The sequence below is a fragment of the Hippoglossus stenolepis genome, chromosome 7, assembly GCF_022539355.2.
Source record: "Hippoglossus stenolepis isolate QCI-W04-F060 chromosome 7, HSTE1.2, whole genome shotgun sequence".
Taxonomy (NCBI): Eukaryota; Metazoa; Chordata; class Actinopteri; order Pleuronectiformes; family Pleuronectidae; genus Hippoglossus; species Hippoglossus stenolepis.
The window spans coordinates 22,438,928-22,510,682 of NC_061489.1; the positions used below are offsets into that span (position 1 = coordinate 22,438,928).

Sequence of the window (71,755 nt, forward strand, 5' to 3'; positions counted from 1 at the left end):
CAGTCGTCCAGATGTTTTAATATATAGAGTTTGACTTAGACTTTGCACCAAGAGGCTTCATTAGTTTCTCCTCCCAGTTACAAGTCCCACCCGTCAGCATATTTCTACATATGTTAGCAGCGTGTACAGACTCATGACACATATACAGTGGAGACATATACATGATTAATCTATTTAAATGTCATAGCAGCCGGTCTGTACGTGGTCAACGTCTCCTCGAGAATACAAAACAGTCACTATGTTTGGATTATTTATAGATCCTATATATTTGTAACTAATCATTATTATTAAAATCGTTCGGGCGAAGGCAGAGCGAGCACATGATCAACAAGCTGTGGAAAGCTGTGTTTTTGTTGCCCTGCATCGACCCTTATCACCCACAAGCTCTTGAATCTCGTTGTTTTACCCAGTTGACAGCGTCGGCGTCCTCCGACGGTTTAACTCTTAGATATTTGGTTTTGCTTTATCATGTTTGTGTCGCTCACGTGTTGGAAACGTCATCGACACGCCCACTCGCTCGCCGTGAGTTCAGCATCCTGTTGTGTTCTCAGATCAGATATTCAGGTTTTTAAACTCTGCAGAATGTCTGGAGCAACCGATTTGCACGTTTCCGTTCTCACGCGACTCCTCCGGGTTAATTTCAGGGGAATATCTTGAATATGTCAAGGACGCCAACACAGTTTCTCATTTCGTGTTCATTAATTACAGGCGACTGATCAATAAATGACAGAGGTGATGAAGAGAATGATTTTCAATACGCAGACTACTTCAGGTTTTGTTCACAGCAGCACAGTGGAGATAAAGGAGAATGTACCCGCTGACTTGAATATGCTCCCTAAAGACTATTGTTCACGTGTGATAATTAGTCTTTTCATGTGTTTCTTATGTCAGTAAATGCTCCGATACAGTCTAAACAAAAATGGTTGGGTAAACCAGTGTATATCTAGGTCAGCAGAGATATGCAAATATCTTGGATTTTAAATGCAACCACCATAATAACCATTTCAAAAGAAGGCGTTGTGTTTTTTTCCCCCTGCTTGTAACGTGACGATCAATTAATCACAGTCGTTCTTAAGGCCTTTTTGTCGTGGTGAGGGAGATTTGTCAGAAATCAGTCAAACAGCATCCATTGCTCTCCTGTGCGGCGTATTTCCTATGTTTGTCAAGCTTCATTTATCTCCCCATTCAATTGCATCAGGAGCCAAATACTTTCCACTTTCGCAACCGCTCCTTGGAGGCACTCTGGGAAATGTGCTGGGAGAGGAGGAGGAGGAGGAGGAGGAGGAGGAGGAGGAGGAGGAGGAGGAGGAGGAGGAGGAGGAGGGGGGAGGTGGGGGAGGGAGAGAAGGAGGAGGCGGTGGTGGAGGAGGAGAAAAGAAAAAAAATATCTCTCATTGATTTTTCCATCATGACTTGAAATAGCATATTTATTGATCGCTTATAGGGAAGGGGAGGGGTGAAGGTGGTTGAGGGATGGTGCGATGTTGCTAAAGGCAATCACCCTTTCTCTGGTAGCTCTCTCAGGTTAGCGCAGGTCTTTTGAAAGGTGAGGACGGTGACCTACTATTCCTACTACCACCATTACTACCTCAGAAACCACTTCAGCTGCCTTTGTGTGAAGAGGATCAGTATTCCGGGTCCATTGTGCCGCTGTGAGAGCAGCGTCTGCCCTAAAAGGTGAAAAAACATGAAATATTCAATTGACAAACTAAGCACTGTTGCTTGTCGGGTGATGAGTTAATATTATATGAGACATCTGCGGTTAACTGTGCTCTCGCCTTGACTTGAATTCAATGTGACGTCGCATTGTCGGCGCGTCGGCTGCAGAAAATGTTTCTTATTTAGAAGAAGCAGACATTTGAGGCGTTTGTGGATAAACGCTGCTCACACCAGCAGAAAACAGCAACACCATTACAGATTAATTGTCACCATCAGTGGGAATCGCTTGCAGTGGTTGAGTGAATGCATGTTTTTCTCATGTTGCGTTGACCTTTTGTGAACCATGTCATGTTACCATGACGATGAAGGTCCATCACGCTTGCCGCTGTCGCTCTCTCTTGTGTTGGGGACAACAACCTTCCAGCTGTAGCCCTGTGAAAACTTCAGCAAACTTCTGGCAAATATCTACTTTTATCTTTTTTCTACCTTATCTTATTCAACTTGCCTGAAATGTCCTATTACTGTTTCGACCATGAATCTATATATGAAGATGGACGACATGACAGCTCCCCAAAGGTGAAGCCGAAGGTCATAAGCCCCACCTCCTCCATGTTAGTGGATGGGACATCAACTAAACAAAAAAGTTAAAGTACCTGTCAAATATATTAAAATATTGAAGTTCTTATCACAAAAGTGTTGTTGTTTTTTGATAAGTCTTTTGCTAGAAGCTATAAAAACAGGGTAAAGCGTCATGATTGACAGCGGAAACAATCGGTCAAACTCATGTATCGGTCGGACCTCGCTACTGCTTTTGGCTTCATTTGTGGATAGTTACAAAGATATATACGAGTATGCACAGTGGTCCGGAGACGATAGAAACTCCCTCGACAACCTGATTAACTTATTCCTTTGTCAGCTCTTGTCAAATGGGACTAATATACTGACATACTTTCCAACCTCCCTCTACTTCATTATCACAGACACGACATGATAATCACACGATCTCTCACATCATCCCACGTTCAGATAGATCGGACAGAAACAATTCTACAACATTTCTGTCTGTTTCTCTTTTTCCGTTCATTGACATTTTTTCCACATTTACTCAAAACCTTTCCCACCTCTGATGTGTTTCTTGAAGTTCAGGAGAAAAGAAGATAAAAATCAAACCAACTTTCCTCCCCACCCCTCCCAGCTATTGGTAAAGATTTGCTTGGTGTATTTCATTTCTTTTTTCTTTTTTTTTTACCTATGGGCTTCTTCTTCTGCAGAGGGAACTTGGCCCTTTGCTCCTGGCCAGAGCACAAGAAATACAAACTCCATTCAAGCGGACATTTGCATACTGAAATGACATTATTGGCTGCGATAATGAAGCAACTTAAAGCTGCTGCTTCAGTCCCAAAGCCCTGAAAGTTTCTGTCAGTGATTGACGGACAGTGAATTGCAAAAAGCCTTTGTTGCTAGAAAGGATTTCAAATATCCCAAAGCAACAGAAAACAATCTTTATAATCCCCAAATCATTTCTCAGAATTCAAATAGCCATTTTAAGCTTACTATACTCTATATACCTCACAGTTCCAGTATAAACACAGTCTGTCCTCACTTGTTGTGTATTCTTCAGGCGTATATTGGAGTCAGTCATAATAACAAAACCTAAAGAGCATAAAATGTCCGGTGAAGACAGTACATCAGGGTTGTTAACTGTTCATGAGGCATTTCAAATGCATTCTCAACCCTTTATCAGGTCCTCTGAACCTCTAGTAAAATGTCCACGAAATGTCGTTTAACACACGACGACATTTGCCCAGACGACTCACACAAGCGCATTCATGGAAAATATGAATGCAAAAACCACGACGATGGCTCACTTGACTGCAGGAAGAAGAAAAAAGCTCGACTGCAGGAAGTTGCTCTGCTCATTTCATTGTCAACATCCTTCAAATGTCTTTGTGTTTCCATTGTGGTGCTCTTGCTGTTGTGCCTTCCGTCAATGTGAGACCTTTTTATATACAGTCTACGTGCGAGACGTCTCGGTCACATATACGTGACAGAAGCAAAAGTGAAAAAAGGAACAAAGTAATACAATAATCACAGGATGACAAAGAGGAACCACAAACGTAGAAGATGCGGATGTGCTGTGTTTTCTGCAGCAGAACTTACACGTCATGTCCTGACTTGAACATGCTCAACACATGCAACACTCCTCGACTGAACTCTGACAATCTCCTGCTGCTTTCTTCACATATGAAAGGCAAACTTTGGAAAACACCCACATTTTCTAGACATTTTCCTGGAAAATAAATGAAACTACAGAATACCCGGGCCACAGACAGACACACATACTTAAAACCTGTGTCTGGTTTTTCATGTTGCGGCTGATCACTGCGTCCGAGCTTCAGTGACTCCGATAGCTCGGGAATAAAGCTCCATTGTATTCTAATCCACTGCCTTCTTATATTTGCATTTCAATGGTCCCTTGATGGAGCCATATTGTCGATGGACTCAGATGGAGCCGTGACATCAAAGGGAGTTATTTCATGCTGAGTGTGATATGGGTCAACGCAGCGATTTGGAGCGGCCATCCTTGAATGTACAAGCCGGGGGTTCAAGGCCCATGAATCCAAGAGTGTGATCTGCTGAACATGTTCGATCCGTCCCTGCGGCAGGAGGCATGTTGCTGCTGCTGACCGTGCAGGCAAACAATTCCTCCCATGGGTGACAAGGGAATTTTAATAAGCAGGGACTAATTGGCAATTGCAGGGTCCAGACTGAAGGCCAGAGGCTGCAGGGCCAGAGTTACCTGCTCCATCCCGTCTGAGGAGAAGCAGCTTCTGAACAACCCTCATTATCCGTAAAAAAACATTTTTCCTGGACATGCTTTATGCGATTGTTTTAATTCCTATCACGTTTGTCTGCCTCACTCCTATTTAATCCTCATAAAAACTCATGAGTGAATTAATTAGGCTACTTTAATTACTGACTTTATTTGTTAAGAGTTCAGTTTTTGTATTTTTATTCTTTGTTCTTCGTTCCCTACAAAATAAGAAAAACAGTAATTATATGAAGATCACAGCAAAGCAGGATTTTTAAAGAACTTTCCTTCGTTAATTGCCATGTTCTTTTTGTTTTAATTTTATTAAAGTACGGTACGTCAAACATTTTTGTTTGATAATGTTAATATTTAATTACAGAACAAAACCACCCATTTGTTTTTCACTGTTGTTGCAAACTAATCCTGTCTTTACCCAGATGAACCGTCGGCACCTCACTTAATAAACCAGTGTGTGACTTGTTCAGAGCCGGAGACTCGAACCCTCACAATCTTTTACGTCGAGGTCGTTTCACAGGTTTTTCCCCCCAGAGACGTGAGGACACAAGTTGGTGATGGACACAGGATTTAACATAATCAGGCTGCGGTCGTGATTCCCACAGGGGGCCCGGTTTATTCACTTGTTTCCGTGATATATGTGCATAGCTAGAGTCCTTCGGGGCGATGGGCATTCAGAGAGGCCTTCTTGATATTCAGCTCGTAAGGAGCCCAGAGGTGGAGGTGGGAGGAGGAGACGAGAGGAGCAGGATAGTTTATTTCATTGTATTGGACGCAGATGTTGACGCTCTGCTCTCCCCTCAGGTTAAAGGCAGGTACCTCTGATGTGGAGCCTGACCACAGAGTGCAACCTGCTTCTATCTCTTCTGACAAACATGCATCTGTAACGTGCTTCACTGTTTTGCGATTTTCTGTGTAGCTTATATTGTTACATTTATTTTTTTGTGTTCTACATGCAGTCACTGATCTGCCATGGGGCTACATGTAAATGAGCTTGAGGCTGTACACTGTCACTCACCACCTAGGAGCGGTACTGTCACCTCACAGCAGGAAGGTTCCTGATTCCTAGTTCAAATCCCAGTTCAGCTGGGGTTTTCTTTCTGGTTGTCTCTGTATGTCGGCCCTGTACACCCCCGCCTCTCGCCCAATGGATTTGCTCCAGCTCCCCCGCTACCCTCAGGGGATACTGGATGGATGAAACCTAAAGCACCTAAAACCGCCTCTCTGACCCCTTTTTAGATCTGGTATCAACATCCATTCTGAGTGGTCCAATCACAAGTGGACAGCTCTATGCTCAGGTGTGAACGCACCCAAGACACATCATGGACACATTTGAAATCTGAGCACTTAGACCGTGTTGTGGGTGACCACATTCTTTCAGCAAGTCCGTCCTGGGTCACATCTGAAGGATCTTCTACTCACCTGACGTCCTCTGACCTGCGATAGTTTCACAACGAATCAAAAGTGTTCTACCTACTTCCCATGTGCCGTAACATTGAGTCATTTGTGGCCACTGACACAATATTAACACTGACCGCCACATATGGATTTTCTATCTTTTTCCAAATGAGTAAAATCTTATTTCATTATAACGATATGTGCTTGAGTTGCTCCTGGTTCTGCTCTCTCCATCTCACACACACACACACAAATATATTGACAATTGACACAAATAAAAACAACATCATTTGGTCTCAGCGGTCAGAAACGAGGTGGGATTTTATTTGCTTAGAGTTCAGGGAAGTGAGATCTGATCACAAGTGGTCACAGGAGACGCATTTTAACACCAGGTGTGAACTGCCGAACTCAGAGCCATCCACCGGTGATTGAATCTCATAGGACGGATATTACCAGGTCTGGACTGGGCCTCTGACTTCCTTACTGTGTTCTTGACGTGTGTGTGTGTGTGTGTGTGTGTGTGTATGTTCCTTTGTGTGCCTGTGAGTTCCCTTTAAGAGCTGGGAGCAATCACGTTTGGTGATCAACATGACACATCATAAATAGAAGAGGGGTCACCGTGAGCCGAGCAGGCTTGTGAAACTCCTCCTCTTTGATGGCGATGAAATGTCATTCCACCCGGGGCAGGAAGGAGCGTGCTCACGCTCAACGATGCCAATTGCCGTCATTATTAAACAGACTTTGCTCTTGCACGTGGCTCTGGCAGCAAAAGGTACCGCTGAGATGAGAAATGTTCAAATCGAGCCGGGACTCGGCGAGGCCACGTGTGAGTGTTGAGTCTCCGACGTCTCCGGCAGATCTGATGGGATTCTCCACCCCTTACATCCATCATCACATCGGATGCCCTTTCTCTGAGGAGGGCAAGGGGAGAGGGAGAGAGAGAGAAAGAAAGAAAGAATGGAGAGGGAGAGGTTCAAGCTAGGGGAATAAAGTGGGGGAAGGACGGGAGAATGAGAGAGTGCGGAGGACGCGGAGGGAGGGAGCGACAGAGTGGAGATGGAAAATGACAATATAATATGATTTGATTTGTGGGGAAGAGTGGATTCTCAGTGCTCATTTTCTGAGAGAGGGAGGAAGACAGAGGTGGGTGGAGGAAGTGGGCGGAGAGTGAACTGTCGAGCCGTGGAGTTCATTTAGCACAGGATCCATGAGATGGTCTGACAGCTGCTGGTGGAAGCATTACGCTGCTCACTTTAGTCCCATTTTGCTCCTTTTCTCCCCTGCCTGTATCCCTCTCTTCCTCCCTCTCTCTGTCTCTAATAGCTGCCGTATCCATCACCACTATGTGCGGGCCCGGGCACGGCTATAGATTTTAGCGGCCGAGCAGAACCCATAATAGTGACGACAACAACATTACAATTCACTAATGGCTGCAGAATGGCTGCGGGCGATGGGACATTTTAGAGGTCGTAAATAAAGTCCTGAAAGCTCGTAGCTCAAATAAAAGTTTGGTGCCGGAGCGAGACACCGTGTCTGTCGCCTGAGAAACATGACACCTGCTCTCTGAGAGTGATTGACAGGAAAAGAATCTGAATAACTTTCTATGAATTTGATATATTCGCCATTGTGAAAACTACTTGCCTGCTTTTGCAAAGTGAGTGACAGGTGGAAAAAACATGTGCAAAATATGTTCAAGGGGAGTTTGTTAAAAAAGTAGTTCCTCAGTTGTATCGGGATGAATTACGTGGAATCCTGTATCTAAAGTTCACCAGTTATTTATTTTTTTACATGCATGCAGTGTAATGATTACCATGCTACAGGATGTGGAAACAAACCGCTCTGACTCTCAGTGAATCCATTTTTTGTGGGCCACGCTCCAACCGACCGACTGTTGTTTTTTATTATCGGCACTTATGTCAAGGACCTGAACCCACTCAGCAAGGAGCAAAACAACATTACCTCTCAACAAATCGGTCTGTCTCATTCCATCTCTGCGTCTCTTCTTCTCAATTCTCGGTTCAAAGAGCGGCGGCGGCGTGCAAAGCTGGGCAATATGTTCAGGAATACTCACAAACCGGTATAAAAACATAATGCCAATGAAATAAATCCTCCTCATGATACGGGGGAAGTTAACTCAGGGTGATGATGACGCTGCTTAAACACGTGTGAAACCTCATACATATTTACAGGCGGCAGAATGAAACCAACTGAACGCCTGAACCTTTATTGCTGAGTAGGAGAATCCACAGTGGTCTTCAGGTAACGTAAAAACCTGAAAAGCCCAGAAAATGGTTTGTCCATTCAGGGCTACTGTAGAAAACATGGCAGACTCAGAGGAAGCGAATGAAAACAACTGGAATGGCGTTCAGTAGATTGCATAGAGGCACATGTCACATCAGTCCTCGAAACATTTTTATCATCAAGATCCATGAATTATTCCCTGGGATAAGAAAGTAAAAGATATCCTACACATATTGGCCCTACATATAGAGGGCTGATAATAAAACCTTCATCTTGTCGGAGTCCTTGATTCCATTTCTGCAAAGAGATCCACCCACACCCTATAGAGTGGTCCTCTAATGACTCTCACATGCTTACACCAGCCCTGCAGTGTCCTATAGGGGAAGAATTAACACTTTGCTGACGTCTTTCCAGCCTAAATAGTGTGTGAGCATCTCTGTCTGGTGTGTGGAGCAGCTGTGGCTCAGGGGGTAGAGCGGATCGCCCTCTTATCAAAACTTCTGTGGTGTGAGCCTCAGCTCATCCAGTTCACATGTCGAAATGTCCTTGGGCAAGACAACCCCAAAATTGTTGTGTGACAGAAGGAGCAGTGTATGAATGTGTGTGTGTGTGTGTGTGTGTGTGTGTGCGTGTGAATCTGACCTATATTTACCATCTCACCAAAATGAAATTATTTACTGTAACATCTGTTTTCTACCAGTGTCTTTAACACACTAAAATAAACTTTATCAGTCTTTTTCAGTCCAAACATCTGAGGACACCTCTGTATAAAGAGTGTCTGTGTCTGTCTCGTCTTCATAATAACTGACTGATGCACTTAAAGGGATAGTTCACCCAAAAATGAAAATTCACTCATTATCTACTCACCACTATACCAATGGAGGTGGTGGGTGAAGTGTTAGAGTCCACAAAACACTCTCAGGGGTAAACAGCATTGTAGCCAAATCCAATACAGTTGAATTAAGAGGTGACCACTTCTTTAAATGTAAAAAAAAACACAACATGCCTCCATACTGCTCCTGTGGTGTCATCCTAGTGTCTGCAAGCCCCAGATAACAAGATAGATAACACGGGAATTTCCATTTTTGGGTGAACTATCCCTGTTAATGTAATCATTTCTTATCCTGGGTTGTTTCCCAGAGACTTAAATCAACAGACTCCAGAACTGAGTGGAGCTTTTCTTTTCCAATCAACACCACTTTGTTTCCTCTTCTTTCTCCTAATCAGCCAGTTCACGTGCTATTATCATAAAAAGTCACGGTGCAATATGAAGCCTGAGGCTAATGTGTGCATGTGTTAGCTTGCGTGCCTCTCTTCTTTGCATGCTGCACACGCACTCGTGCTGTCCTACATAAGAGTGTGTGTTCAACGAGGTTGTGTTTAAGTGTAAAAGTTGTGTACTGACAGACTGTGTTGTTCTACTTTGGTGGAGAAGGGGCTCGTGTCTGGCAGAAGGAGGAGGCTATTATGGCTTCTTTATGGATTATAAAGCAGGAGTCTGACCCGTATCTCAAGGTGAACATCACTAGCTGCCCCAGTCGCGGTCCATCACAACACTGTTCCCCATTACATTACAGGTGATTGCCCTGGCAGCCGCTCATTGCAAACAATATCCATCTTAACAAGTCATTTCACGCGGTAATGATCCTTACAAACCGTATTTCCCTCTAAAAGATTCTTAAAAAGTGAAGTGGGGTGATTTTATTTTCTCTCAACGGCCCTTTGTCCCCGGAGCGAGTGACAACGGCTGCTAATAAAGCAGATCTCTCCGTCTCGCTATCAAAGATAATGTGACTTGATGAATTCTTGACACAGTGTGCGTCGGAGCAGAAACAATTAAGGCTCCCACCTCACAGATGGATTGTTGACTCTTTCAATGGGGGGAAAAGAAAAAGTATTGTGAGGCTAATTAGTAGACCGACCCGTGATGCAATATGCGCACCAGCACGCCCACACTGTGAGGTCTCCCATGCAGAACCAATCTCTAACAAAAGTCGTTTCCAGTAAATGTGGAGATTATCGGGTTCAGAGAAATACTTTCCGCTTTGTTCCGCTCATCCGGGGTCGGTCGCGGGTCGCCAGGTTTTATTTAAAGAACCTTCAGAATGGAATCCTTCTCCATTAAGAGATCATAATTAATACAAAATATTACTGACTGTATTCACTGACTGTAGTGTTGATGTGGAGACGTTGCTTAGGAATACATACCATTTGGTTTTAAACGTTCTGTTTCTATAGCGACCACTACCGGCATATAGATAAAAATATATGTTGTATCCAACAATACATAAAGTTCAACTAAACTATTAACCCAGTTCATGGAGGCTGCATCTGAAGAGCAATAGCTTCACTGAGGTGTGATTAGGTTTTCCCTGACTAATGGGTCCTTTCATTCACAGGGAACAAAGGTTACAACAGGTGGAACTTCCTCAGGCCAAACTATCCCAGGATTCATTGCACTTTAGAGACAAACTGTTTGTCAGAGAAATAAAGGTGGCGGCAAATTATGATTTTGATGTTTTCACTCTCAAATGAAAGTATCAGGCCTCAACTAAAACAAACAGCTGTCAAAAAACCAAAGGGCATTAAAACCTTTCCTGTGTCAAACTGCAGCTCTGTTGCTAAAGGCGACAGCGGTAAGGACGGGACAAGGTCGTGACAAGGTCGTGAAGCAAATCACGGAAGTCCTTCACAAACCAAACCGTCTCATTTCAGCCTTCGTGGTCCAACGCGTATCCAGCCACCACCATTTGGATGTATCTGTTTTCTGTAGCGACCTAGCACAGTTTAACATCAGTTTTCTAGTCAGGGCACCATTACATGAACAGAACAGAAAACCTCTTTATTAACCTGTTATCCCTTTTGAATTAACAGTATGTAGCTGTATGTTAGTGTTATACATTAATATATAAGAGCCAAAACACAATCCCCGAGGAAGACTCTGCCAAGGACGAAGCATGAATCAAAAAAGCTTCAAGTTTACTTGCCAACCACAAACAACCTCAATGTGATGAATGGAGGAGGCGCGGTGAGAAACCCCAGGGTTCATTGTGAGAATGATGAATTACACGCAAACAGATAAATAGATTAGTTGTAGTCTGGCACCAGAAATCTATTGATGGCTAAAACAGCTGCACAAATGAACATCTGCGTATATTTAATTGAGCAACTTTCGTCGGACAGTCGATCCACAGCCGTAGAGAGAGAGGCCTCCCTGCTCTCACACCCTCAATCAGTTCCTTCTCTGCGAACCAAATCCAGGAAGAGCATTTCCCCCACAAGGACAAAAGTATCGAGCTGCGCTCCATGAATCTAATAACAATCTCTTGTTTATCTCGTACATTTTTCATGCATCCATCGAGACGTGCGTCCTATAGTTGTAAAATGATTTAACTCTGTTGACAAAGCTGCTGTGAGATGCGCTGAGGCAGGAGGGTTGTGAGCAGCTTTAAATCCCAAAAAGATTTTATTGTCCGTGGCCCACATTAATATGTGGCGAATAAAACTAAATGGACTTATAATAAAGTGTCGAATAAACGCTCCACCGATATGGGGGTTGAAGCAAATAAACGCCCCAATTACGATTAAAAAGCTGCTCTAAACTGTAGAATAACTTAACTGCCTGAATTAATGGTACATAAAACTTACTGCTTGGTATCATGGTTTTTCGCAGCGGGGCAATTACTGAAATTATGAAATTACGCCGATTGTTTCGATACGAGTAGCAGCCGTTACTAATGGGCGAGCAAACCCGTGTAACTGTCTAATTCCCTCATGTCACTCGGTCGTCTTTAAAACAATAAACGTCAATAAGACGATATGCGACGTATCAAGCTACCTGTGCTTTTCCTTTACTGGCTTTTTTTTCTTCCTCTCATGAAGTCGTCTCAGTCCTGCTCTGTTCGACAAGAGGCAGCAGGACGGCGAGTGCAGGGCGGATTATTTACTGAAGATAAGCTCTGGGGAATACAGAAAATCATGAGCAGGAAACAGAAAACTACAGACAGGCTTACCTCAGGCGGGGACACAAGGTACCAGACAGGGTGTTCGGTGGCGAAGTCGACTGAGGCCACACACCGCGGGCACAGCTCGGCAATTAAATGTGTCAGGACTGGATGCACACACACAAATATCTGTACTTTACGAGGTGACCCAGGTTCCATTGTGATTAATGTATTGTGATTAATGTATTGTGATTAATGTAATACCTACGTTTCATTTCATAGCAGATTCACACATAACCTTTAGTGGAGTTCTCCTCCTCCTGCTTTCACATGGACACTGCAGATCTCGTCATTGTCAATATTCAAAAAGTGTCCGTGATTCAAACTGTTGTTATCCTCTATATTCAGGCTTTAACCTTTATATAACAGCAAGGAGCTTCATTATATGCACTATCAGAGCTGTAATGAAGTCTACTCCCATCACACAGTGTTTAAACTCTTTACAGCAATAAAATCTGACAGAAAACCTCTAAAAGAAATAATCTAGACTTAAATCAACCTTTATTGAGCAACGAGTAGCCGATGGTGGCTAATGTTGTTTGACGCTTCCTGCGGCTCCTTCACAGTAAAAGCCCTCAGCAGCACCTCATGCATTTCTGACTGTGTCAAAAACTATGAGTCATTTTTCTTTAAAAAAAAACCAGAACCCCTTGTTTGGATTCATCAGACTTAACTAAGACCCGATTTGCGTCGACCTGTCAGATAATTAGACGGTAATGAAACTGGCTGTTGTTTACAGTCCCATGGAAGGACTGTTGTAACCAAGTTGTAGAATAATGAGATAAAAAGAAAATACACAGGGCTGCACTAACAACAAAAGAGAATATGCTGGGCACATTTGCCAGACATTGAGGGAAGCACAGGAAATACGTAGAAACCATTGACTTGTATAAAGAAGGACGATGCATCTCCACTTCCTCCCACTATCCAGAAATGAAGCTTGAATATCTGGCATGTGAAAGCTGCCATCTTGTGCATTTGGGGTTTGCACAGTTGCAATCGAGGGATGTAGTCGCGGTAGGGTAGCAGTGTTTTTTATAGCATCAAATAACTAATTCAAACCAAACTTACCGGACAAATGAAAACTTGACCAAACATCTGTGTGATAACAACCTAAAATGACAGAAAGCATATGCGAGAAAACAATTGTACAACGCTTAATATAACTTTTTTTGTTTAGTTCATGTCCCATTAACTAACATGGAGAAGGCCTATACTATACTACAGTCTAAACATGGAAAACTCCACCAACAGTCAAGGCTGAGACATGTAATTAAATATAGATGAGGAGGGAAAAGCTGTTCAGCTGTAAAATATATTATTTGTTATATTTCGTAAGTGACTTACAACCAAGTACGCTCATCCTTCTGTTACATGTTTGGCACCTTTGGAGGAAAACTTCAGTCTCTGCACAACATGTCCTCCAGGCACCACAGGCACTGCAATGGCACATTAGGAGTTATAAGGTTTTGCTTTTCCATAATGTAAAACATTGCAGCATGTTCCTCATGTTTATGCCGTTTTTGTAAAATGTGAAATCCAAATAAGTAGTATCGGAAATCTGTGGATCAAAATATACACCTGACCATTTTGCTGGATATGTGTAAACCAGCTATAAGGATGTGCAGCATTACTGTTCATACATCTTTATGCTCATAGATTTTTTTTATATAACAGGCGTCAAATAAACATCCCCTCCAGCTGATGGAAACCTGACACGTGATTCCATGTTGAACGATTGTTCTACAAAGATCTGGACAAGCAGAATTAAAAACACACCTCAGCATTTCAGAGGACCTGACGAGGTTCCGGGACTTTAATGGACAATGCTCATTTAAACGGTCCCATGTGTATTGTGTGCTCAGGCGATGGAATGGCAGGACTCTTTAACCTCTCAAGCAATTGTTTTCCACATCAATCCCAGAAAACCTCTGGTGTGTACAGCTTTTCTGATCGTAGCTCAGCTGGACATTATGCCTCATGGAGTTGTGATGGGATCGCTGATGAACCTGCGGCGTAAAGTTATTTAACGCTGACTCGGGATCAAATGCCTGATTACAAGCACCGACCGGTGTTGGTCCAGTCAAAAGGACAATATTATTGAAAGATGGTGATGATATTAAACCCACACTATGGAGCCACTTCACTCACTGCGCCGAGATTTTATCTTTTGTTCTCCTGACCTCTGTGCAAGCAATATTTTTCAGAATAACACTGTGTGTTGTGAAGGACTTGGGGGTATTATTAGACCGTCATCAGTGGAACAAATGAGCAGTCAGCGATCTCAATTTATCTTTCAATCAAAAGCTCGCTTCGCCCCGTCTCAATCCTCCACCACAGCAGCCTTTTATTCAACATCATTAGGATCGTGTGGGCATGCAACATCCCTCGATTGGTAGAAAATTTCCCCCCTCTCTTACTTTCTCCATGATTCATATACAGTAGACTCTGTCTTGTTAAAGTGGGGTAACAAATATTTTGGGAAATAAATAAATAAAAGTGTGCATGGGTTCAGCTACAGGGCACCTTTGTTTTGACGGCTGTGTGGCTTCTTAGCAGCTGGCGTGATCTGCTGTGAGGCTTAGCCCCGGTTCAACCAGCTCCAGAGGCCCGGACAGGAGGCTGTCTATCAGCGCTGAGAAGACAACTGGCATGACCTCATCACCCAGCACCGGTCTCGGATGATGCCATTTTTTTTCGGCCAGGAATATACAGAAGAAGAAATAAATCTTTGACTACATGAAATGAATGTGAGGGAATCAGATCACATTTGTGTAAGAGTCCTGAATTATTCACTTAAAAAAGCATTTAGAATGGTGCTCACAATGAAGAAGACTCTCAGCCATCCAGGTCACGGTTACAAACAGGAACCCTGTTGGATAAGAGGTGAAATGTCCTCAAGTATCAACAACTAAGTCCATTTGCGCTCGACTCAACTCGTCTTAGATTACTGTTCACAATGGTTCGACGGATGAGATGTTTTGAGTCAAGGTCCCGACCTTCGCTTTTGAAAATGCATCAGCTTCTCCCACTGTTCTCTTCGACTTCTCTTCAACAGAAAGTTGTTACATGTTCTCTGGAGATTGTCGAAACACAATCTGTGAAATATTGAGAATCTTTCCTCGAAGCGGACGAGGCGAGTTGGGGGGAAAAGTAATTACATCAAGTGGAAATAAAATTGCATAAGCCTTTTTCAGACATGAACTCCGGAAAGAATCTGCACATTGGACCCAGACTTTCTTTGAGAGTTTGCTTTTCACATATGAACAGCGCAGCGGGATATTCTCCGGTCAGACGCGTTCACAATAACACGGAAATTGGCGGAGAGTTCAGCCAAGGGATGGCGCGGGAGGCAGGATGTGTGAATTCTGCTGCATGAGATTGCATGTTTTGGTTTACAGTACATCCTCACCGGCATCAGCCCGTATCACCAAAAACTCCCAAATCTGGTTGTCACTCCAGGCTGTCATCTTCGTCTGTGTCTTCTGCAGGAATGTTCTACCTCTATTTCATCATGAGATATTATTTGTTTGTTTCAGATCTGCATCCGCCATGTGGTAGAAAAGTCACCAAAGTTCCCACTTCGCTCACAGAGAATCTGAATTCTAATCTCCTGCTTTATTTATCACATGAGCTTTATCCAGAGTTTTATCTGGGGAGCTGTCAGGTGAAACTCACACCTTCACAGCTCCTCTGGAGAACGTTAGGAGAATATTTAGTGAAGTCTGACACCAGCCGTAATAAAATTTCATAACACAAATTAACTGATTAGTAACTGGGCACATGACGCATGTACATGCAGGCGTAATGGGACCTCGTAAACCAGGCAAACCAGCAGAACACCCTAAATATAAATTCAGCTTTAGGTCTCACATTAAAAAAAGTCACGTTGCATGTTTGCAGCTGGCGGGGGGGACAGCGGAGGAGCCCGTGCTGCATTTGAGCAACGTACCGTGAATTAAAAACATATAGAGCAGGATGAACTCCATGACCGGAGTCGTGAAATAAGCCCTGAAACAAATTGCCCACGTGCTCAGTCGGCCACATTAATGTAAATGCAACACCTGCATGAAAAGCAGTGTGAGTCACCTGCTTCAATATAATGAAATGAGACAAGAATGATTTCATTTTTTAACTGACCGTGGAAACCTGGAATTAAACAGTGGGTGATTCTGAGGGTTCAAGAATGTGGTACTTGGAAGTTAAGCAGCTGAAAACACAGCCGCAAAACATTAATTTTCATCCAGCATGTGACCCATGTGCCAACTGCTCTCAGTCGCAGATGAATGCCGACACACAAGTAGGGACACATTATGCATGCTCACTGCCATGAGTGAAGTGGTTGAATTTTTTATACTGAGAAGTATCATGAAGAACTTCTTGCCAGAGGTGATCACTGGGCGCTCACAGAACAGAAACTATTAAAGGATGCAGGAGTTGTGGTGTTTGTCAGTGAATGCTAAGTGATACATGCTTTGGAAAGCTACACTTCAACACATGCTAACGAACCAAAAGAAGATCTTCGTGCCTTTCTTTCTTTCAAGCCGGCCCATGTGCTGCTTTTATACGTGCACTGAAGTCCGCACATTCTCCTAAGATGCTTTGGAGGGGCTCTATGTGTGAACAAGGATGTCTGAGTCAGACATTTTCTGGAACTATTTCTGCCAGCCGCTTCGTAAAATGTCCAGACATGTGAGAATACAGCAGGAAGACTTCCAGAGAATCCAGAAAACGACTGAGTGGGTGTGATAATGACGTTTCTAACACGCAAAACTGGAAGAATACATATTTCTCGGGATGAAAAAGAAATGACACACAATACAAGATGCCATACAGACAAAGATGTCAACTTTTGTTGATAAAGGCGGTGTCCACGTGCTGTAAACATTAACGCAGGGTTTACCCAACAGAATTTATGCAAAATGTCTTGACTCCTGTAGGTGCTGCCAAGGTGCGACCCCGGAAATTTCCCAAGGACGTAAATGTCCGTATCAGTTGCTCTGGACATTTTCTAGAACTTTTCCTTCCAGCCCCCCAAGTAAAATGCCCTAGTGAGCCCACAAGCTGAGAATACCAAAATAACTGTCTGCAAAATTCACATTGAGCGAGTGGGTGTGTTGATGACATACAAGATGTGACGGAGGCAAATCTGGAAAATCAAATAGAAAACAAATACTTCAGGATGAAAAAGAGGAGCCAAACAGATAAGATGCCGACGAAGACGTCCACTTGGAAAGATAACAAGATTCAACGGTTCTCTCCAGCTGGGTTCTTCATATGTGAAAAAGAAACTTCGAAGAATTGTGTGGATCCAATTTTCTGGACATTTTCCAAGGTCTGAAAACAGCTTATGTCTTTTGATCACCACAGGAAAGAGGGAAATAGCTGCACGGAGGCAAAGGCTTGAATACAGATTGAAATCTCACAAACAAACGTACAACAGCTGCCCTGTGTCTCTGCAGCCGATCCTCTCACACAGAATTGTCTGTCAGTACAGTTTGGAGGACATTAGTCCTGCATAGACAACTCCAACAGGACAGAAGCCTGAGGACTGCCCAGATTGTGCACACTGCCGAGCGCTGGGAATGATTGAGTGGCCTGTGTATTCACAGTGTCTCTCTCACTTGTGTTATATGTTTATTAGTCTGTCTCAAAGCCAGCCTTATAAAACCGGTCAAGGCCCTCGCTGCCACACGAACCATTTTTCACTCCACACCACGGCACCGCTTTTATAGTGTTTCTCTGCCCTTAGAATGAATGGTGAAGGGAAAAACATTCAAATGTGCTCTCTTTGCAGCTGCCGGGTGGCAAAAGGAATGGCTGAGCACCCGGTTGTTTGAGATATGAGGTCACTGTCGCAATATACTGCAAGTCTTCAAGTCCACTTTATCATGTTTTTAAAGGAATCGGTTTCCGGTGTCCTGCAAGACAAATGTAAGATAGATGTGTTGTGCAGGACCTTTGCCTTTGCTATTATTACGCTGCTAATGCAGTAGAGCTGTTGGGAGCGTATCACTGCAGCGTTAATGAAATATAGATGTAGTATAGGTGACTCTTATCATGGCTGCCTGCCACTGTAATAGTAATTAGCCACATATGCAGGATTGGGTTTGTGCTGTGATCGTATAGCTGTTGGGAATTTGTTAGCTCTTTCAATGTCGAGTTACGAAACACTGAAGGTCCTCTTAAAATTGGGGGATGACATTTTCAGCTGTCGTGATTTCCAAAATCTACGATAATTAGGCCCAAGTTGAAAAATGGCCCTGAACCAAAGGAGTCCTCTCTGACCCAGGTCTGAAGCCAGGCACGGAGCCGTGCAGCTCTGTCACTCGCTGGATGGAGAGAAGGGAAATGATTAATCTTCTCGACATAATCCTGATCACCCACATCATTAGTTATAATAAAATGCTAATAACGTATCATATGTCTTCGAGGGAAACTCATTTGTCAAACATTCATTTAAATATGACAAGAATCTCTACATTTCAACCTGTCAGAGATGATCACTGCCGATGATACGGCATTTTTATTCACCCGTTTCCTAAAGGGTACCTTGACTCTGCACTCTTTTAATTAAATGTACTTTATATTGATGGTGGTTTGGACACATGAACGATCAAGAGAGAGAAAGTACTGTACAAACATTTGAATGAGTTTGACGTGATTTAAAAGAGCAATTCTAAGTTTATTATATATTTATCATAAATTATTGCACAGGGGATTTATAGGGACTTCCAGTTACTGAACGATTGCAGATTTTACAGTTTGTTACCTCCACTCAGTAGGTTATGTTTTCATTGGCGTGTTATAGTTTGCAGGACTATGCAAAAAACTACCTCAACTGATTCCCATCAAATTGTGAAGCGAATCATCTTTCACATGATTAAATAAGACATCGCAGTGGCAGAGGTATGTGTTCTCCAAATTTTGTCAGCATTCAAACTTGCCAAAAAGTCATTATCTGTGCAGATCATTTTCTCAATGAACTCGTTCCTCATTCCTTTACAATGATATGAGACCAAAAAAATAGCGGAAGTCTCTCTAGACCTTAAACAAAGGCTGAGTGTAAGGAATATATTTTTAATAGCTTTAAGTAAAGATTTAAAAGAGCACTGGTTATTGAATAGGGGGGGAAAGGTGACACTATCCTATATGGGAAGCTTGTTAGCGGTGGCTTCTACAGGGACGAGCCTATAGTTCACACAACTTATTAAAAGATTTTGTGACATTGAATTCTGTCTCTTCACTGTCTAAAAACTACAACTCTTACATGTGGATGTTTCAGGATTTACCTGCCCCCCACTGGTGATCACAGCAGTTCCATTGAAATAAATTGATTTCCCTGCAGTGTATAAAACGCTGCTGTGTCCAGGCCCCCCCCCACCACCACCACCACCACCACCACCACCACTCTTCTCTTGTATTTTGTCTCTGCATTCTAAAAGCGCTGCTTAGGATAATTGAACCTTTTCTATTCTGTAATCAGCTGCGGGTGTGGAAGAAGGTTTCAGAAGCACAAACTGGAGGCATGAGAGGACAGATAACAGCTGCTAAAATGTCCTCTGAGACCTTTGAGAGACTTCACAAAAGAATGTGCTGCAGTGTTCGGTGAAAAATCCCCATGTCACAAACAAGCACCCCGTGCATTTGCTGCTTGTGCATGGTTAAAAACAGGTGAGGCGTCTTTACTTCGAGTCTGACTGGATCATATGGCCACTGGCTTCCCCATTTTAAAGCACTCGATGAAAATGAACAGCCACGATAGGATATATATTGCCGCTGCCGCCGCTGTCAGTTATCTGTTACCTCCTATAAATTCCAATTATCTCCCTCGTCAGATAAGATCACACATGCTCGTACGCCCACATGTCAGCACAGCAACACTCACGCAGGGCGGGAGGCAACAAAAATTCAGTGATAGCTATTAAATAATCCTGTCCTTGAATCTAATCTCTGCTACCTCAGACCGCACTCCAGTGTAATTAAAGCTGATTTAGCATGATTTACACGCTATAGGCAAGATAAAATAAACATGATTAGGTTAGACAAATACTGAGGTCAATATTTTTTGAGGGCTTGGAAATTAATAATACATTTGGAATAATAAAAACTTGCACCACGGGCGCCGAGCGTGGAAAGATAAACAGGCTGCAGTGCCGAGCGAGGATCTGGGGCCCCCTGTCGCTATCGAAGCAACCTCTTCGCTAATTGCTGAAAACAAGTCACTTGTTATCCCGAGAAAAAGAAAAGGGGCATAAAGTGCTTTGAATATGCGAGATCAATAATTTCCTCAGAGACAATATTTTTTCTTTTCATCTCACGCTGGAACAACCGTTTTCACCCGCCCGCAAACCCACGGTTACAGTCTGTTCTCCTCAAAAAACAAACAGCTGCATTTGTTCTGAATAAGCGCAGATGTCCTTTGGTGCTAATTTTGTAATGCTCGGCGGCTTTGCATCTGCACCTCCGAACAAGAGAGGAGTAAAAGATGTATGCCCGATGCATGCTTCAGTACTTGGGAGTAATGATGCAAAATATGTTCTGCAATTTCCCGCAATCTGCGAGATCTGGGACACAGTGTGTTTACAGCGATTTCCACCTGAGAGGGACTGGAACCTGAGAGAGAAAGGGGAAAGAACGGCCCCGCTCATTGTGAGCTGCTTATCGCAAGCACTCAGCAGTGTCATCCTCTAAAATTAGCTTGTGCTGGCTGAGCACTATCTGGTGAAGATAAAATAAGGAGGGATCAGTTATGCTGCATTATTAATCTTGAGATGTGGAGGGAAAGAACAGGGAGAGGGAGAAGAAAGGAAGGGAAGAGGAGAGCGAGGGAGGCGTGGTGTGAGGAGAGGACAAGATAACTTCCCTTTGACCTCCTTCCTCCTGGAGAAAAAAGGAGAGGAAAGAAAAACATTTAGCTAAATAAGGCTGCCGCTCTCACCTAAAGCGCCGCTGCAGATTTAGGTGGGAGGAGAGTCTGCCAGTGGCTTGAAGTAAAAAAAAAGTGGAGGAGATAACGGTTCCTCGGAGGCTGGTGGGAAATCACGGCAGCCGGGGACACACATATCCACACAGGCCCCCTCTCTCTCTCTCTCTCTCCCTCAGACCCATTCACATACAGCAGCAGGACTGGATTTCTTCTTCAGCCATAAGAAAGATTTTGGATAGCCCTGCTGCACCCAATCCCACCTCTTACTGTGGGTCAGTAAGCTCCCTCCTATTGTTGAGGTCAAAATTCAATTACATATTAATGCCTCAATTCAGGAAGAGTGTTTATTTTGTGATAAGCCGCAGCCAGTTGATGTGTGGTTGTTTTATACCTTGACTAATAGCTCCGGGTCTTAGGATCCACTTTGCTGCCTTTTCAGCCGCGCTCTCTTTCTAGCAGAGCGTCTCTTATATAAAGCGTCTGTGCAATTTGATATTTTGGTCATTCGGTAAACAGCTACTCATCCACAGCAGCTATACAGGAAGTCAATTAGTGATGCGCATGCATTTGTCTTCCCACTGAAAAGCATTTGCTGGGCGGTCGGGGCAAAATTAACCATATGGGCTTGGTGCGGGAGATATGCAAAACAGGCGTTTTTTATGAAAATGTGTCTGCAAACACAGAGTGTATCGTATTTACCATAGGAGGCGATGGCGTGAGGCTCGTGGGCCACATTTTCCACCACGTATAGGAAACATCATCAGAGAAAACAAGGGAGTCCATCAGTGCCACATCCACAATTTATGAATTCATGCATCTGGACAGGTCAGAGAGGAGAAATGCCAGCGTGGCACTTCATCCACCGGTGATGGAAATGTGACCGTGATCCGGCAGCGTGGTTCAGGAGAGGAGAGGCTTTTCAAGATAAAGCTGCCATAAAAAATGAATGACTATATTTGCAACAAACACAGGGGCTCCTGAATCATTCATGGGTCATGTAATGGAAAAGTATGTTGGAATGAATGACAGAGGAAGAAGCCTTTACACAGGCAAACTTCCATGGAACAACAGGGTTTAGGGGGCAGATGTCGCTGGATCCCTGCAAGGCCACCAGCTAAAACACAACTCTTTCTTTAAAGTACTTTTACATGTTTAGTATGTTGGAGGGTTCAATGAAATGGGAAAACAGGATAAGACCCGAAGCAATACATCCAGAGACTTCTGTTGTACATGTCATCGTCATACACTGTTTATAAAGATTGATTCATTAATCATCTGTCAGTCATACTCTGCCTTTTCCATGTTAGTTTCCGGGACATGGACCAAACTAAAAAAGGCAAAATTAAAGTTAAATGCATGTTCCTCAAAGATTGGTTTCTGTCATTTGAGGGAGTTCTTATCACACTGATGTTTGTTCAAGTGTTCACGTTTCTGATAAAATGTTGTTTTAATGCTATAAGAAAAGGGTGAAATGTCATGATTGACGGCTGAGACTGACTCGTGATTGGTCGACCTCGATACCACAGCTCCACACCATGATCACTAACTCACATCCTCCAAAATACACAAATATTTGGATATTTACACTTCATTCCATTGTCCTTATACAGCCAATGGTCATCACCCACTATAAGATATACACTTTACAATAAACACAAGGTAAAGTGTATATAAATAATAACTGTCTTTTAAAGAATTCAATAAAGATTAAACAATAAACCATTACAAGTATTAAAAATATATGTATTGTTAGTGTCTTCAGTGTAAGTGCATCATGTTTTCTCAGTGTAGTTCAGTAAGGTTGGTGCTGTCACTCCTCAGGATCCTGCTTTGTGTTATCAACACTGTAGATTACACTATGAGCACAAACACCTCTCTGTGGTTTCCTCTGCTGCATCGGAGCTGCTGTTGGGTGTTATCAGTTTTGGAGGATTCATAATAATTAGCCTCTTCACAATTCCGCAAGGTGACTGCTCCGATTACAACACCGCGCTAATCTTTGTCTTCTATTATCAACTGAGAATTCTCCACATGGGTCGAAAAACTTTAGCTTCTCTCCCCAATGTCTACTTCAGGATTTTGTGAATTCCTCATTTGAAACGATCCTTTGATTTGTATACATTTTTTTTGATATTTTGTTTCCACCTGTCATCTGAAAGTGATTAAAATAAAAACTGAGCAAAAGTAATGTGGTCGTTACCCGGACGCCTCTCTAGCTCTTTCTTCAAGGCGAGTCACTGAGATGGTTCAGTGCATGAGCCAAAAAGAAATTGCTTTCTTGTTCGAAAGTGAAAGGATATAATTCAACTGACCAAAAGACTAAATGCAAGAGATTAGATCACCATAAAGATCCTGGTCTGAAAAGGATGAACACCTCGCCGCAGACACAGAGGACACAGGGAGCCTGAGATCCGCCCAAATCTCTCTCTCAATTATCCAGGTAGAAAGGCTGCAGGAGGACTCAAGGTCCTTCGTTGATAATCACGTCAGAGTAAGAAAGGCTCAAGTCACCAAGAGCAGAGACTGTGTGTTGAATTTTCATTCATGTCGCCGTTGCAGGAACATGCAGAACTCGACTATTGAAGTTGCATAAAAGCAGGTGTAATGTCAAGCACAGCACAATCAGCCAAACCGGTGTGTTTTACACACACATTTTAAATTCACCACAGATCAGTAAATAAAGATGGACGATGCGTCTGCACCTCCTCCCGTTATACAAAACTGAAACCAAGTTATCATGCTAACGCGTAACGCAACATTTCACTCTTGATGTCGCTTGGGGCTCGGCCTGCTCAGTTGTGATCGGGATGTGGAGCTGTGGTCTTGAGTCAGTTTCAACTGTCAATCATAATGTTTCACCTCATTTCTATGGCATTAAAATAATTAAATTAAACTAATTAAAGTTACTTACTGAAAAAAAATTACTTAAACATACACCAGTGTAATAAGTACAATCATAAAATCACGTAAACTGTCTTTGAATAAATGTCTATTAAATGTGTACTTTTTGATTGATCACTTTCCCATCTGCTTACATGGAGGAGGCATGGTTTACAACCTGTACTGCAGCCAGCCACCAGGGGGCAATCAAGAGGATTTGGCTGTCATCCATCTTGATATAAAGTCTATGAAATTCAACTGTAAAGCATATTACTACTTAACAGCTAAAGCAGTTTTTTCTTCTTCTTTGCTTCTACACTTTCTTCAGCACCACTCTCACATCGGCGGGCCATTTATGCTAACTATGCACATTTGCTTTTTTTTATCGCGTGTTAGAAGTGTCATCATCCCCCCCACTCGCGCGCGGGGAACCCAGCGGTGGATCCCCTGCTGTGTTCTCACATCGAATTCTCCTGACCTTCTCCAGACGTTCTACTGAGAGGCCAGACACTGAGGAGCGTCTCACTGGGACATTAGCGCTCTCACAACCTCCTTTCAGACAAAATACAAAGGATCTGTTGAGTTCATGTCTGAAAGCAGCTTGAGTTTTATATGAATACTTTTCCTTTGATGACATGGTCCTTTACGCTCATGCTAAACCTGACATGTTGTTATCCTGCTACTGTTTGCATTGACAGAAACACTAATCTATTTAGTGTCGTACCACAGACAGTGTTTGGATGTGTGATAAAATATAGTACTACAGCGTATGATAAAAGCAGATACATTATCAAACAGGAATATAGGGCAACTCTCTCTGCACTCACATCGTGTGCACACAGGTAGATTTACACAGTCGCGCCTCGTTTCGAGCTGAAGCTTTAATCCAAAAGGTTTTGACATTTGTAGCTGCAGACAAAAAATATATGTATTTAGATCATGTTGGACTTTGTTTAGATCTCATTGCAAATACAACGTGGCCTTTTCCTTTTAGCGGCAGAGGGAGAAAATCAATAAGCAGAATAATGATGCTGTTTTTCTTTGCTGCTTTCATGCCTTTACATTCACTGTCATCAATTTACGACACAGCCTTTAGACCTCAACCCCGGTTTTTATTCATCTGTTGTCTTATTTATTTGTAACAGCTGCAGGTGCGGGGGCGAGGGAGCGACTGTGCGGTATGTGTGCATACGTGTGAATGTACGTGTGCGTGCGGAGGCCAGAACACGGAGAAGGGACTATTAGAAAATTACAGAGGAGGGTGAAGAAAGGGAGAGGAGGTGCGTGTGAGAGAGAGAGGGAGGGAGGGAGTGAGAGATCACAGAAGAAGGTACGCCGTCTTTACAGGTGATGTTTTCTGACAGATCTCGTCGGCGCCCTGCACGACTACAAGCGGTGACTGAGAAAACAGGAAGGGGTTTGGTTCAAGAGGTCGGGTAGTGGTCCGCCCGCTCACCAGGCTGCATAATGATGGGAAAAGAGGAAATGTTCTTACTCCGAGCCGGAGATAAAAGGATTTGTAAGGGTATGTAAGTACAGAAGAGGAGTCGAGAGAGCAATCAATAATTAATTTACTTTCAACAGTCAAGGGCAATTAACACGCTTTTTTGCCCATTACCCACCTAAAAGGCTGTGGCTCTAGCCCCTAATCTCACTGACCATTGTCACAATCAGGGATTACACAGCTAACAAATCGATGCACACACACGCACACAAACAGGACGCACACACGCTTCCCCTACACACTGGAGACTCGGATTAGAGGCAGTTTTGTATAGTTACAAATGTCGAACATGCAGGATTTTGTTGCATTAACCTCCAATCGAGAAGAACAGGACGTTGGAGCGAGCCGCTGTTTGTCTTACAAACAAACGCCAGGCCTCCGTTATCCATCACAGAAATTGAAAATGTAATGGTGTGTCAGCATCTGATGTGGCCGGAATATTTAGAGCAGAATGCAAAGAGCCAGTGTGACGTGTCCTCGGTCAAACTTTTTATAGAGACCTTTGGCAAATGTTACAAATAAATCATCTTAAAGATAAAGCCTAATATGTAACAATTCTTCATTTAACTGTCTAAACATGACTAGAACTATGTTATATATGTTCTTGACTTGGATTCAATTGCATCATATCCGCTTTACCCGATGTATGATGAAGGGAAAAGACTCAATCAGCCGCTTTTTCCTTCCACTGTTTGTATTGGTCACTTGTAATGGATCTCGATTATTCTTCGCCGTTTGCTGCGTAGGGTGAATACAACTTTAACGCTATGTGGTTAAGACAACTCCCATGATCCCCTGCTACTACATGATGTCATCAATCCATGTATTTTGTTATTGTTTTAATTGAGAGGTCCTCAGCGGCCAAAGGTAAATTTTTACGTACGTTTCAGTCAAGTACAGATACGTGAAAAATGCACTTGAGTATATTTCTATCCCAGCACTAATAGCAACAGGGTGGTGGTGTCAGAGAGATCTCTTTGTACAACAAAGGTCACGAGTTTGATCCCCTGATTTGTCAAAATGTCAGATCCTGTCAGAAAGATTTATCTCTGCCTGTTTCATAGGTGAATAGTGGATGTTTGATTTCATTTTTAAATACACAGCTTGCTGCTCTCTGCTGAAATCCCTGCATGTTCACTATGTGGCCCTGGAATCCTAATGCATCACATGCCAATTGTGTCCTAGCTCCTAAAATACTTGTCCTTGGAGATCGTCATCATGAGCTCTTGCAACCAGCGAACAATTTTCCAGATAGAGATCTCCACTCCACTCACTCCGCTGCGTTCATCAGCATTTCTCTTACGGAATGCATTGCCAGGGAAACTTGGTCTACGCACGACAAATTGACCTCAAAGTCAAGATCAAATTATGCATATTGCATATTTTCAGCAGCTCAGTCTGACCCAGTATTACCTGATGTAAAAAAAAAAAACTGGGTCAGAAACACAGCTCGTCCGGGGAAGTGGACTCAGAGATGGATGATACCCAAAGCTTTGGGGAATAGATTCAACATAGACCAGATTCTGGAGCTGTGACACCAGTGATCACTGCTGAACTGACAAGCTCATTTAACTAAGTAACTGCCCCTGGATCTGTTTCCTGCCCAAAGTGAACATGTGTACTGAAACTGACGAGGGGGAAGGAGTGCTTTATTTAAAAAAAAAAAGCAACTTACTCGCTACGTTACACACATCTACGCTGCAGTCTCACCAGACGGGTCAGAGCACAAAGCTGCCAGGAGCAGGTAGGAGCTCACTGTCTCGCTCAAGGACAAATCAGCATGGATGGGAACATTGCTTGGGATATGGAAGAATCACTGGTTATTTCTTCTCTGTATGATGAAAAACCTGAGGTTGTTTGTTTTCCAACTATTAAGCATTTTTAATGGTTTCATTCCTTCCCTGGGAGACTCTAATCAGACTTTGTTAGTGTTTCATTCTGGCGGTTGTGCTGAGGGAAGCGTCTCATTACCAGCGGCTCTTTGTCAGCAGACGAACAAAAAATCGCTGCCATCGTGTCTTCGCGAGAGAGAAAAGCCCAAAATCTGGTGAAGTGGAGGAGTCAAGTGTGTGACCTGCAGAGAAAGAACATTTCTAACATTTAAAATGACTTGTGGTTCTTTTAAAATGTCAAAAGATAATGAAGACAGGATTTATAGGCAGACTTAACAAGGGAGCAGGCGCTGCTTTGTTCAGCCAAGATCCATAAAGGTTTGGTCCTGAGCGGCTTCTGGACCGCTGGAGTTTTGTGGACTGACTCATTGCGTTTTTAACTTTTAGATTTTTTCATTAATAGTAAAACAAACTTGTTGTTGAAGCCCAAATGCCTTTTTTGTCTAATATTACATTTCAGATGCATTTTCCCAAATATTCAAGCAATACACAGGCTTGTGGTTTTGTGGGTTCAAGGTTGTTTCTGGTTAAAAGGAAGGAAAAACAACTCTTCTTTAGGTTATTGGTAAAATGAACTTTGTTGTGCAGTTCAAGACAATATAACCCAATGACAATCAAATAAATCTGAATTCACATTCAGCTCACACACGCTTGTCTTGGAAATTCCTTGGTTATCCAATTTGGTAGCGTTCGGCGGCAGCGGCACAGAAACCAATGGTCCAAGAAATGAGGTCCTGAAACTGGAGCCTCCAGTTTCGCCCTCTCAGAACCAGCTGATCCAGACAGACAGAGGAGTGTTCGGGTTCCATTCCTGAGATCAACCACTTGAATGAATGGACGATTTAGCTCAATAACACCACAGTGTGTTTGCAGCCTCTGTGCATTTAGTAATCAATTTATTGCTTTTACCGAATTTCCATTTAGGAAACAAAAGAGCAGCGGTTTTTTTCGGCCCGTGACGACAGCGACTGGAGCAGCTGTCCACGTGCAGACAGCGTCACCGCGGTCGCGCGTGGCCGTTGAGGAGGAGCCTACTGCAACTCAGTGAACTGCTAAATAAAATAACTTACAGTGGTTTCTCACTTCATTGAACAATGTCATTTCGCAGGCGCAGATACACACGGTCCATCTCTCTGGTGCAGGGTACAAGCAGCTTACTGCCACCGCCGTGGATTACAGACATATTAGTGTTTTCCATTCTGCAGGCTGCTCACATGAGGAAATCTGTGAGAGAACCCGGCTGAGATTACCCTTCAATAACACATACGTTTGCTCATGATTAAAAAAGAAGGGTCTGTGATCAACTGCAGATACACAAAAGACTATTAAAACTATAATAGCAGATATGTCCTCTTTGACAAAGGTAACACTGGCGTATTCGAATGAACTTGACTGAACCGGGATCCTGATGCATTAGACTCGGACATCGCTGACAGCACTTCTAACAGTTGAGCCCTTTTTTCTTTCCAGATAGTAAAACGTCTTCTGCACACACAGGCGAAGTTCTGTTTGAAGCAATTACGAGAGTAAATATGAGCCGCACGTCCCCGCGTCGGCTGATTTCAGGCCTTAAGCCTTTTCCATTTCCAATGAGTCGGGAAAATGTTAAATTTATTTGCAAAGCCTTTCCTATCAAACAAGTTTGTCATAAAGTGGTTTATAGAACAAGACGGGACATCAGTGCAGATTTAAACAGGAGACAAACAGAGGAGGGAGCCAGCGGAAGAGGAGCAACGCAAACATTTAATTGGAGGTTCACAGGTATTTATACACAGTTTGAAGAGGGCTGCTTTTATTACAAATGAACGTTACTGTGATTCCAATTAGATGTACAAATCACATTTCTGTAAATGTTTGCATGCCAAATACTTTCTGTTGCCTCATGTCTTTGACTATTTGGCCTTTTTCCTGTTATTGTGTGTAACAATCCTTGGTTTTGCTTCTCAGCTCGTCTGCCACATTAGGATTTTACTACAAAAACAAGTCCTGCTTATCTTTCTCTATATGAATGCTTCTTTATCACAAAGCTCTGGCAAAAGCTCTTGTGCAGCTGTTTTATATATGATCATGTTTTAATGATATGCATGTGTTTGTCTGTTTATCTTTAAATGTGTTGCTTGTGTTCTTGGCCTTGTCTCCATTGTTAAGAGATCTTTCACCTCAATGGTAAACCTGGTGAAATAAAGGCTCATAATAATAAATGTAAAAATATGACAACTGTTTCAGGCAAATTATGCAATTTTTAATGTGAGCATGTATCCTATTAACAGTCCTAAATATAGAATTATAATGGACCCTAAATTTCATTATTTAAAGAATGTTTGTTTTGGATTTTCAGATGTCAAAGGTCCCCAGATGTCAGAACCCAGATGTTGTGTCACCAAAACAGTGCCGAGGACCGACAAGCTGCAGACTTGAGTGTTTGAATGACTGTATAAATATGAATCAAATATCGATTTAAAATCAATCTTTGCATGTTTCAGTGTTTTGAAAGCCATGTCACACACAGTGGGAGCTGCACAGCTTGTGAATGTGTGTGTGTGTGTATAAAACCTCCTATATCTACTGTACCACTACCACCAAATAAGTGGATTTCTTCATCTGGTTCAGACACAAAGATGACAAGATTATTATTGACTCGAGGACACTGTCGGCGGCTCCATGGATAATAACCTGCCTGCTGAGCTTGGCTTAGAGTCCTGAGAGGCAGCCGCCAGCGAGGAATAGTTCAGTGACATGTCTGTCATGAAACACAGAGGGACTCGCCACCTCCCGAGGATGCGAGGAACTATCTGCAACCTCTTACCGCATGCTGCAGCCTGGTCCGGTGCCGAGTCATGTCACCGGGTTTCTAACTCCTGCACTTGTGCATATGAGGTGGTACAAAAACATCAGTCAAGTGGAGGGTGCGCGGCTTGACTCTCCCTGTCCCCTCTGTGTGCCGTACAGGGGCTGGTGAGCAGGAGGTTGACAGTTGCCTAGGGCGATAGGGGGGAATTGTAATGTGGATTTTCTCTCTCTGTCTCTCACTGTGGTAGGGGGTTATAAATAAAGAAGGCACCCAGCTGCTATTTACAGATATCTTCTTTCCCTAGTGTGTGCAACAGAGACCAAGTGGAATCCCAATTTCCTATACCAAATAGTTTGTGGAGGATTGAAAGATTGGAGGATGTAACCTCTTAGTGTGTAGTTAGACTGCCTCCTGGTGGACAGTTTGTGAGAAGAGGAGGAAATCACCACTGTCACACCACTCTCGAATGTACAGTCTTTGATATTAGATAGATGGATAGACAGACAGACAGACAGATAGATAGATAGATAGATAGATAGATAGATAGATAGATAGATAGATAGATAGATAGATAGATGAATAGATAGTAGATAGATAGATGGATAGATAGATAGATAGATAGAATGGGATAGATAGATAGATAGATAGATAGATAGATAGATAGAGGGATAGATAGATAGATAGATAGATAGATAGACAGATAGATAGATAGATAGATAGATAAGATAGATAGATAGATAGATAGACAGATAGATAGTTTCCAGGGAAGAAACTGAATGGCCTGTAGACACCACTGATCTAAATCATTCAAAATCTGCAGGATGGATTCAGGATGTCATCTGAGATCCAGCTCTTGTATCCGACTTTACATTAATGTTCCTGTAGCTGAATTAGGGCAAATCCCTGCAACCAGGCTCCAAATGTAGCACTTTGCTAAAGCTTGTGGTTTTTATAATAAGATTAAAGAACAGGACAATGGAGCTTTATTAAGGGTTTGCATGCTGGCCATTGTAGTTTACATAATCCAATTAGCATGCACATGTGAGGAAAAAATAATCACACGTGCTTTCTCCCAAGAAGCTACTGACTGTTGGACACTGATATCTGTAATAAGCAGACATCTTAGCAGTGTCCTTTGAACAGATGAGCAGTGAACACAGGCCTCTTCTCAGTGTGAGTCCCTCTCAACAGCAGCTGCAGCTGAAAACACAAGTGCAAAGTGACTAATTCATTTCCTCAGTACTGTGCTTAAGCCCAATTTTGACATACTCGGACCTGATCACAGTTCTGTGTGATTTTTAACTTCTATGCACCAGGACCAGATGCAACATTAACAAGCTGCTTGTTCATTGATGAATTCACTATTTAACAATTTGAGTGCAGGGAGTTTTATTTTTTTATGTCCACAATATTAGATTTTTACTTTAAAAGAATGTTAGTACAAAATGTGAGCTTTGGTGAAATGTTTTGACACCGACATGCTCCTTTTGAAAGGATCTGAATAAAAACCTTTTCCTCTGACTGAAAGCCAAAATGTTAATGTTAGCTCCAGAGTGCACGAGTCTTAAATCATCGACACCAGAACCGTATGTTTCCCTCGAATCCGCCTTTCTTTGGCAACCTTAAGAAACGGAGCACATTCACGCTGTAGCCGTCAGTCACAGGCGTTAGCTCGGATTAGTGCTTCCATCCGTCAACATATCAGGGTTATCAAATCCACACACCTCAGGTGTCAGCTGTTTCCAGTAAAAGGCTCTAATCATTGAAAAGGAGCGTAGGAAGGAAAGTAGGTTTTGCATAAATCCATAATGATTGTCACTGCCAATAAGCGTTAGAGAGATTTTGAAATGGCAAAGACTTGTAGATGGTAACACAAGAACTACAATGTGATGTAATAATGAGTCTTAATATGATCAACTGTCTGTTTTTGTCTTGTTTGAATTGGTAAAGTAAATGCTTGTATGTGCAACATGATCACAAAGCAAAATGATTTAATTGTCTATCAGCAGATTAAGATATCAGACAGTTAATTACATTAACATATTTTATCACATTCTATATACATCCAGAGGGATATTTAAATCTGACACGTAATTATATTGCATAACACACACACACACACACACACACACACACACACACACACACACCATACGATTAATGGGAAAATAATCTTACCGACCAGGGGGACGTCTGACAACATCTGAGGCCTGAAGGATGGACCGAACCTGCAGTAGGTTAATTTACTTGAACTTGTGTAAGAGCTGAACAGAGAATAAAAAAAGTAAATATGAAAACAAAAACATCGGACAAGTTTAACAGCTCAACAACTGATCTGTCTGAAAACCATGGAAATGAACAAAAAGGAAACTTTAGAACAACACTCAGTAGATATACCTCACAACAGCCTTATTAAATCGTATTCTTTAGATTCAGTAGATTCAGATTTTATCTTAAAAATCAAGTGTGTGCTCTAAATTGCACAGACTCATAAATATCAAATCCCCTAAATGTGCCATAAACTTTATCAAGAAATTGTGGAAAATATCAAAAAAACTAAATCTCACAATGTAAATAAAGCAATAAAATAAGAATTCTGGATCCGCCCCTTTGATATTACTGACTTTAGATATTACAAACTTCACCAGGTCGCATTATGTGAATGTAAAAATGTATTTGTTTCAAGTTTAAAATAGAAAATGTCAAAAATCTAAAGAAAATCAAAAGAAATACAAACTCTAAGCATTAGAGTTGTAGCTCTTGAAACAATCATGAATTGATAATCCAACGTGGTCAACATGACAACAACACTGACACAGCGAGTGCCTGGAGGACAACGCCACCATTTCTTTTAACTTCCGTCAACCTTTAGCTGAGATCTGGGTCAGACAGAACATGTGCATCACAGTCAATTGAACACATTGTTCAACCATATTTCTGTGCACAAAACAAAAAGTGCATGCGTCACTGTGACAGGAATTTAGAGAGTAACTGTTGCACAATGCAGCCGTGAATACAAAATGTTCTGGAGTCTTGATTTCAGATACTGTTTGTTAAAAAAACATCTGTTACGTTTCCATTCAGAAAGAAGATTATTTCTTTCTGCAGTGAGTCGGACAGTGAATGTTTCTATTGTTTTCAGCTGTTCTACGGCTCTGAGTGGTTTGAAGGTCAAACTGTGACGCAACAAGAAGAACGCAGCTTTAAAAAAAGGGCCAAGGATTCGTTTTTATTTTGTATTGTGAGAAAAATTTTGAGTACGGAAGAATGTTAGGGCCAGGTTTTAGAAAAAATAATATTTTTTCTTTGCATTTTGAGAAGGAATTGGAAATGTTGAGAATAAAATCGTAAAAATAATTTGGCATGTTAAGAATAAAGTGTAAATGTGCAGAATAAAGTTGAACTAAATCAGAGAAAGATCTTTTTTCTGCATTTCAATAATTAATTTGAAATGTTGAGAATGAAGTTGAATTTTATTTTTGACATTTCAACTTTGTTCCTGAAAAACAAGAATCTCCTGTAATCTAGTTTGACTTTATCCTCAACATTCCCTAATACTCTGATACATTTCAGTGGATCTCTCTTCTCATTTCCTCTCAGTTGTCCATAGTGTTCAGTTGTGTCTTGATTGACTGAGTCAATTACAGGGAGGCCTAAAGGGACAACAGGGGTTTTGTTGCTCCTGAAGTCCAGTAGCTGTCAATAGATGTCATAAATCACTTTTAAGACCAACTGCAATTTGTGTCTTATAAAGGTGAAGAACAAACCTCTGTAAATCACTTCAGCTGCAGCTGTTATAGAAATCTCTCAATCTGCGCTAACATGGTCACAAAGCTGGAAAGAAATATACTAAACTCAAACCGATACAAACCTTATCTTATCCTAATAAATAGATTGTATAGAAAGATGGAGACATGGTATCTCCACTTTCTCCTGTTGTACAAAGATTAGGCTCAAATATCCTGGAGACGGGTGCCGCCGTCTTTTGCTTTTGACTTCAGATGACAGAGATATTTGCGAAAAATGTCTGTATTGTGTACTTTTACTTTTTAGCTGGGTCCACTAACATGGAGGAGGCTTTGTTTATGGCCTATACTGCAGCCAGGCACCAGGGGGCGATCAAGACGATTGGCTTCAGTTTTGGGGAGCTGCACTCTATGAACTGTTGACACAAGGATCCATGAGGTTGAAACCAATTTCTGACCCAAACATCTCCAAACCTCAGTATCTAACAGCCCAGTTCTCCTGCGGCCTCACGCCTCTGATCCTGGTCGACAGGAGTGGAACCCAACATCTTCTTCTGCTGCAGTGTCCGTTCACCTCAGGGTTAAAATGCTTTTCTGCTCTCACCAGTCATGAGTAGTTGTGGCCTTTCTGTCATCTCCCACTGATGCAGGCGTTCTCCTCTGACCTCTCTCATCAACATGTCGCGTCTGTCCACAGAGCTGCTTCTCGCAGGATATTGGTTTTTCACACTATTCTGAGACATCCAAACACTGTAGTGGGTAAAATTAATGGATCTGCATGAACTGAAACCTGCTTATAAGAGTCACTAAGTTCAAATTACTCCCCATTCTGATGTTTGATGAGATTAACTGAAGCTCTTCACCTCAATCTATAATGGTAATAGTATGAATTTGCAGGTTTACAGGTGTTCCTAATAAAGTGAATATATGCTGTCTGTGTGAATGCCATGAATTCTTCAGCCCTCTTTTCATTGTGTTCAGTCCATAATGAATTAAAACAGCTCGTTTTGAAAGAACACAATTCACTGCACTTTTTTATTTACATCACAACCTTTGTACATTTACTGCTCAGGGTGTCGCGTTCAAGGCACAGTTCAATCCCTCCAAAAACTTATTTCTGCTCGTGTCCCATACAAAACTAAATCTGGCACTGAAATAATCATGTTATGTACACTTCAAAGCAGAAGATCATGAAAAACTCTTTCAAAGAAGTCAACTTTCAAACTGAAGTAAACACTCTACACATCCAAATGGTTTGTGTGCTCCACGAAACATAATTGGACATATGGACATTTGGAAAATACCCTTCTCATTACAGACTGTTACGACATCTTCCAGGCTAATAAATAGAGATATGTAACCACAGGATTACCTCGTCTTCCTGGTCCATTTTAGTCTGAATTTTCTAATTTACTCGAGTGGCAGGGAACTCAAAATTCAAAATGCTTAAGACACTCATTTTCCACTTTTCAAAAACACTGAACATCTCAAATTTAACAAGTCACATTTTCTACAAGCCGCGTGACACGAAACTAAAGACTCAGATCTCTTGTTTTCGACACTGAAGTGACTTTTAAATGTCAAACTGAAGAAGATAAAACATTCTTCTTGCATTTCTATGAGAAAAAAAAAGAATTAAAAAATAGTTTTCCATCAATACTTTCAGTTAAATTCAGAGGGTGTATTGTTAAAAATGTGCAACAAACTGTACAATAAATCTAAACATTTACACTGTAAATGAACCCAGTGTTATGAACAGCACTGACAAACAGCTGCAGTTTAAATCAAAGTAAATGTTTCCCCCCTTTTTTTTTTGCCTTTAATGTTAAGTAATTTTACAAAAATAATTTATATTCACTAAATCAAAATTCACCAAACATGTGCACTTCCATTTCAAAATGAAAACTGGGCATCTAAACATTCTCATCTTCAGCCCAACACCACCACAAAAATCAGAAAGGCCTCAAACTATAGTGCTACATCTTCACTGCACGTACTCGCACCGTAAACAAAAGATTTGGTAAAGTGGCAAACAGAGGAGAAGAAGTGTCATCTCCATTTCAGATATTTGTTTGTGGATAAACTTGTTCATGGACAAACTACTGAAAAATCTTTGCTGGCAACAGGAAAAAAAGAAACGATGGTTGTTGTTAATGGTCTTCAGGCAACAAACTTGTTCTTGGTAGAGGAGCTGCTCTTTGTAGCCGTGTCGGCGTGCGACTGGTATCCAATGATGACTTTTGACGGAACGCCTAATCTCTCTTTATACACTCGCCTAGAAAAAAGAAAACAGAAGATGAACCACATATTAGGTTCCAGAAATATTTACACAGAATACGTAACACATATAGGTTACACACTGATCTGTAATCAACATAACCTTTGTTAAGATCATCTCTGTAACAGCATCAAGCTGCAGCAAACTGGTTTACACAGGATTTCTTCTGATTTCAATGCATTTTGCCCCAGAGGCATTTTACACAGGTGTGAAAAGCTCAGACTCAGGGGTTCTGCAGCTGTTACTGTGCTGCTGGAGAAACCATTGGGGTCAAGCTACTTAATACAATATCTTTGCAGGAACATGTGCAAATTATACTGGTAAAACCAACTATTATTTTTGCTTTGGTATGATTAGTAAATTCTCTGTTCAACTGGTTATTCTGAAAAACTTGTCATCTTTTTGCCATGGAGTTGTTTTTGTGAATCACTTGCAACCTTGTTTAGAGAAGTGTTGTACAAATAAAGTTATTATTAGACACCTGCAACTATCACCGATAGGTAGCTGACATAATGTGGATTCAGGAAGCATCTTCAATAGCTTCAGAACTTTGTCCAATGAACACAACAAATGTGGTGCAGAATTTAAGGCTGTTGGGCTGTTGCAGAGGTTTTGACATTCTAGTTGTTGGTTTAGTTTGAGACCTGTTAGATTTCCAATCAGTAAGTGTGTCCTCCTCTGCTCACCCTATGTGTGTAATGGCCTCTTTGTTTTCGTAGTCCGTGGTCCATACTGCTATTTTGTCTCCTTTGGCTCGGACGTTGATGACGGCTCCGCACACCTCGTCGCTGAAGTCATTAAAAGCTTCGCCCACCAGACACAGAAGCTACAGGAGAAAAAACAGACGTCATTTCAGAATGTCTCATTATTGTGGAGACGTTTTTCACTTTTCAGAGGCAGTTAAAAAACTTGGATCTTTTCAGAACAGACATTTTGACTTGGCACCGCAGGAGATGCACAGGTGTTACCAAAAACATTTAACAATGGCTCCCATTCATTTGAAATATCCCGGTAAGCCATCACAGTGGCATAACACTGAGCCAACAAGCACAATACCAGGACCCTGGAAGCAGAGCGGCCAAATGGAAGTGAGCCATCATTCATTTTATTATTTTCACCTGTGCTTTTCCTGTTGGGATGAGTCTTTGCCGAAAAAAAAAAGAAGCCCACAGATTACACCAATAATCGTTATGGTTAATGTCTCCAACACTCATAAGACTGAACACACCGTCTCCATCCAGAACCGGTCCAGGTCCGCTCTGCGCTGCTGTTTGGACAGAGTTATCAGCCAGCGGCCGCCTCGTCGGTTCCTGTCGTCCTCCCACATGGGCTCAATTCCATCCTGTGTCCAAATACAACTTAAAGTTAACAACACAACAAGTATGATAATGTATCTGAGATGACAAATATAAATATCAGTTGTCCTTTAGACCAGAATAGGAGCAAATAGCACATGTAGCATCACCACAGATGACATTGACCTGAATATAACGTTTTTACGTTTCACTGTTGTTACTCAAAAGCCCAAATATAAGGAGGTAATAGTCAACTATACATTACTGACAGAATATGCAACAATGAGGTTCGCAGCAGATTTACTTAATGTGAACTAACACCTCAATATGCTTCTGTCAGATTTGAACATATTTTCAATTTTGAGGCAGTCGAGCATTTGTGTGGTTTTACTCCAGACAGAAAATGGATGTGTCACACAGTCAGGAAGTGTACACACCAAACTTGTTTAGTGAGGTATTAAAAAAGAAACACAATGACAGCACCTGATAAAAAGGTGGACTCACTTTTCTTCCAGGATAACGAGATTGTAATACAAATGTCCAACACGCTGATTATCCAGTTCACCAGTGGTTAACTTGTAAGATGACGACTGTGATAAAATGATCTTACCTTGAACAGAGAGTAGTCACAGCCAGACATCAAGTTACTTGAGAGCTGAATGTGATTATATAGTCTGAGAAGGAAAAAAAACACACAGAAAAGCTGTTAGCAGCCCGACTAAAAACATGGTGCAATATGGGTTTTAGGCTTAGATATTACAAACACCTTGCAGAAACTGGCTTTGTAAACGTTCCCTTCCCAAATGATTAAAGAAAACCGATCATAAATAGACCGGGTGCAGTCATGAAGCTCTTCTTGCATTCATGTGAGATATGATATACTTACGCCCAGAAGTCTTCCACCGTGTCAAACTTAGAGATCAGACGAAGGTTGGCTTGCCATGTTTTGCTTTTGTCGTTCTTGAAAAACCAAAGAGCCCACCTGCCAATCAAAGACGAGTTACTTCACACTGCAGCTGCACGACTGCTGCTCATTAACAACACTTGTTGCACTGGAAGACGAGAACACATTTCCTGCTAATCTCCTCCACTTCATGGAGAGATGAGAGATACTTGCTCAAATCCAAGCCACTTTCAAGTGTCTTGACTGATTATAGCTTCACCACATGGCCAATACGCACAAACTGGATGCACTGTGCTGTTAAAATGAAAACCAGCTCTTTTTAAATTATCTGTTGACAGGCTCACAAAGTGTGATGGTATCTGGTAAGAGATTAACTTACCATCAACTGATGGCAACTGATCTTAACTGTAATGATACACAAATTTTCTGCAAATGCTATTTTAATTTCTTTACCGGTGGAAAACAAAAAGGAACAGACTTGGGAATCGAGCTGCTGCCTTACCGGTTTTGCAGAGGGTGCTTCATGTACGATTCAGCTTTCAAAACCTTCTGAATGGCTGCTTCACATTTTTCCTTTTCAGGATTTGAAGGAACTGAAGTTGACAACTAGAGGAAAGAAAAAAGTTTTAAAAGAAAGACTTTCTCAGGTTCTCATGTTTCTCACGTACTGTCTGTGACAACAGCTACCTTCTAACAACTGTTCTTTGGTTTGATTGTCGTACATTTAAACTTTTATAACATTTTTATGATCATAGCTCAGATACTTTGTGAAATGTGCAAAAGATGGATTGTAGACTGACGAGAGATATTTCCTTTTTGAGAGAAAAAGTAGTTGCAGAGAAGTTAACAGTTCTTTAAAGCTGACACACATTCACAGATCACAGAAACAGCTGGAGAGCAGCAGAGTTGTTCTCGCACCTCTTGAAGATCAACACTAAAGTTTTCACTCATGGTAAAAGGGGATTTACATTTAGATTGTAGAGTGAATGTATTTGCAGCTTCTTCTACACGTATACAAATCGCACACATTTTAGTACACATTCAAAGTTTCTTTTACACATTCTCAGATCTCAAAAGAGAGACACAGTTTAAGTTAGTTTGTGTGCTTCATGTTGTCTTGCTAATTTCTTAATTAATAAAGTTTATTGAGGAAATATCTGCCTGATTATTCTCTAAACTACTGCAAACACTTCTTCAGCCAAGAATATTGTTATTATTATTATTTTGAGGTTCGAATTTCACAAATTCACAGATGTACTATCACCAGGGAGATGAAGTGAAGTGTGAGCACAGGTTATGAGTTTGATAATTGGATATAAAAACAGAAAACACTGTTATATAACTTGTCTGGACTCAGAACACATGACCCCGGAAACCGTTAGAACCGTTACAGCGGCGTGACTCCTCTCATTGACCCGAGCAGCAGAGCTCATCTCGGGGTACCGACTCAGAGCGTCCCCCCTCCCCTCCCCTCCTCGGTGAACACTGCGGGGAGAACCAGCCCTGTTCCCCCGGCTTTGACGACACCTTCCCGGCGGTGGGTGTGAGCCGCAGAGCCCCTGGTGTTTGGGGAGTCACATCAGACCAAACCGCCGCTAACCTGAAATGCTACTTCACTGATGTTTGGTTCGCGCCGGTCGGAGGAAGTTTGAACTGAAACCCGGAGGAAAAGTCTGGTTTTCCCGGTTCAACGTGTCCTCCCCCCGGTGGATGAAACCCTGGATGGAGTGTCTGTGTGGCCGGTGAATTAGAGATTAAACCCCCGGCTGGGACTCACCACCAGAGCGGTCGCCATCTTCTAGAAATCACGCTCAGATTCGTGTCGTGTGTTAAAATAGCTGATTGGACCATCTGGTTCTGCTCGCGGCGCATGCGCACAAGCGTCCGGGATGAGAGGCACTGCTCTATAATAAAGTGTCAGAAATAAAAATCAAATTCAAACTGCAGTAAAAACAATACTTACATCGTTTTAACGTGGGGTTATAGTGTGACTTTTATATCTTAGTGTGTAGATATATGATGTGTATTTTTTATAATTTCAGTTATTTGCATTTCTGTTTTTTGTCTTTGAGGGTTGTTAAAAGAGTAATATATATCGTCACCTTCCTAAAATAATGGCCTACGTCATTTTTTGACAAAATCATCTCCTCATGATGCTGGCCAGCCACCTCTGGTAAAACCGCCTACATCCTCAGTTGAACAGATCATGCGATTCTACCCCTGTAGAATAATGGCCTAATGTCAAGAGTGTGACTTAGGCCGTTTTATTTTACCTAAGTCAAAAGACAATGTGACTTAGGCAATTTTACAAGCTTTTCAAGATGGCGGCTGCATCAAGAAGAACGAAAATCAAGGAGAGAAAGTTCCAGGACCTCCAGTCAATGAAACACGTCAGGCCCGTTGAGTGTCATCACTTCTTTGACAATTTGCATCAGTCAAGAAGCCAGCAAAGAAGAGCTGGAGGGAGAAGTGAGGAGATGCACATGCCTCCTCAGCATTATGTTTAGTTAGTTTGTCAGTTATGCTTTATTGTTGACAGAGTTGAAGGTTTAAAATTGCTTAAGTCACAAAGGCATGTTCAAAAATTTGCCTACGTCATTTATTCCTCTCATGTTACATAATTGACAGACATTGTTATTAGTATGTCAATAGTCATCTATTGTCATAACCTTATTGAGTGAATATCATATATTCAATATTTGGTACATTTTTTGGTGTTTTCTGAAAAAATGACTTGGGCCATTAGTTTAAGAGGATGACGATATAAATGTATGATAATAATAAAGTACAGAAAGTATTATCAGCTAAATGTACCGTAACGTAATGTAAAGAAAATAATCCATTTACAGATAGGCAGCATTTTAATGTTTTTATAATGGTGCTAATATGAATTATTATTAAAAAAAATAAACACCCAGATTTCACCAAAGTTCTGTAAAAAGATAAACATAAAAAGATGTATAAAATGAAATAATAAGTATCCAGTAGTGTAAACGGAAACAAAGAGTAAATACCGCTAAATTGTTCTTAAATAAAGTACTTGAGTAAAAGTAGTTTCCACCACTGATTGTTAGTATACTATGCAACATGGGTAGATTCTTACAAAAATACTTAACTTATCTGAAAATTACCTCAGAAAGTAATGGAAATAGTTTGTTCTTGAAGTCTTGAGAATAACTTGTTCAGTTAAAAGGATTCTGATAGAAAATGTTTATCTGCTGTGGACCTGAAGAATCCCAGTAATTTACCAATACTGTTGATGGCTGATTTGCATTAAAATAACAGGAACATAAATCAGGGGATAAAGAGTGAAAAAGTCCAAATATGAATAAAATTGAAATATTTGAATACCTGAATTGCACATTATTCATATGTTGGAGACTCTAGATTGAGGTTTTGTTAATGTCCTGCAATTGATTATTTGCCAAGAATCTAAAAATTTAATCTAATCTAAAAATGTTGGACATACCTTCCTGTGTTTTTACAATGTTTTGAAACCCCTAACGTCCTGGTTATTTCCAGCTTCAGGTGAAAATAGTGATTTTCAATAAAGTTTCAGACCCCAATGAATAGAAATGTAATGTTTTCATATAATTCAGTCAGTAAATGAGCAGCCACAGAAAACAGCCAGAATAAATGCATCTTCAAAAGATTTTAATAGCACCACTTTGGATCCAACAGGTATTCTACTGTTAATAAAACTTTGTTTTCTCATAGTCAATGTTATTTTTCAAACAAGTGCAGAGAAAAACATTAAGTGCTGTGACGATAGAAGAAGTTTGTCTAAAGGGCGGATGTGCAGGATGTCGATGCTGTAGGCACTTCAGAAGGTCAGCACTGTGCGGATACTGCAATGAGAATAAAAGAAGATGTGCTAGGCTGGTAAATGAAGAACGAGTGAGCAGAACAGCAAAAGAAAACATGCGTAAGTGTATGTACGAATCGTAAGAAGAATATTTTAGAACAATGGTTCCAACATGTACCGACTGTGTAAATGAACCGTTCTTCTCACCTCTCTCCAGCGTGCATGAGGTCAAATCCCTTATTGATCTGCTCAAAGGGCAGAGTGTGGGTAACAAACTCATCCACCTTGAGTTTTTTGTTCATGTAGTCTTCCACCAGCTTAGGAACGCTCTCCACACTCTTCCAGCCTGAGGGGGAATATGAAAATCTGTTTACCAGCTACAATTTAACATCACTAAACAGTATAAATAAAACTAATGTAACCATTAAAAGGGCCTTGGGGCGAAGCGCTTATTCCCCAGAAAACTAAATAAAGAGCTGGTCAAGCGTTACTTGATGAACAACTAAAATGACCGGTACCATTTACATACATTTTCATTAAAACGCAATTTACTATCTTTGTGTCAAAGTATTAAAAGAAAGTTCAAGCACCAGTTTAAACTCAGCCTGATGAAAGTGGAGTGAGAGCACATTGATTTTACTTCATTCTGGAACCGCCTGGTGTCTCACATTATATTATGCAAAAGTGTTTGAACTCGCCGACATCTGGAACTGCTGCCAGACCACATTACGCCTTTTATAACAAGAAATCCTCCAACACGGTCACTCACCTCCGAAGGCTGTGCCCCTCCACACTCGGCCTGTCACCAGCTGGAACGGTCTGGTCGAGATCTCCTGTCCGGCTCCGGCTACGCCAATGATGACACTCTCACCCCATCCTTTGTGGCACGCCTCCAGAGCGGCTCTCTAAAATAATGAACGAGTCATTTTCTGGTTTCTAAGCACTGCCAACTTGTAAATGGTGATTTATATGCTGCTTGTGCCACTTGTCAACTTCAATGAAGCCAATGCACATCTGCATCAGCTCTTCTATGGACCTGTGATGATACATGAACACTATGAAGTGTGATTTACATGTCTGTTGTACCTACAGCTGCTTTCAGACATGTACCGAGGGGACATTCTCTGGTTGTTTTTCCTGCCAGTCCTCTAGTAAAAACTCTGGAAGCTGTCAGAGTGAGTCCATGTGAGAATACAGCAGGGTTATCTCTAGAGATTCATCTTGAGAGAGTGAAAACAGCTCATGCGATGTGCTGCATGTTTTACACACTTAAATAAAATGTGAACACGGAATAAGTCTCACCATGATTTGCACATTTCCGATGCACTCAAAGGAGTAGTCCACACCCCCGTCAGTCATCTCCACCAGGACCTCCTGGATGGGCCGGCTGTGGTCTTTGGGGTTCACGAACTCGGTGGCTCCGAACTCCTTGGCTTTCTCGAACTTCGTGGGGTTGATGTCCACACCGATGATCCTGGTTGCCCCAGCAACCTTGCAACCCATGATGACAGCCAAGCCGACGGCTCCGAGGCCAAACACGGCGCACGTGGAACCAGCCTCAACCTGAGGGAGGATGAAGAAGCAAAGTGGGAATCCAAACATTACAAACAGTAAAATCTGTCGTTGTAACCTCATCACATTTACTAAAAACAGAACTGGATTCTCTTATGTTATATTGAGTTATAAAGCAAATGTTGTACATTTTTGTTATTCTTATATTTTTGTATACTGCTATTTTAATATTTACTTATATCTATACTGCATGTGTACTTATAACTTTTTTACAGATACTCATCTTTACTGTCCCCTCTGCTGTTGTAATGCAGCACTTTTCCTATCGTAGGACTAATAATAAATTGTCTTATTTGTTGTTAGTACATTTACTATATCAGTGTCTGTTTTCAACTTGGAAACAAAGCCTCTGGGAACAACTCAAGTTCACATCGGATCTGCATGATTAATGTGGGTGACCCATTTCAGAGTGAAACCTTGAAACAGTGACAGCATTTGAATCCCCTTTTCATCGATCCCTCGAGGCTGCACTTTGCGACAAACATGTTTTGCATAAAGAGCTTTAAACAATAAAATGTGTCGAAACTTCCCAGTGGTGTTTATCTCCCTTTAGAGAAAACAACTCATCAACACGCTGTTTATATTTTTGGTCGGGAGGCAGACTTACAGCTTAGCCGTCAACCTGTGACACCCACCTTGGCGGTGTTGAGAGCGGCACCGTATCCTGTGGAGATGCCACATCCAAGAAGGCACACCTTATCCAGCGGAGCGCTCTTGTTCACCTTGGCCAGGGAGATGTCGGCCACCACTGTGTACTCGGTGAAGGTGCTGGTGCCCATGAAGTGAAACACTTGCTTTCCCTTGCACGTGAAGCGTGAGGTGCTGTCGGGGAGCAAACCCTGGCCCTGGGTAACTCTGCGAGATGGAGGCATAGGGGAAAAGATGGTTTAATTGAATGTGCGTATGATGAATGTTTGTCAGACAGGAGCTCAAACTGAACGTGATTGAGCTTTGATTTGGTTCCAGAGGCTGTGAGATCAACCATCGAGGCAAAAGTCTTCCCCAACACAAGGTTGAATAAATCGAGAACTGAAAATGTTACCTAATTTTCTGGCAAAGGTTGGTCTTGGGATTTTTGCAGAATTTGCATTCCCCGCACTGAGGCACATACAGCGGAATGACAGTATCACCTTTATCAAAGAGAATTGTCAATAATTAAAATCACACATTAGTTCTTATTGCTGCACAAACAAGTGACATTTTCTGTATTTTGGCTCCGTACCTGTCTTGAATTTGGTGACGCCCTCGCCGACACTCTCGACCGTTCCGGCGCCCTCGTGGCCCAGGATGACAGGAAAAAGTCCCTCAGGGTCACTGCCGCTCAGGGTGTAGGCATCTGTGTGACACACCCCTGTGGCAAAGAGCTGAGAGGAAACATTTAAAATACATGAATGAATGAATGAATGAATGAATGACAACAGCGTTATCAAATGTTTTGCTGTTATTCAAGTGTTTGTCATTCTCGGCTCATAAAGACAAATTTAAAACCACAACCTTCACATAAGAGCCAAAATCAGTCTTTAAACGTAAAATTGATGAATAATAACGGGACATTTATTGTTATATTTATCAGAGTCGAATGATATTAACTTGTTTTTATCTTGATATCATCTGAGTGCAATCTTTACACTTTAATTTCTACACGAAGCAACGTAATCATCCACATTATGTCTGTTTACAAAGTGTGTGCGTGATTCTGTCTGTGATGCTTTTCTAGAATAGAGTGGAGGGCGGGTCGTCCACTAACCAGACGGAGGGTGGTTCGATACCCAACCCCTTTGTCCGTGTGCTTTGGAAAAGACACCTGACCCCTGATTACCCATGACGGCTGTGCCAGCAGTGTGTGAGTGACGTGTGATGGAGAGAAGCGCTGCACATAGATGCTCCGTGTGAATGTATGTGAATATAAAAATTGTACCGTGAAGCCTAGAAAAGTCATATATAAATACAGACTATTTGTACAGTCATATTTCAGCTTTAAACAAGTTACAGTCAGTGGCCTGGTTTACCTTGATGCGGACTTCATGGGCCTTGGGTGGTGCCACCTCCACCTCTTCAATGGAAAGAGGTTTGCCAGGTTCCCAGGCAACAGCTGCCTTGCACTTGATCACCTGAAGAAGGAAAAGCACGGGACTTTGGTATTTTCTCTCACACAAGGATTGAAGACTGCAGCTTTGTGTTGGCTGCAGCTCTGCAGGGTCTGTAACAGGCCGGGATAGCAGCACACTGACCTAGTTTTAACTCTGTCCAGGTTTATGCAAGAGCTGGAGTTACATGCTTTCTTGCAAGTGGACGAGACGTGGCTGCAGAATCTGCTTCACTCAAACTACTTTCTATTCCTTTAACCGCTTCGGTAACTTCACGTGTTCAATATTATCTGAGCAACAACTTGCAGGCACCAGTTGTGAGCAGCTGAACCCTGATCCCTGTTGGGTAACTCAACACTGACTCCTGGTACTTATTCATTCAACCACACGCGAACGGCTGCAGGTTAGTGAACGGAATCCTGGTTGTTGTTTACGCTACGTGTGAATTAAATGATGTATTAACGTTACGCACATTCTGATGCATTTCAAGGATTTTATTGAGTATTTTGGAGGAAACTCACTTTTCCCGCAGTCTCCATGTTCCTTCCTTCAGCAAGAGGGGGCGGAGCAGGCGCGCGGCCGTAAAGGAGCAACCGTGCGGACCAATCAGAGAGAAGAACGCGCAGCTACCCTCTTCTCGTGTGACGTAGGCCCGGCGGAAACCGGAAGTTGATATATCGATATATATTTTATTTTCTTCATAAATCTAAATTCTTAAAAATCTCTTTTTAAAAAGTTAAAACTATAAGCTTATCAAAAAAATATATATTTATATTATTTTACTTAAATACGTTTCTTTCATTATTTACTTATTTGTGTGGTAGTACACACAAGACATACTTCACTTGGCTGTTTCATACAAGTTATAAAATATAATTAAATTGGTATCATGTAAATAACCAGAGCAATAATCGTACACACTTCTGAGAAAGTACCTATTTGAGAAAATAGGTTTAAATACTACTTTAAATGTACTGTGATTGAAATACTATATATTTTATCTTTCATGTATAAGCAGCATCTGTGTTGTGACTTGAATTATTTAAACAAAGTTGTATGTAATTCTATACTTATTTTCATTATGGATTCATATGCTGATATTTTCTTGATTAATCAATCTATTCATAAATCATTAATATTCATAAAAATAGCCACCTCGTTAACATCTAAATTAAGGATTCATGAGCAAACATCTTTAATAATTAATTTAACTCTAAACTAGATCAGGGCTCTTAAAGTGTATAACATGAACTGTATTCTGCTTCATAATGTCAATGATTTCTCTAAGACCAGAGAAGATAAAACAGACACAGTTACAAAGCACCTTTTAATCAAGGTCTTTAACAAAAATGTTACATTTGGTTTAAGATTTTACAAATTATAAGCATTAAAATGTTTCCAACTTCCACTCAAAGTTCATTTTCCATCACATTTTCCCCACATTTGACAAAAGTAATTCAGGGAAATTTGTGAATGTGTCTCCTGAAGTCATGAACAACACTTTAACACAATCGGCACCAGGATAAGGATGTGCCTGTTTGCAGAGGGAGCCTAGACCCCTTCACAACAGGCAGAAAAGGTCCCAGTTATGTTTCACCTTTTAAATAACGTGATGATTCATCACATCTTCAAAACTGGTACAAAAATAAAAAAATGTGAAAAGCCACAGGTTCTACAAATTGAATCAGTATATGGACATTGCCTCCAACTGGCCAGACACTGGTATTGAATGCAGCCTTTTTGCTGAAGCAGGTGTAGACAGGGATGAAAAGATCCAGCAGATCACCTCCCACCTACAGGTTGACAAAAAGAAAAAGATAAATGCAACAATTATAGACAAAAACATGGCAACATTCACACAATCCCAGCAGGAAACAAAACTTAAATAATTGAGCTTGATGAAAAGGGGCAAACCTCTGAATCCACGTCCACCACTACCTCCTCTGCTTCCTCTGAAACCTCCTCCACCACGTCCAAATCCTCCTCCACCACGGCCACCCCTGTCAAATCCTCCACGGCCCCCACGGCCCCCGCCTCCAAATCCTCCACCACGGCCCCCTCGAAATCCACCTGAAAGAAAAACAAAACCAGAGCAGTTGTTCAAAACATTCCTCTAATCCACGTTGTAAACAGTTTTTCATGTTCAACCTAAACCCACGGAAACTAAGACTAAGAGCCCAAGTGGTGAAAACTAACCTTATTTATAATCTTTATTAATTCAGTGGTTTTCAAAAGAACATCCTAATAAATGCACATTTAACTTGCCAGGTCACAAGCTCGCTTCTTTAGCCTTTAGGCCACCGCTGCCCAGTGGTCTGCATATTCATCCACAATATAAGACTATAAGTTTGGATGCTTTACCTCCACGGCCACCACCTCTTCCTCCTCGGCCTCCTCTTGGCGGCCCCTTCTCTCCTGGCGGCCTGGGAAGAAATCTCTGCAGTGGAAGAAGCTTCATTGGATCTATATAAAACTGAGAGAGAAGTTGCAGATTACGTATCGATTATGACATAAACTGAAATGCTGTCAAGTATTCAAATGAATGACTTTAAAATGTCATTGAGTTTTTTTTACCTTCTGAAGTTTCTTAAACGAAGACGCCTTCATATTGTCTGAGAGTTTGACTGAAAAATACTGCAGGGTGAGTTAAGGAATAAAAGGCGAGAATGATATTTAATCCACAAAAATTCACTATCTTTTTAGTGCACTTTTCTTTTTTTTTTTTAAATGGCGACAGAAAGGATACAAATTCCCGGAGCTGGCCGAATATCTCGTCCACCTTCCCGATCTGCTCCTTGTTCTCCAGGTACACGGGGGCATTGAAGTAGGGAACCTTGCTCTCCTCTGTTGTGCACTTACACACAATATCATCTTCACATGGATGCATGAACTCTCCCACGGCTGCAAAGAGAAAAACATCGAAACACATTCAGTTTTGTGACACGATAAGCCGCCAGTTTCATTTTATGTCCTTGTCTACTGTAGATAGGGGATGATTGAAGGTCTTATCATGCAGTTTATGTACATCTGCAGCTCTCAATGGATAACCCACATAACTTTTAAAACTAAACAAAAGATTTCAGTTGTTTGCAAAAAATAAAAGCTGGAGTGGAGGCTTAAACACATGTCACCAACCAGCACCATGTGAACTTCCTAACTTCTTCCATATTATGACACAGTGTCTGATATGTTACAAGTTCCCTGCCGTTGCTACAGCTTGCATGTAAATCATGTTTAAAGTTGGTAACAGTTCCTGAGACATGAGCAAGTAGTCACATCAGAGTGTGAACCAAGTTAAACATACCCAGGATCTGTTTCTTATCAAGCACCACCTAACCTAACATCAGCCGACCTGCTATTCTGAACTACAAAGCTGTCAGGATTCTGTAGATCAATGGTTTTCCACTGATCCGATTAGTCAGTGGTTCGTCTGTTGATGAGTTTTGATCCTTCTCAGTACAGCATCAGTTACCATGGTGAGGACTGAGAGCTCTGGATGAATCCAGAAGGTACCTCGATTATTGATAATCAGATGTGCACACATTAGACTGACTTTTGCTGCCTGTCTGCATTTGGTCTTTGTTGTTTTTGTACCTGCTGTGCTTTGTTTTTTCATATGTTGTAACTTATTGTTATACATCGTACCCGTCTGAATACTAGTCTGTGTATATTGCTTGTGTGTGTTGACTATAAACAAGTCATTTTATTTTAACTCTAGGTTGCCATTTTAAAAACTGGGTAACTCTGGCTCATTTACAGTCATTTTGCTGTTGATTAATAAACAATGTCCCTTTCAAATAAACAAAGAAATGACATTAAGTGATCACCACACCTCCTGTTTCATAGCACGTGAGCACATGCACATACAACATTCACGTGCCGTCACTTGAAAACCTTCTGAAGATCATTTACAGTTTGTGATAATGTTTATTATATTAAAACATATATTTCAGTCTCAGACGTCACGCATGTCCCCCCTGCACCAGGTTTCCCCCACAGCTTCTCGATGATCTTACCCACTACGTATTCAGGAGGACCGTAGTCCTGCTGTCTGTTGAAGCCTCCTCTGCCTCCACCGAAGCCTCCTCTGCCTCCTCCACCTCGGCCTCCACCGAACCCTCCTCTGCCTCCTCCACCTCGGTTAAAACCTCCACCTCCTCCTCGGCCGCCTCGTCCTCCGCCTCCTCTGAAAGACATGTCCTCTGCGACGGAGCAAGAGAGAGACACAGAGACACACACACGAGTTAGCTGTTAGCTGGAGAAGCTAACAGGCTGCTGGTGGGATAGTAAGCACCAAACAACTTGCTCCTGCTAGCATGCTAACGCAACTCGGTCATTCAAACTACAGAATCACATCCGCGTTTTCTCCCACAAACCAATGCGGTGTGCGCTCAGTTCTACGTATAATACTACAATAGTATTAACAAACAAATATTGCGCAAAAAATACATTTAAAAACACGAAATAAATAGAAAAAACACACTCACAACTTTACTCGTTGAGCCGCAGCTATTTACTCCACGCGAACACGTGTGGCCAAACTGCCTGTCGTAAAGTGCATGTCGAGTGTCGTGAAGTGTCGTAAACCCCTGCCGCTGCCTCGTCGTGCTTCATGAACCGGAAGTTTAGTTTACGCTTTATTTATTGTGAACTTCAAACCAAAACGACTTTGAAGCTATAACGTGACGCAATGTTATTTGTGTGCAGATGTAAATACATTTTTTAGAAATAATTGATTTTGTTGATTTGCAGGAAATTGAACAGACAATGTCCACGACAGGTCAGGTAAGAACAACAACATCAAGTACACAATATTCACTTGTTGTCTAATAAATGATACAAAGTTCATTATGTCATGTTGTTGCTTTGAGTCTCACCCACAGACTGTATATAAACATACAGTATATATATATGATTTGTAAAATTACATCTGACTGAGTGTGAAGTGTTATTTAGCCTCATTTTGTTGATCCCACATGTTCACAGGGATTCAGGAGATCTTCACACAAACAGAGACCAGGTCCAGTCAATGCACGTTTTAATGCACCAGTGCTTTTCCCCTCCAGGTGATCAAGTGCAGAGCTGCTGTTGCTTGGGAACCAGGGAAACCTCTGGTGACTGAAGATGTGGAGGTGGCTGCCCCTCAGGCCCATGAGGTCCGCATCAAGGTCAGCTGCTCCTGGGGGGGATACGACCAGACATTATAGTAGATATGTACATTATTAAGTATTTATCATAAAACTGTATGATGAACACAGTACCTGCTCGTACAGATTGTTGCCACGGGTGTGTGCCACACAGACTGGGAATACATGTACGGGACTGGTAAGGGGATGAAGTTTAGACCTTTTCCGTTAGTTTTGGGCCATGAAGCAGCCGGAGTCGTGGAGAGCGTTGGTCCAGAAGTCACCAAATTCTCACCGGGTAAATTGTACAGTTTCATAATGAACGTACAGAAATGCAGTTAGATTCATTTCTCCTTTTCATACACAGAACTCTGACTGAAGTCGTTTGCTTTTCGCTGTTTTCAGGGGATAAAGTTATTCCTCTTTTCCTGCCTCAGTGTGGGGAATGTGAACGATGTTTGAGCCCTAAAACAAATCATTGCAGGAAGAACTGGTAATATCCATTGCCATGTTTGCTCACAACACACACACTACTTTGTTTCATTGTGTTTTTTCTGCTCATTTTTTTTTTACTTTTTGTGGCTTTTAGGGCAAATACACAAGTGGGTGTTTTGGCTGATGGCACGAGCAGGATATCTTGCAAAGGGCAGCAGGTGTACCAGTTCCTCGGAATCGGCTCTTTCTCCCAGTACACCGTGGTTCCCGACATCTCTCTTGCAAAGATAAGAGACGATGCACCGCTGGAAAAAGTTTGCCTGCTTGGCTGTGGCGTCTCCACTGGTTATGGTGCAGCTCTTAAAACAGGCAAGGTAAGAATATACAGATCTGAGTTACACTTTTCACCAACTCTGATGTGGACCAGTGATTGTTCTGTGTGCGTCCTTAAAACGAGAGTCACGCAAATACAAGTAGTTTAGTTTTATTTGTAAAAAAATATCATTTAAACTCTTGGGCTTATAGTAACAGATTGAATTTTGAATATCTTATATCTTATCTTCCCAGTGGTGATAACAAGATAGTAGTTATATTTTTTCCCCACTAGATATCAGTGCATGAACATAAGATAAGTCGAAGAAAAGATGACAGTTGACATCAGTAAAGGAAGGTAAATATATATATATGATATAAAGAGAGTTAAACCCGAGTTGAAGTGCAGTACAGAATTGGTGCATGTAACATCATACAAGTGGGTTAAATAGAACTTAGAAGTTCAATATTCTACACTTTTTGTTTTTATTATAGTTCTTGTATGTAGAAATAAGTAAAAATAAGCAATAACAATGTTTTGTGGAGATAAAGATGTTTAGAGAGTCACTCTTAAAACCAAAATGTAGAAACATGGAGTGATCAAATATGTTTTGAATATTAAAAAGACTGAGTATGAGCATTTAACTGAAAACACAGTGGTTCAGTGAATAAAACTAAAGCAGCGAGAGAGCGTTCACAGGAGCCTGATAAGAACCTTCTTCTTTCAAAACACTCCAGCTAATGGAAAATGTAAGTGTGGCGAGAGGAGAGTGAAATTCAATTTGAAGGTTTGATATGATAATGATAAAAGTGTGTTTCATTTAAACACTAATTTTAAAAGGCAAATTCTTTGACAAAATATGAATAAAAGCCAACACGGTTTAAAGCGGAGGTTGATTAAAAGCAGGCTTACATAAGAATAAAATGGGTCCAATGGAGAACAATGAAATCAAAGTCGTATTGTAGCATGTGCACCAATCTGTCACAACATGAGGACTGGTTTACAGACGTCATGGCTGAGTTGACTCCCACACTACGCCCATCCAGGTTGAAAAAGATTCCTCGTGTGCCGTGTTCGGGCTTGGAGCCGTTGGACTGGGCGCCGTCATGGGCTGCCAGGTTGCCGGGGCGAAGAGGATCATCGGGGTCGACATCAACCCTGACAAGTTCGCCAAAGCCGTAGAGCTCGGAGCCACCGAATGTGTCGACCCCAGAGATCACAGCAAGCCCATCCAGGAGGTTTTGGCAGAGATGACAGACGGAGGGGTTGATTACGCTCTGGAGTGTGTGGGGAGTCCAGTTGTCATGGTGGGTGTGGGACAACTACACACTCCAGTTTCACCAGTATCTGTGAATATGTATTTTACAGTTAGTATTGTTTTTCCTAGACTGCTGCGCTTGAGTCTACAAGAGATGCCTGGGGCACCTGTGTGATCGCAGGGTGGACGGAGACAGAAGCAATGAGCGTCGTGGTTGAAAAGCTGCTGATGGGACGCACCTTGAAGGGGACTTACTTTGGAGGTGAGTTGTCTTAATGCTTCAGCAGCAATTCAAGGTAATTGGCATGATGGAGAAATCAACCCTCTGTAGTCTGAGGCCTTGTCCAACACTTATTTGGACATGCCTTGACATATACAGTATATTGTCAGTAAGAATGCCATCAATTGATCTGTTGGCAGCTCGTGTCATTCGTGGTTCTTGAGGACTCACGAGGGTCTCGTTTTCCTCTTGTAAAGGTTGGAAGAGCGTGGAGGACGTGCCCAAACTGGTGGACGACTACATGAACAACAAGCTGAAGCTGGACGAGTTCATCACCCACAACCTCCCTCTGGATCAAATCAATGTGGCCTTTGACCTTCTGAAAAGTGGGAAAAGGTACGACAGGATTCATTTGTGGATGATGTCTTTTGTGTGTGTGTGTGTGTGTGTGTGTGTCTCCTTGTGTTCACATAGTCACGTTATTGGGACTTTTATCCTATTTGAGGACAAAAAAATTTGCCAAAGGACATTTTCATGTTTAAGGAATCAGGATAGTGTTGGACTTACAGTTTACTACAGTTTATTGACTCTAGTATTTATTTGTCGAAATGCTCATTTGCTGTCTTTGCAAAATACTATGAACACACAATGACACATCATTTTCATGGACGGATCTCCGTTACTGAGGCCGAGTGGCGCAGGGGCCTGATGTCAGGGGCCCCTCGGCCAGAGTCTCTTTCATGAAGTGGCTGTAACATACAGTATCTTGTTTGAGAGCTCAAAAACCTTCAGTGTGGGAGTTTATACAAGATGGAGCATGGAAAACAAGTACAAACTAGTCATGTTTCAGGAATATACGTATGTGTGGTTGTAGATGTACAGTGTGTATTAGCTATATTATCTATAAATAACACATGTTTTGCATGAACAAAATTTTAAAACCCAAAGACTTTCGATTTACAATTGTAGGATTATAGGAAACTAAGGAAACCAGTAAATAAGATTAGAGAAGTTAGAACCACCAAAATAGTTCATGATGAATTTTCTGTGTAATTGATTAAGTGTCTAATTGTTGCTGCTCCCCTGTTGTTATTGTGTATATCGGACCTGAGACTGAAGTTTCCCTAATATTTGTCTTCTCTGTCCTCAGCATCCGCACTGTCATCAGTCTGTGAGACTCTCAAGAGGAGACAAAACCTACAGAACACTTAACAAGAAGCGAGGTTGATGCTCACGGTTGTTACTATGGTAACTATTGGTAACTCTGCCACAGTTAATTATCTTTTTCTTCGAAGGTATTGATGATATTTCTCCACGCTTGACTTTGTGGCAAGTGAGCACTTTGGCCACTAGATGGCAGTCTTATGTCATGTAAAAGCCTTTACAGTAAGTTCAACTTAATAAAAACATAATTGTTTTACCTGCAAAATTTTTTTTTTTTGGTTCAGATCCAATTCTATATATTTTTAAAACTTATTTATCAAAAATTTTATGAACACAGAGAAGATTGAGTGCATTTCTGCAACATGATAGAGAATTTAATAACAAACACAGCAGTATATATATATGATAGTACAGTAATATAAATACATGTATAGTATATAGCAGGAGTATATGTATAAATATAAAGTAACAACAAGACAAATCTGTACATCTGTCACACGTGTGGTAGTTGGAATTAAATACCCTTGTATAGAAGATGGAGCGAAAGAGCGAGGAACCAAATGGCCGAATCTGTCATCGGCCATCGTGAAGAATCTGCTTCATGTGGTCGGCCGTACCAGATTTCGTCCTTGGTAACGTTATATATTGATTTAATGGGGAGTCGCGGAGAAGGGCTGAAATAACAGTGGTGTGCTGTCAGGGCAGAAGACAAAAGGTTGTTTTGTGAAGGTTGTTTTCAGCTCCTCTCGGTGAAGACCTGAAATAGCTGCCAGAGGAATTTGTTTTATTGAAGTTCCATTCAAATGCCCTTGGCAGCTTCCCCTGCTTTTCCATCTTTATTTAAAATGGAAAATAAATTGGTGCTCTTCCTCTAATGTTGGTCTCCTCTGGCTGTGTGCTATCAATCACAGATTATACATCTTAGACCCCCAGACCTCCACCTCCACCTCCACCCCCCTTCTTCTTCTTCTTCTTCTTCTTCTTCTTCTTCTTCTTCTTCTTCTTCTTCTTCTTCTTCTTCTTCCTCCGAAGGAATCTCGAACGAAAGAAAGTTTTTGAGAAATAAAAGCAGAGAGTGAAGCAGCGGAGAGAGATAAGAGAGAGGAGATCAAGAGAAATGGGGGAGACGGGTTTTGACAGGTGGTTATGTGACTGGCCACCGCATCTATAACTGTTGGACATGCTCGCAGATTTATAAGGCTTTCTTGGGGACACGTGTTTGAATGTCTGCCTCATCTGTAAGAAAGCCATCCAGAGTGACGACCATAAGTCTCCCAACGGCTTTTTTTTCTCTCTGCGGTTGAACTCTACAACCTCTGGAATTGTCACAGCATTGTGCAACTGATACAGGGAGGACATGCTACATGAATTACAACCGCAGCATTGCACACATTTCAGAAACTGTCCGTGTTGTCATGCTTCACATTTGTCTGTGCAGCCTTTTCTGCAGATATCTTCGGGATAGGAAGACGAAGATAGAGACAAATCTTCATTTGCATTTAGTGGCTCTTTTTTCCCCACCACCATCTTTTTTGCTGTCATCACTTCACTGCGACAACTCTTTCAGACCTCATGAAGATAATTGACAAACAACAGAAATGCCAGATGAGGTAAATGCCATCACAAAAATAAGGGCATGAAAAACTGCCGCCTTGCCTTTCACAATATTTAAATTGGGATCAAGAGATTTTGCCTTATTTATTAAGCTATTTTCCCGTGTGGCAGACAGATGACTGCATGCTGGAGATGATGAGAGCATAGAAGTAGTGGGTGGGAAACACCCTGTTCAAACAAAGCCTGTTTTATAGTCGGAATCCAAAAGTTATAAAACACCTACTTTTTTCACTTTGTAAATGGGAGTTGGTGCCGCTCTGATTCAACTGGTGAACGCAGTATATTTATCAGAAACTAAATCAAACTGTCCCTATTGAATGTTTTTATATTAGTTATCAACAAAGAATTCGTATATATATGTTCTCCAGTGCTGGGTGTCTATTTCATCTGTTTTAGCTTTATTTAATGACTTTAATAGATGGATAGACATTTTCATTGTGGCCGTTTTCCTCAGTGAAAACAACTGGGATGTGTTGAGAATTCAAGCAAAGCATCAAGGGAAAGTCATTTATTTACTGAAGTGTAATCTGTAAACTGGTTTCCTAATGTTCACAATGTTTCTTCAAACCTTACACACCTTTTAATATTATTAGTTTTCTGCAAGATACTCCAGGCAGATGTGGCTCAGGACGTAAAAGAGGGTTGTCCACTAACCAGATGGTTGGTAGTTCAATCCCCTGTATCCTTCTGTCTGCATTCTGAAGTGTCCTTGGGCAGGATGCTGACCCAAATGACCTCTGACTGCTGTGCCAACAGTGGTGACTGAAAAGTGCTGTGTATTGAGTTGCTGTATGAATGTGTGTGTGTGAATGGTAAATCTGATTTGAACTGTAAAGTTGATGAAAGACTGAAAAAACTACATATAAATACAATATCAGCTTTTTACCCCAAAGTGCAGGTGTGATTGGTCATAAATAAAGTAGTGAAAAGAATCATTGTGGCTGGATTCCATTTCTGTTTCAGGGCGCTCGTATTGTGCAAACTGTCTCTTCCTCATGATTTACTTGGACACTTGAATGTGAATGAAAATAAAGGCCTGTCTCAAAACCAGGTCTATGGTTATTATAATCGTGAGCCCATCGCAGGATTTATATTCTGTCTGTGTGTAAGATAACGTGACCGTGCTGTCGCATTAGCTGGTTAAAGTCCCGTAGAACATCATAAATATAAAACATGAATCAGTCCGAGGAAACTGGTGAGACACGAACCAGAGGAAAAGCACATCTGAGAGAGACGTAGTCAGATAGGCAGAGAGAGAGAGATGGAGGGATGGATATAGTGTACAGCCCCGATGGCTATGGAAGAATGACCCACTTAAGTCACTAAAGACTGTCAATGTGAGGCCCCTGTTTTATCCGCAAATCCTGGCCATTATACGGCTAATGTCGGGCAATGCCTGTGACATCCCTGGTCTTTCTTTGACACGGTTAGCTTTAGCTCCTGTGTCAGTGGAATACACTCGGCTTGGAGTGGGGGACGGTGCAGTAACAGTGCCTGGTGTCTTGGATGGATAGTTTTTTTTCCGCTGCGTTAGAGCGTTGTGCAGTGATACATCTGTTGTGTGTCGTTATCAGCGGAAATTTATTTCCAACATGTGGACTTTTTATGGAATTCTGAATAAATCTGCCACTTTCTTGGCTCGATTAGAATCAATAATCCATTACAAATGGCCTTAAAGTGGGTGTAATGGACTAAAGTAGCAATAAAATTGCACTTTAAAAATCCTCTGGTAGTTGTAGTATGTAGTCAATGTGAACTTTTATCATACTGACCCGAGGTGCTTTCAAAATAAAGTCCATAAAACTTTTTTTATGTTTTTGTTTGGCTACAATTGATGCGTTACACTTAGAAACATTACTTTTTAAAATATTGTATTAAAAATTAAACATATACAGTCAACTATATAAGTCCATTGTCCCACACTTCAGAGACTTCAATGAAATACCAAACTCATAATGACTTTATCACGTTTCTCTCATTGTGTTGTGCATTGTGTCACATGGTGTCAGTCACATTGTGTCAGTGTTTTACAGTTTGGTTGCAACAGAAATAGACAACAAAGAACGGGATTACACCGACTGTACGTGGCTATTACCAAAGAGACACACAAGCACACACATAAAGAGCGATATGCGTGACAGCTCTAAGCTTTTGTTGTGTTTTGTCTGACAGCAGCAGTAAAGTAGTAATTGAGAGATTAGCGCTAAGGTGCTATCATGGCACTCCTTTGTTTGGTGTCTCCCTCATTGGTCACACAGAACACTGCGAGACTGTGTGGGAAGGAGTCGTGATTTACTCCTTTTGAATCTGTCGTGAATCCACAGAAATGGCAAAAGATAAAGCACAATTTAATATTTTGATTGCAAATAAACATCACACCGGGATTTTCAATTAGCAGAATCACAGAGTTAGATCGTCTGTGTGAATAAATAACTCATAAAACTTAAATGTTGGTAGTAGAAGCTGTAAAAAAAAAGGACAATAACTGTATCTTTGATCATTTGGGTTTTTGAACTCCTCCAACACAGACTTAGCCCCCGTCTGCCACAACAACCCTTTCCCCCCCCCCAACGTGCCAACATTGAGTCAACAGCATCACTTCATGTGGTTATGGGCTGGAGATAGGGGGAGATATTCCTCTCAGACCCTGTGTGTTTACCCCCTAATCCCTGGGAAGAAGTTCACAAGCATGAGGAAAGTAGTGGGAGATTTAGCGACCTCCCAAACCTGCTCGGTTTGCATCGTCTCCGTTTCACACAGCCACACGGGGCTCGGCTACTTCCTGGGAATGTTTACGAAGCTATTGTTTTGTGTGATTGTGAGAATATAATTGGTGTGAAATTGCTGCTTGTCTTCCTTTTATAGAACAATTATATAAACATAAAACAACAAGAATTTAATAAAATTGTATGATATAGTCCATGGAATATAATATATTATATATTTTTTAAAATCCGCTAAAACTCACCTTATAAAGATAATTATGATTCAAAAAGTTTCTGTGCTTTGAAAAGAAAATGCATGATCATCCTGGACCAACACTGCTGATCTGATTGTGTAAATATGAGCTTGTTCGGAAATATAACTTGAACCCACCTGTGTCCCACATTATAAATAATTAATTGAATTTTAAATAGTATTCGTGAAACAGTTGAAAGTCATAAAAGTGATTCTTAATATGAGAAATTTATTCTCAAGCTAGTTTCAGTTAATACCTTGTAGTTGCATTTTGGACCATTATTATTGGACCGCTTTTATTTGGAATTAATTCTTAATATAAGAAGTCACAATACAATACAGATTTTAATGAAGACACAAAAGTATTTCCCTTTCTCAGTATCAGACAGAAATGATATTACTTCTATTACTATTACAACTAGAAGGGCGCTCAGAGAGCACATACCTCCACCAAGGCTGACGCCCTATCTGGCCATGTTTAAGATTGTGAAAATGAATCCCTGCATCCACCCGTTTATCCACATCTGCCCCAAAATTTCATGGGATCTCCCCTGAGCGATGCTCCACCCCTCCACTGAATGTCAGGGAAATTGGATTTTGCAGTTTTTGAGTTTTAATCCTGCTGACAGACAAACAAAGAACCAGAAAGTTTCATATAACACAAATTATAGAGAAATAGAGAAAATGTTTTCACAATTGTTGTGTGACCCTGAAGAAGATTGTGGAATATTTGAGATTATTTACACACATTACAGTCGTGCTTGATGTACAGTTTCTTCCATTGTTGCTTCAAATGTGTTTTCAAGGTTTGGTAGGTCAAGAAAAACCTATCTGAGTGACTGAGTGAGTCATCGTTACCTCGTTAAACGGCCATGTTGAAACACATCATTCTGTTTTCTTCCTCCTCCTCCCGACGACTCACTGTTGTCCAGAGATGAGTCTCCTCAATCACTGCCCCCCCCCCCACCGGCCCGCTGCCAGGCCACAGAAGGATTGGGCCAATCCCCAAAAATACACTTCAGACTGAACACAGTTAAAACACTTTTGTTTGGCTGGTAATTGTGGTGAAACGAAAAAAAAGAAACCTGAAATGATCTATTGTAGGAGCCCGGGCTCATTACTCATCCCCGGGATAATGTGAGTAATGGTGAATTTACATCTAAGTATATTTGAAGTGTATTTTAAGTATATCCTGGCTGTAGAGTGAAATATACAGAATGATAAAGAGTGATTCAATTATTCTACACTGGTCTGGCATCGCCTCAAGAGGTTTCTATAATCAGCAAAAAGCACTAGACTAATTAGTAGGAAATTAATAATCAATAAATAGATAAGAGAGACAACGTTATTGGTCCCTTTGGGATATCCATGGTACATGAATGTGTATGAGACACAGCCTACAGCAGTTGAGAGCAAATTCTATACTGTATACTATTTATTATGTATGTGTATGTGTGTGTATCAATGTACAAGGGGATATACACTAAATAATATAAAATACCTTGCAGCTATTGTAGAGTTATGTTGTACGATTCACTACAAGGTGCATTTGTGTTGTTTGTTTAGTACAAGTTTAAATATAAAATACTGTTCAGGGTCCAACAGTCACTGAGTCCATAGTTTTAACAACATATACAGGAACTGTCTTGGAGGTTATCTGACAATTATTCATTTCATTTGTCATTTTGTAATCCCTATGTCTATTAATTGTATGCCTCCGCCATCTCTTGTTATATTGTGTTAGCAGGAAAATGTCTTTGGGAAGTTAGTTCTTAGGATTTTTAAGGTCAACTTTGCAGCCAAGAAAAATTTGAGCTCCAGCGATGGATTTAACATCAAATATGTAATCCTAACTGGGCGGACACTGTTCTCACAGCCTCACACTGAGAGAACCAACAGTTTCACTGCCGCCACCGTCGTTTGACCAAAAGTCTCCGTGTTGCCCCCTCGTCTTAGCTGGAGTCGCGGTGTGTGCTCCGTGTTTGCCTTTACTTCCCAAATCCCTGAGAGCAAACAGGAGCAGCGGCAGATTAGCTTAATATCGTCCCCGGCACTAAACACACAAAAAATTAAATGTCATCCGTGTCCCAGGGCGTCGTCAAAATAAGAAAGTCACACTACGACTGCCCTGTTAGGTGGTGCACAGGGCAGCAGCACATTACAATCAAAATAAAGACATCTATCTATCTTATATAATCTTATCTTATCTTGGCTATCTATTCTATTCAGGTATATACTATTCTATCTATCTCTATCTCTATTCTATTCTATTACTATATATACTGTTCTATCTAATCTATCTATCTATCTATCTATCTATCTATCTATCTATCTATCTATCTATCTATCTATCTATCTATCCATCCATCTCTCCATCTATCTATCCATCCATCTCTCCATCTATCTCTCCATCTATCTCTCCATCACGTGGAGCCATAAATACGATGAAAACTAAAAGCGAACAAGTCAAAATAGGTTTAAATCAATGATGTGGTTACTTCTGGCCTGGGAGTGTTGGAGAAAAGGCAAATGACTGAGAATGTGAGCTAAAGCTAATAAGCAGGCCATCGCTAATCTCTTAAACAAACCTGCTCTCTCCCTATGTGACCGTCTTTCTTGCATTATAAATAATGTATATTTTGCACACGCACACACACACACACACCAACACACCCCCAGTGTCTTTTGACTTCTGAGTTGCCGGTAGAGTTCAATCTGGTCTTCAAACACTTCTTATTTTCTGCACCTCCCCCAAACCTTATTGGTTTACTTTAATTAGTGCTATTGAAGGCTGGGGCAAACGAGGAGGGGTGGAGGTGGTGGTGGGTATAAGGAAAGTGGGGTGCGGGGGTGGGGGGGGTGGTGGTGATGGTGGGGGTGTAAATACTGAAAACAAACAAGAGAAGTGAATGGGAGGATGGTGGCGGGTGCAGTCCCGATGCCCCTGCGCAGACGGAAGGGGACACATGGTGTAAGCAAACACTCATAGTGCATTAGATTCCCGGCACTCGGGTAATCTAGCCTCCCCCCCCCGTCCCAGAACACAACAGGACACATCTTCTGCTCCTCCCGCTCTCTCTCTACTCTCAATCCTTTGCAAATTATTAATGTAAAAACCCACTGTGCTGTCATTGATCATTCAGCAGACATGATCGAGGTATTAATAAGCATTTAGGAAATTGAGATATGAATTTATTCGCCCGCTTGTGAAATGCAGCAAGTGTGTGTATTTGAATGCAGGCCTCATTTTGTGTGTGTGGGTGTGTGTGTGTGTGTGTGTGTGCATGTGGCTGAGCGAGCGCGCGTGCATCCCATTAAACAGTTGTCCTGTTTGATATTTCATTCCTCAGCCCACATGTCTGGAGAGTATGAGCAAACACATTTGCTTGAATGGGATGTTCCCTGAGCAAACGGGGGAAATCTGGCCCTGATATGAATATCAGTGACAGTCAATAATAATTGGGACGGGATGATTTGCTCCTTATTGAGACGTCCAGGCTGCAGAAACCGCACAAAGTGACATATGTGGCCAGATATTATATTTTTAAATAATTCCAGCACTAACCCTGTTGACTTCATTCAGAGCAGATGAGCATCTGCTGCTGTGGCTGTAAAAACAACAACCTCCACTAGGTGGTGATGTGATATCCACAATAACCAAGATCCTCACCACCGCATTATAAATACTGCAAACTAATACTATCAAATCTTTTTAAAAACATTTGTTTGCTTCTGCAAATACGCAGAACTTTTTAAAGAGTTAGTGCAACAATAAAGACCAGATTGCTGTGTTTGCTTGCGTTTAGCGGTTTAATCAAATCTTTTATTCAAATGCTTATGTCCTCTATTTCGACAGAACCGTGGCTTTGCACCGACAGCTTCACGACATCCATTCTGTATCTTTAAGCATCAAATTCTCGCTCTTAATCAGACGAGTTAAAGCAACAACAGAGTCAGCTGCAAATCCTAAATAACAAACCTTTATTTGCAGGGAAATAAAAAACTCGGTGAGGATTGAAATCGTCAGAGCCGGAACAATCGTGAATAATCCCTGTGGAATCAACTCCATTAAGTTTGATGGGGAAAGCGTCGCTGATTCAGCATTAATGAATGAAAGTGGTGCCAGAGAGGCCGAGTCGGGTCGCCATGAAGAGACAGGGACAATCGAGGAAAAGTCTCAGATCTCTGATGGTATTTAGCGGATATATGGGGCTTTGAGGTAAAGCCACAGTGCCAGAGGGTTTAGGTTTGTGTGGCCCCGGGGCCAGTGTAACAGAAAATAAACAATGCTTCCCAGTGATTAGGACTTTATTAAGGCGCACAGTGCACACACAAGCTAGATCGGGTTTATATTTGAGAAGTGGGCCCAGTAACAAACGCCAATATGCGTCCGAAGAATTGTTTCAGTCGTGTGTTGCGTTTGATTTAATGAGAAATAAGCAGCACGACACACAACCACTTCCTCATGCCGACTGATTGCGTTTGTGTTATTAACTCCGCAGCGCACACAATTAGCTTCTATTGACCGCCCCTGTAATCACTACCACTCGGATTAGGAACCACTACCAGGGCAAAATGCTCCATCTCTAATGACTGACAAACAAACAACCGTGGAGAAGACAGGCAGAGAGCACCGGGGGGGAACACCCACCAAGTTGCTTTCAAAGTAATATCCCACTAAGCCCTGGACACCTCAACAAAGTCTGTCATGTCTAACCTGGCTCCCTCACCTGTTGGGAAACAGCCAAATGGCCCTGCAGGGTAATCCCTCATCCCTGGGGCACTGGAGGCAGATTTACCCACCCCACAGAACTCTGTCCTGCCCTGACAAGTTGTTGTACTGCAGGGGCACCAGGAACACCCACAGCCACCGCTCCATCTCAGCTTTTCAACGGAATTAAGCTTAACTCGAGTTCCCGAAAAGGAGAATAAGCCTAAATGCCAGCAAGCAACACACAGCAAAGTTTTGCAAGGTTGAAGGACACAGGACCCTTGCACATGTAAGTGTTTGATAAAGAATTACAGTCTTACGTGCAAAGGGGATAGAGCAAATATCCAGCATCATGGATCTCTGCATGCAGCCAGTATGTTATGTAGAAGCAAATAAGACACATTTAGCTCTAATTTGAGGGTGAGGTGGTCGGTTTATTGATTTTATCGTCTCTGCATCCTCATGCTCCAGCCCAGTGGCAGCAGGATCAGCGCTCTCACTGCTAATTGGGCTGTTTTAAGGAGAGACTGAACTGAAAGTTGTTGCTTATCAGTTGCAGTAATTGCTCATTGACACACTGGTGACGTCAGGAGGAATCGAGGGAGAGAGATCTACCTGATCTGGTTCTTTTTGTCAGAAAGCTACAGTTCTGCAGACACGTGTTCTACAAATCCAGCGAAAGCAATGTCCAGAAACAACAAAGTTCTGTTTGTGCAAACTATTAATTCATTTTGGGAAGACTTGGTGGTTTCTTGCAGTGGTGTTGTGGCTCCACTTGGGGGCGCAGTGTTGCACAGAATCAGACAAAGCTAAAGAATTGTCAGAGTGGGACAGATCAGACAATGAGACATTTTCATTCTCAAGCAGGGATCATCCTGCATTTTATAATTCTAAGATGGATCATACATTTCTTATAACATTATAATATCAATTACTACTTCTTCTTTTTGTTTGTTTCACTAGTTTTTGAGTATTTACCACATGTATTACCACAACAATAAATTGACTTTATTTGCTTTTATTGTAAATAAAATGATCACAGATTAGTAGTAGTAAATAAGTAATTAGAAAGTAATAAAATAATGTTATGTATTTTAAAGCATCATGGATTTTTAGTAGAATATCACATTTTACTTCCAAACAGGGTCCTACATAGTTTCAGTATCTAATGACATTTAGACATTTCAGTGCTAAATCAATGTGTTTCTACCATTTTATACAGATCAGACAATTTAAAATATACATTTTGATAAGTAAAATAAAAAAGTTATTCAAACATTAGACCACAATTGTTGCTTTAATGCAAGCACCATGCAAAATGGTCATAGTGTCGAGAGGGAATATGTTCGACATTTTTATTTGTTATTTGTAAATTTAAGTTTTCAAATGAGACTTGGACAAATAGTAAAAATAAAATAAAACGTTATATTCCATTTTCTGTTAAATTAAATGTGTGTAAAAGTGCTATTTTCTCTCATTTTCCTTCACGTCAATAACTTCCATCACATTTCTCATGTTTTTGAATGAAACTCTTAAAAAGCGATTATGGAAATAAAAGCTGCTCAGGTTATAAAATCACTGGGTTAACATCGACTGCCGGGCCGCTGCAGAATTGGCCGCCTCTCGCAGCCATTAGTCTTTTCTCTTATCTGCCAACTGTAACCACATTAATCACGAGGCTGCTTCGGGCTTTTACATTTTATCCAAACCTTCATGTTCACAATTTGTTTTAATAGCGCGGCTACGCTCAGATAAGAGAGGAATATTAGAACCGCATTAAACGGAGCCTGTTGAACTTGATACAGTAGAAGCTATTTATCTTGATTAGCACGAGGGGATCGGGGACTCCTTCATAACGTTTTATCTCTGACAAGCCTTTTTGTGTTTAAAGTCACTGCATGTGCACAAACACCACTGACACTACATCTGAACTTTGTTTTGTTCTTACCATGTGTGGTGTTGATTTCCTTTCAAAGAGCCCGTCCTCGCTCCTCGGTTCATTTGGACATTTTGTTTGTTTTTCACTGGAAGCCCCGAAATCCTCTTTTCATTCTGCGAAGAGTAAAAACAACGTATTAACTTAAAAACAATAATTTCCCATGAGCATCTCCCTCCGTGGTTTTTTTTTTTTGCCAAGATATTTTCTCTCATCCACAATATTTCTTTAATTAACAGAGTTTCACTCAGAGTTTGAAGCCGTGCAGTTTTCAAAATGAAAATGAGTTTACACTGAGATCCAGAACATATAAGCTTAATTAAAACATGTTTACTGCCAGATTTCTTTATGCTGCAACATTTTTCAATAGTGCCTGTGTGTGTGTCTCCATTGGACGTTTGAGTTCTTTGTTTCGACCAATATGCTTTTACTTCATGTTCATATTATTGGAATTGATCATTACTGGCATTTTCTAATTGAATCTGAATACGTCTTTTGCCCAGATTTATAAAATTTCATCTTCAAATTTCAGGAATTCATTTTTTGTTATAAAACCACTATAAAAAAGCTCCATGAAAGAAATATTGATTTAGGTTTTTCTTCTGTTTAAGGCAAGGACATGACCTCAACTGTTTAATGGTTTGGGGAAATACATTTCCCCATGAATACTTTCTTCTTATGAAGCACTTCATTTACAAAGAATGATTTTGTATATATATAACTATTACATAGCTGTCTTACTAAACCTTTACACAGTTTTACTTTTATATATTAACTATATTCATAAGTTAACAATATAACTATTACGTTGCCTCTTTATGATAATTTTGCACTTTTTTACCTCCATATATTATAAGTGTTTTCATAGGTTTGGCTACAATTATAGTTTTATTCTTCAGCTCGCATGTTTAAATCTCTGCCCAATATTGCACATTCGAATACTCCGCACTTCTGCTTTTGCACAGTTTCAGGAACATATATCTTACATACTTAAACATGAACAACAAGCAGAACACTACGAGCTATATATTTGTTATTTATCAATAAACCCCTATAAATTCATAGAGGATGAAAGTTTTCCCGCTGTCTGCCTGAACATTTAACTCGACTGTGACTAAAACCACTGGAGAAACACAACATACTTCGGAACATTGGACACCAGCACTTGTGCTTCAGTTCTAACTCGAAGCAGGTTCCTATCAGTCTGAGCAGAGCTGTCGGGGCCTAAGTTATGGACACAGGTGATTTACGTCTCTGCTGTCTGGTAAAGATGTGCTTAAAAAGTACTCGGCGGAAAACACGTCGTAAAAGTTTATGACATCAAGGTATGGGTGCAAGGTAAGCGCAGTAAATTCTCCATCTCATTTACAGGATCCATTTGCCCATCAGACGATTCTCCTGTCAAGTGGAGGAGGTCTCAATAAAGTCATATGAGCTCACGGCAGGTGTGTGGGGTTTTATCTGTGGTTGGTTTAATTAGAATTCCCTTGCTGATATCCCACTGTTTCAATGAGTTCTATATGTGTGTGAATAATGTTCTTAAGGACGAAGAGAATTGCTGTAAAAAGGTATTTCGCAGCAGCAGTGAAGCAGCAGATGGTTTTAAGAGAGTGTGTTTCTACTTTTCCTTCAGTTTAACTCAGGGGGGATTTACTTTTTCCTTTTGTCTTTCTCAGTTACAGGAGTTGCACCGAGCTTGAAAGTTGCTGAAAGAGTCTCAACAACAACAAAACTTCACAAATCTCTTTATTTAATTTGCTTTAAAGATGCGTACTGTGTTGTACACTGCATGGAGAGAATATCCCGAAAACCGTACCTTCCTAAAAATGGGTTTGAAACCTGTCTGTGTGATCCAGGTGTAAACGAGCATCCAGCGGACCTGGGCAATACCTGGAAAAATCCACAACCTATTCAATGGAAAGTACTGCCCTCTTTACGAGGCTTTGCTTAGTGTACATGTACACAGGGTTTGTACAAACAGAAGATTTTCTGCATGTTCATACTACACCGGGGGGGTTTTCCAATGATCTCTTACCGGTGCATGCGGTTACACGGAGAGGCGGGATTAACTTTCAAAGGTCTGAGTCGGAGTATTGTGTATAATTAGGATAATCTGAGGGGTTACAGTTAAAAATGAATCTCTTCATTGTTCTCGCTGTCATACGGAGGCGGCGTCTGAGTCAACAGACAACAACTCCATCAATTACGTTTCCAGGTAATCCGAAGCTGCAGTCGTAAAACAAAGCAATTTAAAGATTTTGGATTTAGACACAGGCTTCGCAGTCAGTTTGTTTCAAGTAATTTATTGAATTACAGTTTAAATCAAGAGTAAACTTTTAATTGCGCTAAGTGCTGCTTATAATGGATCAAGAGCTGAGTGAAATCTCGACATTTCAAACACATCATCTAATAAACACTGTCGATTCAAAGTAGAAGGGGCACGACAAGTTGCACACACTCATAAATATCGGCACTCAATAAATATAAATACATAAGATTCATGAATTATTCCCTGGGAAATCGATGAAAATGTTGTATTTGCGTGTTCCTGCTGAGAAACAAACGGAGAAACAATTCACCAGACAAACCAACGCACGGTGGCAAAAACCACCTCATTGGCGGAGGTGACTTATCTTTTTGGTCTCTGTCAGCCATTTTTCCTGAGCGACAGTATCTGTAAACATCACAGTATTATCAGAACCTGACTATGCAGCATTGACTCAAAGGTTATATTTGCTGCTTCTGGCTGCTAACTGAAGTTCTGAGTTAGATTTCAGTTCTAAGAAACGCATGCCACCACTGTTTTCCTGTAAATATGCACTGGCTACTGTATTTCTTAAAGGGCAAACCTTCGCAGTAGTAGTAGCCGTTAGCAAAGAAAAGCCCAAACCCAAGTGTTTGTAAGTTCTGAATGTTTTGAATTTGATTCTCGTTATTGTGACACCAAATCTACCTCATGTTAAACTGTCGGCTACTTAATCTGCCCACACACACACACACACACACACACACACACACACACACACACACACACGCTACACCTCCATGATAGCAGTCGTGGCTGTTTGGTGATTTGTGACATTTGCGATAATACCGTATCCCCGAAGGCCTCGCCGCTGACTAAACATGGAGGTACACTGACAAATCCAACACTCACTCACCTACTCACTCACTCGCTGCTATTTCAGCATGTAAGAATATACAACTGTCACGGCGACAGCCAGATAGCCGGGGACTCAGCTGTTGATTGAGGGATCACCAGCGAAATGGGGATGTTGCCAATTCCAAAAGGTGCAGAGATGGAGATAAATAGCTGTGGGGCTCCTCGGCATTGCAGAGGCATGTCACCCCGCCGGGAGAAAGTGGGTGAAGGAGAACCGCAGCTTCCAGAGGGAGGAGGAAGGAGAGCGGCCGCCCCCCCCCCGACGACAGGTAGAAGGCACAGCTGACACGACTTGTCACCCGGCTCCCAGAGCGCACTGGGGCTACAGATTCGCAGTCTGCCATTTTGGCACGGCGTGTAACAGCAGAAGGACGGCACCCATGGAAAAAAAACCTGCAGTGCTGAGAAGGGAATATGACAGGAATTAAGTCAACTCAGGAAAATGTTAATGGCTATCGACGTGTTCTTTACACTGTAAGCAATGCAAATCCATGTGCTTGTGGGCTTCTCTGTCATCAGCCAAAGTGATGCCAGAAACAGCCTCTGGAAGTGTTCCAGTCATGTCAAAAGAAAATGTTTAGAAACATAAATTAATGATGTATGAACTTTTATAAAGAGTAAACTTTAACCAGAATAATTTTTATAGCTCAATGACAAACAATTAGAATAAAGAAAATGAGTAGTAAGAATCTATTTAACCTCAGAAAACTGATTTTTCAATTGAACAACGTACTGTGACTGACTTTATTATATCAAAGCTTTAGTCTGTATCACAAAGCACAGGCCCGTGCACGCACATATAAAATAACACCGGTAAATATTTTTCAAATTGCTCATGCAATGCGCCGCACAATAGATAATGAGCTCTGGCTCTTGATCAGCCGCCGTCGCTCTGCACATTTTAGTATTTGTTTGGCGACAGCTCCGCTCTCTCAACAGGCCACTTAATCAACTGTAGATCCCTCTGAGGAACAATGGCATCGTTGAGCTGGCTCTCTCGGCCCAGGGGGACCGGAGTCCACATTTGTTTTAGAGTGAAGTGACCCTCACATCACACTCGCAGAGATTAAATCACATTATGGAGGCTGCAGACTTGAAGTGATGTACATTTCTGCACAATTTTGAATTCGGGGAAGCAACATTAGCACGATTTGCTTGGAGACACGCTCAAAGATCATTAATATGAATGCATGATTTCATCTCACTTATGTAAGTGTACCTACATATACATATTTAAAAAGCAGTTATTGCACGTGTCAACCTGGCAACTTCCATAGAGAGGTAAGAGGTCGGCAATTCATCAGTCCCATTGAACTTTTAGGTCAGTGACGGTTTAAAAATGAAAGGTCTCCACAGAGAAATCCTAAAAATACAATGTACCCTGATTCTCGTGGAATGAAAATGCATATATGTGAAAGGTCCATCAGATTTATCTATGATCTATCTCCATGAATTTGTCTTTAACATGTTACAGAGTGATGTGCTTGGTCTGCCTTCCTCGAAGTGTAACGCAGAAGTGAAGTTCTCCTCGTGCGGCTGGATCAATTTGCAGAAGGATTCCATTAAAGTCTGTTGTCGACAAAGTCAAAGAGAGATCCCACCTGTGTGTGTGTGTGTGTGTGTGTGTGTGTGTGTGTGCGTGAGTGTTTGTGTGTTGACACATTTGTGCATATCATCCTGTGCAGACACGCACATTTCCACACAGGTGCACTCTAAGCAACTTGGCCTGTCCAAAAGAAACGACTAGAATTTATATTCCTGGAGCACTTTGGTTTACAATAGTTCAAAATTTATACACTAGCACTGATAATGATTTGCACTTTTTACTCCCGGGTCAAATTATCGTTCAGATTGTCTTCGGCAAAAGATGTGAGCAGGTTGTTAAGATGAAGGAATGTGAAGCAGACTCTATAACTCTGTCCAAGCACAGTGTCAACCCAGTGTAAATATCTCAGGTCAGTGTATCGAGAGCCAGAAACCCGTCGTCAGCCCCGTGCGGCGGCTGCTCAGCTGATGTCTGAGGAGAGGGAAGAGGAATCATTCTAATCTCTAAGTGCAATAAATGTCCAGTAAAAAGAAATCCCCCAAAAATTATGGCCACATTTCTACAGATATTTATTATCATTTAATTACGTAGGCCTAATAAATATATTAACTAACACATAAGTATGATAATTTATAACTGATCGTTTCAGCTTCCGTGACCTTGGGCTGGATTTTGTCTAGATTATGTCAAGACTTGAAATATCTGATATGAGAAAAGTTAACAACTGTACGTCCTTGTAGGGACTCCTTGTAACTCCGCCCCCCCAGAAACGTGACCTCTGGCGAGAAAAGTGCTTGAAAAAAAAAAAAGGAGTCAAAATTGAGAGAGGTAACCTTTAGTGAAAAGGAAATGATCCACATCAAAACCTTGAGTTCATTAAAAAACGACAGGAAATATGTATTTGATATGATTTATTTCTTTGACAATCCTTTTTATTACACACCAGGGATGATCCCTTAAGATTCCACAGTTTGATTTTTACATGAAATTCACGCAGGAAGAGTAAAGACGAATGAGGTCTGTGTTGACGACGAATGTGTCAGTTTGAATGAATGAATCACGTCGCCGGTGCCAGACGTACGACTATGGAAATATTTGGCTCCTGCTGTGTGAAACAAAATGGCTTCTCCGTCTTCCTCGCAGTAAATACAGAAAAGAAACCTCAAAACAAAACAGTCGAGAGGATAACCATTGATCCCCATCTAAGCCACGCTCAATCACACTTAAACGGGGCGGCTCTTCCTACCAGAGGAACCAGCACAAACCTTTAAGTCGACAGCTAATGCCCGGTTTAGTCCTCTCTCTCTCTGCGCTTTCTTTCCCTCCTCGAAAACTGCCATGCTACAACTTAATACCAGACGAGCTCACGCTGGGCGGCTGGGAGGCGCTACCGAGGCCCCGGCTCCACGCACTCAGCCCTCGCCTTTGCTTTCCATTTTGTCGTCGCTATTCTTTGTCTCGCCCCCTCCAATTTCTCTTTTGCGGGTCACCGAACCCTG

At 41.4% G+C, this 71,755-nt stretch overlaps 4 protein-coding genes across 5 annotated transcripts; 1 reads left to right on the forward strand and 3 right to left on the reverse strand.

Moving 5' to 3' along the window:
* Positions 1-34,892: 34,892 nt before the first annotated feature.
* Positions 34,893-40,210, reverse strand: eif4ea (eukaryotic translation initiation factor 4ea). 2 transcript variants are annotated; one of them, XM_035160576.2, is made up of 7 exons: positions 40,126-40,210; positions 38,851-38,954; positions 38,331-38,426; positions 38,055-38,118; positions 37,378-37,491; positions 36,836-36,975; positions 34,893-36,146 (listed from the first exon to the last, which is right to left on the reverse strand). In XM_035160576.2, exons 1-7 carry the CDS (start codon positions 40,141-40,143, stop codon positions 36,032-36,034), a joined length of 651 nt encoding a protein of 216 aa, XP_035016467.1. In that variant the 5' UTR covers positions 40,144-40,210; the 3' UTR covers positions 34,893-36,031. The 2 variants fall into 2 exon arrangements, with proteins under 2 accessions (XP_035016467.1, XP_035016468.1); XM_035160577.2 differs by lacking the exon at positions 40,126-40,210 and adding an exon at positions 39,949-40,114.
* A 1,777-nt stretch (positions 40,211-41,987) lies between these two features.
* On the reverse strand, positions 41,988-46,447 carry LOC118112623 (alcohol dehydrogenase class-3). Its single transcript, XM_035162099.2, has 9 exons — positions 46,334-46,447; positions 45,735-45,836; positions 44,948-45,089; positions 44,768-44,855; positions 44,361-44,580; positions 43,456-43,716; positions 42,923-43,058; positions 42,361-42,499; positions 41,988-42,196 (listed from the first exon to the last, which is right to left on the reverse strand). Exons 1-9 carry the CDS (start codon positions 46,349-46,351, stop codon positions 42,172-42,174), a joined length of 1,131 nt encoding a protein of 376 aa, XP_035017990.1. The 5' UTR covers positions 46,352-46,447; the 3' UTR covers positions 41,988-42,171.
* A 678-nt stretch (positions 46,448-47,125) lies between these two features.
* gar1 (GAR1 homolog, ribonucleoprotein) lies at positions 47,126-50,407 on the reverse strand. Its single transcript, XM_035161846.2, has 7 exons — positions 50,300-50,407; positions 49,829-50,014; positions 48,559-48,713; positions 48,387-48,446; positions 48,174-48,285; positions 47,727-47,882; positions 47,126-47,605 (listed from the first exon to the last, which is right to left on the reverse strand). Exons 2-7 carry the CDS (start codon positions 50,007-50,009, stop codon positions 47,595-47,597), a joined length of 675 nt encoding a protein of 224 aa, XP_035017737.1. The 5' UTR covers positions 50,010-50,014; positions 50,300-50,407; the 3' UTR covers positions 47,126-47,594.
* On the forward strand, positions 50,398-56,874 carry LOC118112491 (alcohol dehydrogenase class-3). Its single transcript, XM_035161845.2, has 9 exons — positions 50,398-50,597; positions 50,879-50,980; positions 51,086-51,236; positions 51,344-51,431; positions 51,528-51,747; positions 52,733-52,993; positions 53,074-53,206; positions 53,422-53,560; positions 54,315-56,874. Exons 1-9 carry the CDS (start codon positions 50,580-50,582, stop codon positions 54,337-54,339), a joined length of 1,137 nt encoding a protein of 378 aa, XP_035017736.1. The 5' UTR covers positions 50,398-50,579; the 3' UTR covers positions 54,340-56,874.
* Positions 56,875-71,755: the final 14,881 nt, after the last annotated feature.

What these genes read in the sequence shown, in the direction of transcription:
- eif4ea (XM_035160576.2), bottom strand. An exon ending in AAGCACCCTCTGCAAAACCG is followed by an intron (nt 38,427 to 38,850) that starts GTAAGGCAGCAG and finishes TTTGATTGGCAG; the next exon opens with GTGGGCTCTTTGGTTTTTCA. An exon ending in ACGGTGGAAGACTTCTGGGC is followed by an intron (nt 38,119 to 38,330) that starts GTAAGTATATCA and finishes TTTCCTTCTCAG; the next exon opens with ACTATATAATCACATTCAGC.
- LOC118112623 (XM_035162099.2), bottom strand. An exon ending in TCGGAAATGTGCAAATCATG is followed by an intron (nt 43,059 to 43,455) that starts GTGAGACTTATT and finishes TCATTATTTTAG; the next exon opens with AGAGCCGCTCTGGAGGCGTG. An exon ending in CTCATGCACGCTGGAGAGAG is followed by an intron (nt 42,197 to 42,360) that starts GTGAGAAGAACG and finishes TTCTCATTGCAG; the next exon opens with TATCCGCACAGTGCTGACCT.
- gar1 (XM_035161846.2), bottom strand. Translation starts at nt 50,009, where the DNA reads ATGTCTTTCAGAGGAGGCGGAGGACGAGGCGGCCGAGGAGGAGGTGGA. An exon ending in TCCTCCTGAATACGTAGTGG is followed by an intron (nt 48,714 to 49,828) that starts GTAAGATCATCG and finishes TTCTCTTTGCAG; the next exon opens with CCGTGGGAGAGTTCATGCAT. An exon ending in AAGAGGTGGTGGCCGTGGAG is followed by an intron (nt 47,883 to 48,173) that starts GTAAAGCATCCA and finishes TTTTTCTTTCAG; the next exon opens with GTGGATTTCGAGGGGGCCGT.
- LOC118112491 (XM_035161845.2), top strand. An exon ending in CAGCTCTTAAAACAGGCAAG is followed by an intron (nt 51,748 to 52,732) that starts GTAAGAATATAC and finishes ACGCCCATCCAG; the next exon opens with GTTGAAAAAGATTCCTCGTG. An exon ending in GAAGGGGACTTACTTTGGAG is followed by an intron (nt 53,207 to 53,421) that starts GTGAGTTGTCTT and finishes CCTCTTGTAAAG; the next exon opens with GTTGGAAGAGCGTGGAGGAC.